We start from the raw sequence: 72,089 nt of genomic DNA, 5'->3' as shown, positions 1-72,089 counted from the left end.
TCAGTGAAGTGGTTCTAGTGGACAAGTGCAAGGTTCAAGCAGACTATGAATGAAATCAAAGACTTCTTCTCTAACATAATTGAAACTGAAAACAAGCTGTTGAACTTGGGGACGTGAGCTCACCAATGTTCAAATGAAACATACGGCTCTGGCGATGGCTCACAGATCATCTGTTGTTAGGTTTGAACTTTCTGATCATCAATCTAGATCTATAAAATCAACATGAAAGAGTGTGTGCAGCCTGTGTTACATACGCAATCCATTGCGAAAATAATTTATGCCACCACTTATGGCTTGATTTTATGCACTTGGAAATGATTGGACTGTGAAACAGGGACTCTGTGACAGGTTCACATGCAGAGGTTGAAAAATAAAATGGCTTGGTGACGTCAATTGGAAAGGAAAGTCATTAAAAAGGCAGAACAAGTTATTCAAATTTTATTTAAAAAAAAGTATGAAGGAAAAACTTTTTTTCTTCTTTGGAATAATCCGTGCCTCAATGAAATGTTCACAATAACCCAAGGAAAGACAGGGTCAATTTTCTTTTCCTGTTGACTTTACGCCATACTGGTGTTCATTTTGTACTTCAGGAAAAAGATTTCTAACGTCTGAATTGCTGCCCTTGAAGTTTGTGTGTCTGTGAAGTGAATCTTAATGCAGTGAGTGATTTCCCTCAGATACTTTATTGTATGGTTAGTGTGAATCAACAATGGATTTGGTTTGTTCTTTGAATGAATTCAAACTTTAATTGCAGTCAATCAAGAGTGAAAAACACCAACCATCTGCTTCCATATGATCCCTAAAGACGAACTAATGTGACCTTAATGGAATATACTGACTTTAAAGAAGCACTATTGAAAAATAATCTTAGATATTATAATATTCATATTTTTATTTTTATTTTTAATATTATAGTTGAATAGTTTGAACAGTTTTGGGTTAGTATATGTTGTGCATATATTCATTTATTTTATTATTTATATATTATATTATTAATTATGATATAAATGTGTAAATGTGAATGAGCCAAAGGCTTTCAATCTATATAGTCCCTGGACAGAATGTTATAGAGTTACCCTAAAAATAAAATTGAAAATTGAAATGACAAAATCATTTAAATTATGTTATAAACATGCAGAAAAAAAGGAAGAAAATAATAAATGTTTTTTTTTGTATCTTACTGTCTTTTGTGTTAATATTTCAAATACAAAATAAAAATAATGATTACATTTAAAACAAATTAAACGTTTTGATTAAAATGTACTTTTTTTGCATTTAACATGCAGCCTACCCTAAATGCAATTGACGCCCCCTTACAGATTTGGATGAGTGTGTGTGTCCTGTTGTCTTACGCTGTCTCTCTTCTCTGTCTATGTGTGTGTTGGTGGCTGTGTTTTAGTTCCTGGGAGGCATGTGGACCCTGAGTATGTACATCTGTGATGCCCTAATGACTATGGACGTGATGCTCTGCACTGCTTCCATTTTGAATCTATGTGCAATTAGTGTGGACAGGTGAGCGATGCAGCCCACACACACACACCTGCTCACCCACCGCTTTCTATTAAAAATAGCTCAAACTTGAACTCAAACTTGCTGGAAATGAGACCCACCCCCTCTACAGCATTATAAATTCATTGGTAACACTCAGGCTGCAAATTATAAAAAATAGACAGACTGAACAGGGTAAAGAGTTATTTACAGTGTGTTCTGTAGGAATTGTATTTGTCAGTAAATACAATATAAAAAGTAACATAAAAAAAGTAACTTGCATATTATGGGTAAAAATTTTGCTCAATACTTTAAATTTTTTTTTACCTTTATGGAAGCCCATTTTCTCTACATAAAAAAAGTTATGCTTTGACATTAAAAGTCGAAATTATGAGACAAAATTATATAATTATGACATACACTCTAAAAAAAAAAGGTTCTATATGGCACCAAAAATGGTTCTTGGCTCGTAATCATAGGGGAACCTTTTTTAGTGCTATATAGCACCAATTTTGGTGCTTCAGTGGTTCTTCAGCGGTTCTTCAGAGGTTCTTCACCGGTTCTTTGACTAAGGTGCTATATAGCACCTCTGAAGAACCGCTGAAGAACCACTGAAGCACCAAAATTGGTGCTATATAGCACTAAAAAAGGTTCCCCTATGATTACGAGCCTTTTTTTTTAGAGTGTATAGTTGACATGAATTGACATGAAAAGTCGAGATAAAGTCAAAAATTTGACAAAAACAATTGACAAAAAGAAGAAAATTATGGTTATAATGACAAAGTAATAATTAAGATATAAAAATATCAAGTCATAATTATGAAATTTTATTTTCATAATGACTTTTTATACCATACACTCTAAAAAAAAAGGTTCTATATGGCACCAAAAATGGTTCTTGGCTCGTAATCATAGGGGAACCTTTTTAAGTGCTATATAGCACCAATTTAGGTGCTTCAGTGGTTCTTCAGCGGTTCTTTAGAGGTTCTTCTCCAGTTCTTTGACTAAGGTGCTATATAGCACCGCTACCATTTACAGAACATGTTAAGATATGGTGCTATATATCGCACCAAAAGTGGTTCCATTTTTGGTGCCATATAGAACCTTTTTTTTAGAGTGTAGTTATGATTTAGTATCTCATAACTTTAGATGGTATCTCATAATTATGACTTGGTATTGCAGCTCTTCAACTTTTATCTCTTAGTATCTTTTGACTTTTTATGTGATAATTGTGATTTACCAAAGCATGTTTGTTTCTCATGTGGCGGAAATGGGCTTCCATATTAAACATTGCACAAAAGATTTTAACAAAATAATAGCTTGCACATCCATATTAGCTACACTTGTGGTGGTCCCTAATCTTTCAGATGAATTTGTAATGATTATTTAACATTCAGAAGGTCTGTTTTGTGCCTCTCTGAGCGCTCACACACTGAATCTTAACTCAGTGGTTATGTGTGATTGGGTATCCAGTGGGATGCTAATGAAACCACAACGTGGAGCTGAATTTCATTACTTACACAGTGCATCAAGCATCCCCGCTTCACATTAACAATATGAAACAACTTCAAGAGGTCCCAGACCACGGCAAAGCGGGTTGCCCCGTCTTTGACGCATAGGCTACTAAAACAAAAGCAAGCTTGTCTCTGAAGATGAAAACAAAGGTTTAGGTGGAAAGGATGTAGATGACTGAAAAGATGAATCAGACTTATGAGGTCTCATGCAATTTAAAATGATTGCGCTAGAATCTTCCACTGTCTCAGCGGGTTATTGTGATTAACAAACACAAACACAAAGCATGCTTTAAGGAGCTGTCAATCATGATTTTGCGCATAAAAAAAAGCTTTTAGAAGACATGTAAAGTAGAAAAGCAATATCTGACTGAATGTTTTATCAATCTCAACCTTCTCTGTGTGCAATTATAACACGTCAAAACACTTTCTCTACTATCCCGTTATAAGTGGTCCTTTTTTTACCCTCGTGTAGTTCCAAACTTGTACGACTTTGCCCTTTGGAACATAATTGTTTTATGTTGCTTCAACTGCTTTTAATGTTTTCAGCGATGTACAACCTTTACATATCTGTGCACGTCTCAAAAATATATATTTTGGGGTTTCATGACCCTTAGAGAAACCTTCTCTACGTCTCTGCTACAGGTACATTGCAGTGGTTGTCCCTCTGAAGTACAACAGGAACCAGTTTAGTGTTCGTCAGTTGGTCTTGATCACAGCCACCTGGGTGCTTTCCCTGGGCGTAGCCAGTCCTGTCATATTCGGCTTGAACCAGGTTCCCAACAGGGACCCTCACGTGTGTAAGCTGGAGGACAACCAGTTTGTGGTCTACTCCTCCATCTGCTCCTTCTTCGTCCCCTGCCCTGTCATGCTCTTCTTGTACTACTGGATGTTCAGGGGACTAAAGCGATGGAGCTCTGGTCGTAGCCGCTCGCACCTCCGCCGGCCACCCAGGGGGCGTAGGAGCCTGTCTTTGCGTCTGGGAGCAGCTCTACAGAAGGAGAAGGGACAGGCGAGAGAGAAGGTGGTGTACCTCATGCCTGCAGGTCTCAGTCCGACATCTCTCACCGCTACCCCAACTACTCCTATCTCCTCAACCAGTCCGGTTACCATTACCACGGACGAGCAGGCAGAAAGTCAGATGCCGGCAGCAGAGAGTGACCCCATGACTACCCAGATGGACAGTGTTTCGGATGCAGAGAACCCTGAGCGGGCCACAGAGGATGAGAACGGCCGGGAGAACGGTGTGGGGAAGAGCCATCGGTCTCATGCGGGACGCCGCCACAGCAAGAGCAACAGGGTGAGCGGACGGGAGCGGAAGGCTATGAAAGTGCTGCCTGTGGTTGTGGGTAAGTATCCATTCAGATCAAGCTTTTGTATTGTGCTTATCGCAATACAAATTTCTAAATTAGCTTTAAAAACAATAGTATCTTCCAATCCCCCGTGAACAAGCTAAAGGTACCAGTGGCAATGTAAATCTCCCTGAAGAGCATACACATGCCCCCGGTTTCACAGACAAGGTTTAAGCCTAGTCCCAGACTAAAATGCATGTTTGACATATTTTGAAAGACCCTTGCTTTAGTCTAATTGTGTGTTTCTCAGTGTGCGGATAACTTCTGCTATTTAGCTGTTTTAACTGAAAGCAACTTGCACTAACATATCTTAAAATACATACCAGTGCCATTGTTTTTTCTCAAGATGTTACTTAAATAATAGTCCTAATTCAACTAAGGCCTACTCCTGGCTTAATCTAAGCCCAGTCTGTGAAACTGAGCCATTAAAATGTAACATTTACAGCCACATGAAACAATTTATCCACTATAGACCAAGAGATCATCATTCAAATATCTAAATATCAATCCAAGTGAGTTAATATTCATATTTATAGATCCACAATAAGAACACTTTTATATATTAATATTAATATGAATATATTGTGATATATATTAACTAAAGCTTACTTTTTATTAAAAAGATATTCAATTCAATTTAATATTAATTCTCAAAATATAAAACTACCCAAGTTTAATGCAGGGTTTGTAGCCTAATGTCATAGTTTGTATACTTATACATTAGATTTTCATGTTTGTTTTTAATTTAATTTTTTGTCTCATTCACAATGGTACTGGGTACTCTAACTTTTAAACAAACACAACAACCTAATATAATTTTAATATGCAGCTTTAAATGCAAATTATATAATATAAATAAAATATACTGCTTAAAAACCTAAATTATATATCACATAACATAAATAAATTATTGCTACAGATAAAGTGTAAATTTTAGATGGCAATGTAAATATTAATATACATACATATATTGTCTAAAAATCTGAATAAATAATCATCACTTTTGACTAAGGATGTTTTGCTTGGGGTATACGTATAAATTCTGTCATCATTTACTCACCCTTATGTTGTTCTACACCCAAAAAGAGAATTTTACCATTTTTGGAATTGTCCCAGGTGCATGTAAACATCTCGGGGCCTTGTGAACATTCTCCTAAACATCTCCATCTCATAAAACAGAAAATTATGACATGCATTTTATTTTTTTGTGAACTATCCTTTTAAGACGCCTTTAGACAGGGGTGTCCAAACTCGGTCCTTAAGGGCCACTGTCCTTGCCTCAACACACATGTCTGGAATTTTCTAGCAGTGATGGTCTTATTATTGGAAGAAACGAAGGTCCGTGGCTCTACCATTGGAGAAAGCGTAACATTGGATCACGTGTCCATTGATAACCAAACAGCCTTGATATATAGAGTTGTGTGATACCATAGACATCAAGTGCTGTAAACTGAATCATACCTGTCGAACAATTGTCCATGACTTTGCTTATAAAACAGCTTTTTTTAATTTTTATTAGCACTACGCTATTTCGACTAATGTTGCAGGCTTGCCTTTAATGGCTTTCTTTCTAGTATGCCCAATAAGACCTTGATTAACTGGGGATGGAGCTAAACTTTGCAGGACATTTGCCCTCCTGGAGCAGGATTGGACACCCCTGCCTTTAGGGAACTCCAGCATCCAAAACAAATGTTGGTCTTTTCAAACACTCAAAGTGGCTTGCTATGATCAGAGGCTTTTGAAACGCAAACTGTGCAGGTATACATCAATGGATACAATGTGTGTTTGAATTGTTCATTTCTGTGAAAAATATTGAATCAAGTCATGAATAAATGCATGAGCACAAATGACAGCCATCGGGTGGTCAAGTATAATGAGAACGCTGTAAGAATGGCACGCTCTGCAATATATAAAAACTTTCTACGGTTTATTGTGACACCTGCTGCTCTCGGATTATTAACACGACAATTGCTTTTCTAACAGAAGTCCTTTTAAGTATAAAATATATAAGGCTGTTGCAGTGTGATTGTGACCATACCATTGTCCCCCTCACAGACTGAAATCGAGGTGTGAGATCAGCTTGCTCCAATACAATAGTACAAATGAAAAAATACAAAAGCAGCATTAAAAGGTAACTGACACTATTATCAAGGTGCCCAGAAAGAACAAAACAGACACATTGGGCAACGGTCGCTCTTTTTGCTGCCTGAAGTCCGTTCAATCATGTACCAATGTAAGAATATACATAAACTCCTAATTTCTAACTCCTCCCCAGGTGTATTTCTGGCCTGCTGGACTCCTTTCTTCGTGGTCCATGTGACTAAGGCGCTGTGTGAGTCATGTGACATTGGGCCAACGCTGATCAGTGTGGTCACATGGCTTGGTTATGTGAACAGCGCCGTCAACCCCATCATCTACACTGCCTTCAACGTGGAGTTCAGGAATGTCTTTCACAAAATACTCTGCTGTCGCTCCTGAGACCCAACGCTGTCTATAGATCAAGGCTAAATTCCTGATGATAGATAACTCAAACAGTTATGATTAAAAAACACCAGGATGCTCTGAGCACATAATGGTCTCCAAGCGAAGGAATGTTCTAAGGAAATCGAACATTACAGTGGATTACCGAATGGACAAAGACTGGAATGTACTACTGGAATGTTCCATTGAGGAAAACTTTGATGCCTTAGTTAACCAAACTTGTAAAATGATTGCTTGAACACTACAGTAGATAAGAATACTGTTGATTTCATAGCCCAGAGGCATAAAATATGTGAAAACGTCCACATTGAATATAACAGTCGTCTGTGTATAAGTGATTGGTATCAGTGTTGATTTAATTATTTTTTAAATGTATTTTTTTTTTCTACGGTGTTGTTTGTTTTGAATAGATATGCAGAGTGGACAGGCAGCTTTTTGTCATGGTTTAAGAGAAAGTTGACATTCGGATGCGATCATGAGCTGTGTTTGGAATGACATATTACACTGTAAACCCAAATAAGTTGGCAAAAATCAGTTGCCTCAAATTGTTTAAGTTTTCATTTCAAGTTTAAGTAAGCAGAACTTGCAGATTTCTATTTTGTAACCATACGTTTTAATTGTTCTGAACTAATTCCTACATTTAACTTAAAAATATAATGTAATCTCTTCCTCTTTTAGTAGTGGAAACTTGATTAGCTAATTCAATAAATGCCACCTTGCTAATTAGTTACACAATGCTTTGGTAGCATTAGCATACACTGTAAAAAATGTATAATCTTCCCAACTCAAAATTTTCTAGTGACTGGTCACATCTAACATTTTCAATTGGCCAAATTGAATTTCTGTGAATTGAATTTTATCCATTGTGGCAACAGTCTGTTAACATGGGCTCAATTAGAAATAATATGTTGAGCCAATGGAAAAATTTAATTTACCAACACTGTAAAAAATGTCAGGCCTCTCCAATTCAAAATTTTCTAGTGACCGATCACATCTAAATTTTTCAATTTGGCCAACTAAAAAATTTAGATGTGATCAGTCACTAGAAAATTTTGAATTGGAGAAATGTTTTACAGTGAAACTGTGTGGTTGGTCCAATTAAATATTTTAAATTGTAGTAACAATTGTTTATTTCTCACTGTCCCAAAAGACAAAAATGACTAAAAACATAAATATATTAAGCAAAATACAGAAACAGACAACAGGGTTGACATTTTATCACATTACTTTATTAACAAGTAAATTCCAACACAGGATATTTGGGTGAAAATACCTTATTTTCAAATAAGGAAAAACTCTGAATACATTCAAGAAGTCTTCTGCATAACAGGATGTCTTGTTGTGGTGAAGAAAACGCGGCACTGCATAGGCTAAAAACCTGCAAATAAAAATAAAAACTAACATTAATGACAAAGCTCCCCTGCATCACATCTGGCAAGAGACAGAACAGAAGTTTCTTCATTAATGAGGATGAGACCAATGAATGGACATCAGAAAATCACGAGCTTGACGTGTTTGATATTAAAAGGCAATAACTTAAGCCCTGAAAGAGGCCAACGCCAAACGCACCGTGTTCAACAGTCGCATGCCGCACATATCACACAAATGACTTAATTTACTTATTAGCTATTGTTTTAGACATATAAGATATGAGGAAAATAAAACTATTGGCTACAGGCTACCATTAGATAATTATGTGGTAAACGAGAACACACTCATGAAAACAATGAATGCATGAACTCGTGATTCTACAAAATGTCTTTTAAACTTCATACCCGGTCATAAAGCAAAACTCTGGAGAATAATTTCAGTGCTAAATACTCACCAACGTCTTTGTGAGATGAATATCTCTATTCTCTTGGGAATGTCTGTTTCGGTCTTCGGCACCTGCTGGTTTGGCTCCGCTCGCGCTGCCGCTCCCGCGCTCCGCATTTGAAATCTCCACACAAACGGTTTTTTTCAAGCGCATTTTGCGCATGCGTATACCGTTTTTCGGACGGAGGACTTGTTCAGCCAACATGGATTTTTCACTTCGACTTCATAGATTGACTGAGCACAATTAAATATGTTCGGTGAATATACAATTTTAATTTTGAGTGAAGACCTTAAGCTATGATTAGTACAATGCATCTTTTTGCATGGCGATAATTATTTGGAAGTCATTTATTGGGCCAATATGTAATGATCAATTTACACAATTTTTCCCCCCAATTTTTTTTACAGTGTAGCACTTGCTGAATGAGGACAGTCATATAATACATTTATCAGGTAACTATGCTCATGCTCCTCGTCACCCTAAAAAAACCCAGAAACTCTTCTAGCATAACAAAACATTAAATACTACTAAATCCCCCACTTAATGTTAATCTTGCACACAAAAAAACTTAATTTTGACATTTACTGTCCCCTTTGAGTGTCATGGCAAAGCATGCTGGGAAATAGAAATCCCAGCCCAGTTTCGGTTAAATTTAAGTTAGTCTAAATTAAAAGAAACAAGTTCATAAAACTCAAAACAATGAAATAGTTCAGATTACTTAAAATGTGTCAGTTTTGTGAACTCAAAAGAAAAAGAAAGTTCTAAACACTCATAAAAGTTAATTTGTTTGAACTAATTTGTTAACTTTGAGTTGACTCTACTCAAACCAATTCATTATTTTGAGGGTTTACAGTGTAGCATACTGCACACTGAGCAGTATATTGCCTAATATATATATTTAAAAAAATGTATGCATTATGGAATGATAAACTTTTTTTTTTTAAGTTACATTCTAGATTGTTAACCTTGACATAGTTTACTACAAGTACATTCAGTTATCAACTCGTATACGGTTATTGTGCACATTTCTTTCAAGTGTGTGTTAATGCATTCTGAGCACACCAAGAATTATAATAGAACGCTACATACTGTATACTAGAAATATGCTGTCTACTAGAAATATGGTAGTATGCTTATGCTATTCTGAATGCAGCCATTGACTCAAAAGTGCACATTGTGAGAGTTATTAATCATTTTTAAGCCCTATAAACCATGCAAACATAGCCAGGGAGAGATTGGCCTGTTAATCAGAAATCTCATTTTCTTACCTACATCACCTTTAAACTCTGTTAGGTAGAACAAATGACGTTAAGAAGTAAATCCTGTGGCCTCATAAAATGGCAGTTGTTGGGGGTGTATATACATTTGCCAAAATCAGTGGATGCCTTTCTCTGCCTTAGTGCACACAGTCTGCCAATTTAGTTTTGTTGCAAGTGTGATTCACAAATGTGTATATGTGCTCAGCAGTGACTGATAATAAAACTGCATAATAGCATGGGATTGTGGGTATTGTCTGGGGTGGATTATAGTAATTGTGCTTCTAAGAATCAGTGTTGTAAAGAGACTTGTGGAATGAGTATTGCTGTTATTGTACAGGATCATCAGTGCATCTGTCACATGGTATGTTTCATGCTTAAATTGTACAAAAACATATGCATACTGTATGTCTGAGACCACAGTGACAATCTGGTATTCAAAATCAAATTTAAACCTGGCAAACAAAGATTTATGATTTTCAGATTTGTGTAATTCATCTTTATTTGTCCTCTTCTGTGCTTAATTTAATTTGTAAAGAATTATAAATGAAAAATGAGGTTCATATGAGGTCTCAGATTTTTGGATCCCCATATATACAGTATATACATACTGTACACTACTGTTTTACTTTTTATTTTATTAATACTTTTATTCAGTAGGACACATTAAGTTGATCAAAAGTGACTGTAAAATCATTTATAAGGTTACAAAATAATTATATTCCAAATAAATGCTGTTCTTTTGAACGGTATAATCCCGGGGCGGGGGGGAATAAGCAGCGTAACTGTTTTGAACATTGCTAAATCAGCATATTATAACAATTTCTGAAGGATCATGTGACACTGAAGACTGGAGCAATGATGCTGAAAATTCAGATTTGCCAACACAGGAATAAGTTTCAGTTTACAATATACTAACATATAACACTTGCAACAATACTGTTTTTACTTTTTACTATTTTTGATCAAATAAATACAGAACTGTAGAGCATAAGAAACTTTCCAAAATCTTACATTTTGAACGATAGTATATATATATACAACCATTCAAAGTTCTTATATTAAATGTGAATTTCATAAGGCAGGATTTTAAATTGCATCCACAGCCCAAGTGAGATTTTTATTACAAAAAAGTGCAATGTTGTGCAGTGTTGCCACAAGTCTCCACAATCAATGGAAACAGCTGTACTGCATGTTTGCAATAGCGATCACAATCGCAGGATGACATTCTGAAAAGCACTCCATAATTTTCACACCCTTTGAGCTGAACACTGATTCATATCTATGAATCATAAATAGACTCAAGACACCGTGTATCCTGTGATGCCCCAAGGAGCAACAGGTGGTGAACTATATCTGTAATCGCCAGATAAATAGTTTCTCAAAATGAAAGTTCGTCATTATTTACTCACCCTTATGTCGTTCCAAACCCATACAATGTCAGTTTATAGAGACCAGGGGCTCTAAAAAGCACAAAATGACGATTTTAAGGATGAGTAAATGATGACAGAACTTTAATTTAGGGTGAACTGTTCCTTTAAATTCATCTCGTTCGTCAGTGGGAATGAATATGGCTCCATCCACAAGCGATTTACCATCAAATCATGCAATTCCCCCTCAAGCATGACGCTACAACCCTCTATTAGACAACTGTCTCTTTCTGCCCTAAAAACACAGCTGTCAAAGCCCAAATGAGAACACAACAAAGAGTTACGGAGGAAATGAGGGCAATTTGTGTTCTATATAGCGCCACAAGACAGGAAATTCAGACCAAGAAGTCTTCATAACCTTGGGTTGAGAAGAAGGATGTTCTAATAGCTGGAGCAAATGTACTGTCGGAAAAGATCTCCAGCTGACATGACGAGTTCCTCATGATGTAAACATTCAGCTTGTATTCATTGATGCGTACATGCGTTGGGAATAAGCCCCATGCTGGTCTGTTTAACCAGGGCTGATGAGTCTTCCATGCCTCATGTGGAAAGTGGGTGTCCACACTCTCAGCAGCACACAAAAATAGATTAAAAAGGATTGTGTAAGCGCCATGAAAACCCTCAAGTAACCAAGGAAACAAGGCACAGCAAGGTGGAGCAGAGGCCATGCTGAAGGGCAGGTTGGGAGTCAGAGCTTTCTAGCCGCTTAGAGCCTGCTGTGCCCAAATTAAATGTCAAATCATCCGTTAATGAGAATTAGTTAATGAGCTCGAAGTTTACAAGTGACATTAATTCACCAGAAATACTGTGCTGGATTATGGAAATTATGGATGTTTGGAGTCAAGCGTACACTGCTGCATTACAGGTAACCCGATTTAATATGTGCAAGAGAGTCAAACTCCACAGGATGGATTAAATAAAACCAGTAACTGTGCCATTTAAAAACCATATTGGTTTTGTGATTTTTAGGGTATGTTTACAAGACAATGATGTCAAAACAATCCCCGTTCACACGGATCTGCGAAAATGGCTAAACAGGCTGTATTATGCATGCCACGCCTGATCAGTGTCCTGACTTCTGAACTAGCGAGCTGATTGAGACGCCAGGGTGTTTTGCCACATTTTGTCGGGGTTGAACGCAGCCCTGCTGCCAACTAGCAGTAGGAAATTGTGGCTGACTGTTGAGACCAATTAAAACCTGCTAGTTTTGAAGTTGTGGTGAAACGGAATTTCTTTTCTTCTGTGTTGTGTACATGTGAAATGGGTTATCAAAAAAGAAAAAAATGTAGGGTGGAGACTTGATTTTATCCATTGGTTGTTATGGGGCGGGGTTTAAGCAGACTATATGATTGGAGAAGTCCGCCACAGCACCACAAGTCATTCATGACAAATTGATTACAATTCTGAGGTCAAAACACAATACCTTTAAAGCTACACTGTGTAACTTTTTTAGTTTATTCTTAGCTAAAAACACTTAGTTCTTTCAAAAATATATGTGCTCATTAATGTATATTTACTTCTTTCAAGTAATAAAGTATTCTCGTAAGTTTATAATATGCCATTGAAAATACATACGGGTAAGGGGTTCGAATGCGGGTCGCCATGTTGCCCCTCCGTCTTGAAAGTACATTAGCCAAAGAGGGACATACCCGTAAATTCAAGCTTCGCCTTTCCCGTTTTAACACTCAATGGCACCGTGTCGAATGTGGACGAGGTCGAACTGGAAGTCATGTTAATCTTGGACTAAATCGGCCACCGTAGGAGTTAAAACGAAATCGGAATTGAGAGGAAGAGAAACTAATATTCACTGGATGGTCATATAAAAAAACAACAACACATGGATGAATTGTTCACAATAAGATCAATAACTTGCATTTAGAAACAGGATGAATTTACATTCCTTTCCAACTTTTAAAAAAGGAGACAACACTTTCAATATAGCCAGTGTAAAGTGATACTTATCTTATTGCATGGCTTATTTATGCACCATAAAGTCACAAATCCAACAAAAATTAAAAAATGTGGGAATGAATTACAAAGAAGCCACGATTTACCAAAAATAAGTTAACAAATTAGGTTAAGTTGAGGGAAGGAATTCTTAATTAGTCACATTATAATTTTTTTTGTGTTGTCATGTGAGTGATTCTATAATTGGAGATACATTTTGCATTTCAAAAAGTTAAAGGACAACTTCGGTGAAAAATGAACCTGGGGTAATTAACACATGGTTACAGAGTAGATCGTTCTCTGGGATGCTTTTTTTTGGGTTTGCATGTAGGGACCCTCATTATGCTACCGTGTTAGTGTGAGGCTATTTTGAGCCTTGTTAGTGGTATTAACTAGGGATTTAATTTTACTTATTATATGCCCCATATACTAGTGTTATAAGCTAATCTGTTTTTAGAGATAAAACCCTTTACATTCGACTTTCATGAAAACGCATCCCAGAGAACGATCTACTCAGTAACCATGTGTTAATTACCCCTAGGTTAATTTTTCACCGGAGTTGTCCTTTATGGAAAAAGAAAAAGAGTTACTTCCTTTTTTACTTTTAACAAGAGAAAACAGATATCTTTATAGTATTGTTTGTCAACTCTGTTACTGTCAATTCTGTTAAATACTGTCAATATTGTTACTCTACCTTTGTTGCTCTAACTCCACTTGCTAGCATAAATGGTAAGAGCACATGGCACTAATAAAATCATGATTAAAAGACTTTTAAACAACCCACTATGTGAATAATAATGATAAAGTCTGTTTTCATTTTGATATTGTTGTAGCAATTTTGACGTTTTACAAAATAACTGTGTAAGAACTTTTTAGATTTTTTTTTCTCAGAGAGAGCACACATACCTAAGTGCTACACAGCAACATATCTTATCAGTGATGGAAAGTGACATAATTTCCTGTATCTTGCATAGTTGTGGGAGATAATTCCACCAATATAAAGGCAAATATTGTTACAGGATGTAATGGCTCATGCGATCGACAGTCGATTGCTTTGGGCAAGTTGTTCTGCTGCCCGCCCTGTTGTCAATACAGTTAGTGAGCTGTACTCACGTGTCTGCCTTTTATTTATGCCTATACTGCTGCATAAACATGGTGTCAGAAGATGCCTAGGGCGTTCACCTTTAAGTTTACGCTGTAACTGCTGATATCGACCATTTCTTCGATTATGGACGCTGATAATGTGGCGGCCGCGCCTCACCTGTCTAGCGGCGTACCAGCCCAAATTGCGGCTAACATACCTCTGCCATCACCAAATTGACGCAAGATGTATGGACAAATTTTTATAAGATAAGTTCTTTTAAAAAAATGTATTTTGTAAAATTAGGAAAAGTACTATTTTGGCCTTTTATAAATAAAACAAATGAAATATTAACAAAAGAAGAGTAAAATAAAAGATTTTGATTACACAATGATACATGATGAAAAAGATACACAGACTAATTCGGATAGCAAAAAAACATGATTTTCAGCTATATAAGACACTTTTTTACCCCAAAAAAATATATATATATATTGTAATGGCCTGTAAAATCTTATAATATGTAACCATTTGAAAAAAGTAGAAAAAAATTATGACTTTGGACACCAAATGTACCTGCAATTATAGTATCACCCATGTGCGAAGGCTACTTACCACTTGAAATTAGAAAATAAAAATAGTTGAAAGTTGAAGGAGAATATTTTTATCATTGCATGTGTTTGAAATTGACTGCACTAATTAGTGGGTCCATTAGGTGGCAACATTCATATTTAGGCCATTGCTTGCAAGAATTACTCCAAGAAGAAGATCAAAAAGGCCAATTAAAACAAAGGAAGATGGAAACAGCGAAGGACAGGAGAGGAGGTCAGAAGATACCCACATTTGAATAAAATATAAAGTGAGTACAAAGAGCACAAAACAGTAGTGAACATGCTCGGAATGCATCTGATTTTATAAGGCTAGAACTCTTAACTGTGTACAAGATTTATAGCAAGCATGTATCAGGGCTACACAACTGAAATAACCTACAATGTAGTCTGACAGCAATGTTATATAAAAGCAACCGAACAAGATTCTTCCAACTAGGATGCGTTTTTTGAACACTTTGTAAGTCCTGGATGCACTTACACACATCAGCTGTATAAAAGCTGTTAAGATCAGGTGTATAATATATTAATGTATAAAGGATGACCTTGACATATTTTTATCCTGACACAAATCAAACCTACTGAAAGAGAATAATACAAAAGAATAAAAAACATTCTCAGGATTATTCACACACACCAGGTGCCATAATGACTGGTAGTGTCACTTCACTCATGTCAGGGCTTTTGTGATTTGGTTCCATTTAATATAAGATGATATAAAATAATCGTAGTCCTCTTTTTCTCTCTCCTGTGGTGGTACCGTGGTACAGTGATCGTATCAGACCTCCCTTTTTTTAGCTCTGATATTTACTTGAAATAGGGAAGAAAAGAAGATTTCTGTTTAATGCCGACTTTACTAACCTTAGCCTATACTATATTTTGTGGGACAGTTTTGTGCTAGCTACATTACACTGTATTGCATGTGTTTAGTTTTTATTTCAGCATTACTTGTATTATTAAAGGTGCAGTGTGTGAATTTTAGCGGCATCTAGGGGTGAGGTTGTAAATTGCAATCACACACCGCTCACCTCTCCCTTTCACGGGGGCCGACACAGGACAAAAATGTTGACGTCAGAGAGAGCAGAGAGTGACTAGCGCTCTGTAGAGCGGTTTGTCCGTTTAGGGCTACTGTAGAAACATGGCGGCTCAAAGTGGCGATTTCACTGCAGTTTATGTAGATAGAAATGGCTCTTTCTAAGGTGATAAAAACATAACGGTACTGTACATTATGTAAGGTCTTTATTAACCAATGAAAACAGTTATTTATATTATATTGCATTTCTGTCAATAGATCCTCATTCACTGCACCTTTAAGACATAAACAATATCAATTATAGAAATTATTTAACAGAAATATTACAAAATAACTGTTTAACTACAGTTTACTGCTGAAATCTGTGCCATTGTAAGTGTTTCTGTATGATGTTGCAGTGGTCTGGTGGTACAATTCTTAAAATTCTACATTTTTAATTACAAGTTCTGCGAGGACGCTTTTTGCAAGTCGGAATATAATTTGGGAACTCTGACATTGTGTAAACACAACTGTAGAGGGTAAGAGTTGGTCATTCAAATATTCTATACATATGGAATATTTAATATCGTACAGAATACTATATTCTCTAAAATAGTAACAATAGTTTGCTAGTGAATGCTATTTACAGGAGTGTTAGCATGCTACATATTATTCATAGTGGCAATTACAAAAGCCTGGTAATTCTTTGTTAGGTTTTGATACTTTGTGTGTCCTTTTTTTATTTCATCATGGTTTTTATTTCATATATCAGAAGTTTTCATAGAACAAATGACCAATAATAGGTTTACGTTTCATAGACAGTTTTTTTTTTTTTTCATCTGTTTTATGGATATCTGTTTTACTATGGAAGGCGTGAAATATCTTGGATTTAGTTAAACAACCTGTTGCTCTGAGCACACCAGACTTCATCTCTGTCCTTGTGTCCTGGTTTAGACCATAAAACATGGCTGACACATCAATTAGAGACAAATAATGTTTTGAGGATTTGTAAACTATAGTGTACTGCTCCTTAGTGCCCTTATCTCCTACAATAGGTTTACATGCTTCAAAGGTAAAAAAAACGTACATTTTCTGCACAGCGAATCCACTTTGTATGCACTTCCAAAGGATGAGAACTTGCACTGGAAGTGATACAGTAAAACCAATGCCATTTTTACTGTTTGTATCACTGTGTGTATACAAGTGCTGAGAAAGCAGAGATGACGCCTCCAGAGCTGAAGTTCAGTTATGGTAATGGGCGTTTAGTTTTCGACACGTGCTGTAAGTGGTAGACCAATCACAACAGACAGGGCCATCTGACCAATCAGAGCAGAGGAAGCATTTGGAAATGAGCGGTTTAGAGAGAAACTAACTGTTTTCAGACACAGTGAGAAAAGAGGTGATATACAGTGTATATTATGAGAAAACGATACTCGGTTACTTAACGTAACCTCGGTTCTCTCTAGAAGAGGGAACGAGTATTGCGTAAGTTCCTTACGCTACGGGAAAGTATTCTTTCTTCGAGATTTCTGAAAAACCCAAAATTATCCTTAATTTTGTAACATTGTCAACGCAGTGCGGCAGCCTGGCAGACCATAGCAGGCTATTCCAGCGTGCTATTGGCTGCTCTGCTGGCAACTGCAGCAGCCTATCGGTGAGCCCGCGTGACGTGGCGACCAATGAGGGCGCTTCGCGCCCACCTGGCTTCATTTGCCTACAGGTGGGGCGTGGCCACGTGTATATAAGCAGGGCTCACGGGCTGCATATTCGGTTTTCTTAGTTCTGAAGCGTAAAAGCCAGCGGGGCGCACGGCAAGGAACGCAATACTCGTTCCCTCTTCTAGAGAGAACCGAGGTTACGTTAAGTAACCGAGTATCGTTCTCTTACGAGAGGTTCTCTCGTATTGCGTAAGTTCCTTACGCTACGGGAACATATTGTCAACGCCGTGCGCGCCTCGCATACAGCATATGTATCCCAGGGAACCGGGGACCATAACACTGCTCGGGCAGGGTGGCCGGTAAAGAAAAAACGGGCCACCACATATACAGACACTTCATTCGAACTGACGGGTGGTTTACGACGGGTGGTTACAACACCCTGTCCCATGAATGAGGGAACGGCACCTGCCGGTCTCCTTCAAATTCACCACACCTTGTCTCATGAATGAGGGAGCGGCAACGCCGGTCGCCTTCAAATTCACAATATCTTGTTATATGAGTGAGGTAACGGCACCGCCGGTCACCTTCAAACTCACAACAGCTCGTCTCGTAAATGAGGGAACGGCACCGCCGGTCTCCTTCAAATTCACATGAGCCTAGTACCGAACTTACTACCAGTATGTGAGCTATGTCTGCGCAGAATCACTGGGCAGAACCAACGGCCCTATTGAACTGATAACACTTTCGCCTGTAAGGCAGGAACTTCCAGATTGTAAAATCTCACGAACGTAGACGGGGAGGCCCAGCCTGCCGCCATACAGATATCGTGGATGGAAATCCCTCTGGCCCAAGCCCACGAAGAGGCCATGCCTCTGGTGGAGTGTGCTCTGACACCTAGCGGGCACTGCAGGTGTTTGGAAGCGTATGCAGTTGCAATCGCGTCCACTATCCACCTGGACAGGGTCTGTTTCGAGGAGGCGAGACCTTTAGTGCGCCCACCAAACGAAACAAATAGCTGCTCAGAACGCCTGAAGGCGGCGGAGCGTGTGACATAAACCCTCAATGCCCTGACAGGGCAGAGGAAATTGCCACCGTCCCCCTCATCGGATGCTGGCAGAGCCGAGAGGGAGATAATCTGCGCCCTGAAGGGAGTGCCGATCGCTTTGGGGACATAACCATGCCTCGGTCTGAGAATGACCTTAGAGTCATTAGGACCGAACTCCATACACGTCGGGCTCACTGAGAGCGCGTGTAGATCCCCCACGCGTTTCACTGAAGCCAGAGCTATCAGAAACGTGGTTTTCAGCGAAAGGAACCTTGGTTCCACAGTCTCGAGCGGTTCAAAGGGATGAGCCTTCAGGGCCTCTAGGACCAAGGCCAGATCCCATATAGGAACCGACGGGGGCCGCGGGGGATTCATCCGTCTGGCTCCTCTGAGGAAACGGACGATGAGCTCGTTCCTTCCTAGCGTGCTACCTAGCGTCGTCTGAGCGAACGCTGCTATAGCCGCCACATACACTTTGAGCGTGGAAGGGGACCTGCCCAATTCCAAAAGCTCTTGGAGGAAGGAGAGCACCCGCTGGACCCACATTGCTGTGGGTCCAATCCCTTGGAAACACACCACTCAGTGAACACCGACCACTTAGAACTATATAACCGCCTCGTCGAGGGGGCTCTAGAGTGTGAAATCGTGTTCATAACCCCTTCGGGCAGGTCAACGGGTATCCGTTGGTCACCCATACATGCAGAGACCATCGCTCTGGATGGGGATGCCAAACTGAGCCTCCTGCTTGAGAGAGAAGGTCTGCTCTCAGCGGAACTGGCCAGGGGGGTGAGTGCGACAGCTTCACCAGCTCTGGGTACCAAATCTGGTTCTCCCAGCGCGGTGCTATAAGGAGCACCGGACGGCGCGTTTCCCTGATTTTCGCTATGACCTGGGGCAATAGGGAGATCGGCGGGAAAGCATACAGCGGGAGGCTGGGCCAAGTTTGGGACAGCGCATCCTCGCTTTAGGACAGAAACGTCGGGCAGCGGGCGTTCTCTTTTGTTGCAAAGAGGTCGAGCTCCGCTCTGCCGAACAGGCGCCATACCAGCTGGACTGTCTGGGGGTGCAGGGACCATTCTCCTGGGAGAATGAGGCCCCTGGACAGCTTGTCCGGGCCCACATTGAGGTGGCCCGGCACGTGCGCAGCTCTCAACGAGCGCAGCGAGCTGTGTGCCCACACGAGCAGGCGTTCTGTCAGATTGCCCAGACCTCTGGACCTGACACCGCCCTGCCGGTTCACGTAGGACACCACTGTGGTGTTGTCCGACCGGACTAACACATGGTGTCCTCGTATAAGCGGGAGAAACTGCTTGAGCGCGTTCTCTACCGCTATCATCTCCAAACAGTTTATGTGTAGGAGTTTTTCCTCGCTCGACCAAAGGCCCGAGGCTGATCTGCCCTCGAAAACGGCGCCCCAACCCGTGGTGGAGGCGTCCGTCGAGATGACCTTGCGGTGTGAGATGGCTCCCATCGTCACTCCCCTCTGGTACCAGTCGGCTACTAACCAGGGCTCTAGGGCTGACACGCAGCCCTGAGTCACTCTGGTCCTGAAGCCACCGGACGCCCAGGCCCTGTGAGGCACTCGGGCGTTTAACCAGCATTGCAGCGGGCGCATGCGCATTAAGCCCAGCTGGAGCACAGCTGCAGCTGAGGCCATACGTCCCAGCATCCTCTGAAACAGCTTGAGAGGTGCGATTTTGCCTGGCCGAAAGTACGCAGCCATGCGCCGAACTTGGCGCGCGCGATGGGGTGACAGGCGGGCTGACATTGCCACAGTGTCCAGATTCAAACCCAGAAATGAGGTTGATTGCGTGGGCACTAATGAGCTCTTGGTCCAATTGACCGTGAGCCCTAGGCTGTCCAGATGGCTGAGCAGCATTGCCCTGTGGGCGAGGAGCTCGGCCTCCGACTGCGCCAGGATGAGCCAATCGTCCAGATAGTTCAATACTCGCATCCCTCGATTTCTCAGAGGAGCGAGGGCCGCGTCCATGCACTTCGTAAATGTACGGGGTGCTAGTGACAGGCCGAACGGAAGGACGGTGTATTGATAAGCCTGGCCGTCGAAGGCGAATCGTAAGAATGGCCTGTGACGCGGCGTTATCTTGATTTGAAAATATGCATCTTTCAAATCTAGGGAGATTAGCCAGTCTCTCGGGCGAATATGCGCGAGGATCTGCTTGGTCGTGAGCATCTTGAACGATCTTTTCATAAGAGCTTTGTTCAGACGCCTCAGATCCAGAATCGGTCTGAGCGACCCATCCCTTTTTGGCACGAGAAAATACCGGCTGTAAAAGCCTGACTCGCTCATAGAGTGGGGAACCGGTTCTATAGCCCCTTTGCACAGCAGCGTGGCTATTTCTGCTCGAAGTAGATGTGCTACTTCCTCGCTCACTCTCGTCTCTGTACGCGCACAGAAGCGCGGAGGACGGCGAGCGAACTGCAGAGTGTAGCCGTGCTTCACTGTTTTCAGCACCCATTCTGATACACCTGGAATGGCTTCCCACGCTCTCGCGTGCGCCACACGGGATAGAACGGCCTCCGGGCTCGAAACGCCGCGCTTCGCGGGTTTGACGGCCCGTATAGGAGGGGCGGGCGCAGTGCGCGCGCTCTCTGTGCTGTGGGCCAGCCGATCGCTCGCGATGGCTGGCCGCCCTACACACTGCATCTCTGCCGCTTCGAGCGGGGAGTGGCTTGTGTGCGGCCCTACACTCATCGCTCCGGCCACCCTGGGCGGAAAATAAATGGTGTGTGGCGTGGCGCGTGGCGCCTGAGGCATAATGTTCGCGAAAATGTGTGAGCGCGTTTGAGCGGGCACAACTCTTACGCGTGGAACATGACCGGTTAAGAGTGGCTGTGTGACAGCGCGTGTGGTGGTTAGTCGTGGACGCAAACAAGCGGACACGTGACCTAACTCTAGCACTCGAGCGGCCGGTGGCCGCTTTATGTGAGTGGGGGACACAGGGTTTATAGTGCTTGTGTGCAGGGGTGAACACAGAAAAGTGGGCACATTTACTGCATTTGAAACACATACGGCGCGAGCCGTGCGACCAGAAATAATGCAACTTTTGTGATTTCTCTGGTTCGCCGTAAAAACGGCGGTTATTGACAGGCGAGAAGGCATTTTTGCCGGCTCGTTGGCTGCGTGAAATCCATCTGCAGCAGCCACAGTGGTGGGGGCTGACAGGAAAAAGAGTTTTGACGGTGGTCCGGCCGCGGCGGGACTTAACCGTCGTTTCTCGCCTCTTGCTAGGAGGACTTTGGAGGCTCGGGCTTCAGCGTGATCCTAGGCCGGGGGCCCCGAGGTGGAGGCGGCTTACCACGGCTGGAAGAGCGCGATCTGGGGCGGCCGCTCGGTCTTCTCTGAGACGAAGGGGGCCGCGCTGGGCGCTGCGCGGAGCTCGTTGCTGGCTGGTCACGAGGACGGCGAGCAGCGGAGCTATTGCTAGCGCCGGGGCGTCGAGGCAGGAAAAGGTTCATGGCCTGCGTCGTTTTCTGCACTTCGGAGAAACGGTCGACGATCCCCTTGACCGCTGGTCCGAAAAGCCCAGACGGAGAGAGCGGGGCGTTTAGGAAGGCCGCGCGCTCTGTTTCTCGCATGTCCGCGAGCGTGAGCCAGAGGTGGCGCTCAGCTACCGTGAGGGAGGCCATAGAGCGTCCGAGGGCCTGTGCTGCGGTCTTGGTGGCGCGAAGGGAGAGATCCGTCGCGCTTCGCAAATCCGTGATTAACTCAGCGTCACAGCATTTCTCGTCCATGTCGCGGAGGAGATTAGCTTGGAGGATTTGCAGCACGGCCATAGAGTGCAGAGCGGACGCAGCTTGACCGGAGGCAGCGAAAGCGCGGCCGATCAGCGATGACGTCACTCTGCAGGCCTTAGACGGGAGGGCAGCCTTTGAGCGCCAACCAGAAGGCGGGCAAAGGTGCGCTGCGACCGCCTCTTCCACCGGAGGGATAGCGTTGTAGCCTTTCTCGGCCGCGCCGTCAACTTGTGAGAGCGTCGAAGAAGCCTGAGACGAGACCCTCGCGGAGAATGGCGCATTCCAGGACTTTGCGAGCTCCTCGTGAAGCTCCGGCAAAAAGGGTGCAGTCCTGGAGGTGGGCGCACGGCGGCGACTGTTTAGGAAGCATCCGTCAAGTCGGTTCGGCGCTGCCACCTTGGGCGGGGCCCATTCGAGGCCTAGCTGCTCGACAGCCCGGGTGAGAAGGCGCAAGAGTTCGGCGTCCTCACCCGCTCGAGAGCGTCCGGAGCCCCGGACTGAAGAGGACGCGGAAGACCAGTCCTCGCTGTCGGAAGCCATGATGGAGCAGCTGTCGGCGCGTTCCGCGGCCGCATCCGCCTCATCCCCGGAGGCGGCAACAGAAATGGCGGCCTGGGGTGGGGGCGGGGAAGGCGAGAGTGAAGCGGGCGGGAAAGGTTCCGGCGAGCTTCTCTCTGCGAGCTCCGGAGTCCGCTGCGAGCGGCGCTTCTTCTTGCGCGGCGTGGCAGGGACTGGAGGGATATCATCTTCGAACAGGACGAGTCGAGCCCGCAGGGTCGACATCGTCAGTTCTTCGCACTCTTGGCATCCGCCAGCGTGGAGTGCGGCGGCGGCGTGATCACGGCCCAGGCAGAGAGCGCAGATCACATGGCGGTCCCCGGAGCTGAGCTGCGCGTGACACGAGCCGCAGGTGGAACGAGACATTTGTATCAACGCTCGGCTCTTTTTGTGAAAAGTGTGACGCAGCGGCGACAACACTTTGAGCGTAAAAGGATATGGGGCTGCCGGATAGCAGAGCAGGCACGGAAGGCTGAAGGTGGCGTGATGCTGCCGGCTTCCTCAGGCGCTGTCCTCTGCTTGCTTGTCTGCGCGGTCACGGCGGCGGGTTCCAGATCCAGCGATGCGAAGGGCTTCGCTGAAGAAAAGAAAATCGAATATGCAGCCCGTGAGCCCTGCTTATATACACGTGGCCACGCCCCACCTGTAGGCAAATGAAGCCAGGTGGGCGCGAAGCGCCCTCATTGGTCGCCACGTCACGCGGGCTCACCGATAGGCTGCTGCAGTTGCCAGCAGAGCAGCCAATAGCACGCTGGAATAGCCTGCTATGGTCTGCCAGGCTGCCGCACTGCGTTGACAATGTTACAAAATTAAGGATAATTTTGGGTTTTTCAGAAATCTCGAAGAAAGAATACTTTCCCGTAGCGTAAGGAACTTACGCAATACGAGAGAACCTCTCGTAAGAGAACAGCGTCTTCTCGACATGTCGACAACACAACATGTTGCTACTCAGCTACAACTACAGTGTTTGAGGACGGGGCAAAGCAACACATTTTTTGTGGGCAGCCAATGAAGACCATCAGCTGCCGTTATGCAAATGTGTCACAAACCTACGTAGGTTTGTAACAGGAAGTGAGACTAGAATTGATAACAACTAGGGTTGGGTGATGTCTACCAAATTGGCATCAGACGATGTCTACAGTGAAACATTGCGATGGACGATGAGGTTGCGTTTGAGCGTCAAGCTCCGTTAATGCAGTGCACGTCTGGAGAAAGACAGAATGTGCACGGAGCTAAAAGGGCTTGAATTAAATTATATTTGGCTTTAGATAAAACTAATAGAATATACATAACAGTCACACGGTCCGGATGGAAACATGTGGATCGTGGTCCGCCATTTGAATATCATTGATTTAGTTTGTGTAAAACATCTAGGAGCCTATAATTAGTTTACCGTCACGGGGAAATCACGATGCAGAATCGAACTACATTCGAAATTAAAATAACTAAGAAATTAAAATAAAATAAATCAATTTTACATTTTTAAAATACATTAAAAGGGGGGAAAAAGACAAAAATAAATGAATAATAAATACAAAAATAAGTAATTAAATAAAGTAAGTTCTGGTTAATGCTAATTCTTACATTTCAGTGTCTCTGTTTTCATTCTACAGCAAGAAGTAGGAGAAGGAAAAGTAAAGATATCATAAGAAAAGTAGAAAGAGATTAGAGAAATAATTACAGTGTAGATGAGAAAAAATCTGGGGCAGTTTGTTCTGTATGAGATCAGACCACAGTTAAAATCCAATTTTTCCTAGAGTAAATGCTACTGCTGTAATAACACACTTTTTCCCATTCTAAAAATATCTAAATGTCTTAATTAGTTTTGTGTCATTAATTTACTCATGCTCTCTGGGTGTGAGCACAGAAATGTGTGCTTTAGATATTGCTGTCATTTTGAACTCAATCATCTGATCCTTTTTTAAGCCAAGAACTCATAACTACTTTCCAGTTCCCTTTCGAAAGGGAACTCGCGCTGCGTCAGCTTGACGCTACGGGGAACGCCTCCAGCGTGACTGGTGCCTGAAATCACTATCAAAAAACTCAATCCTATTGACCGGCGACAGCCTATGATGTCATCAAGGTGCGACCAGGAAGTATATAAGGGCGAAGTATCTCTTCGTCTTCAGGGACTGTTTTGTCTTCACGTGAAACGTCTACAAGATGGATAACAATGAAGTGTGCTGAGGCCACTTCTGCAGAAGTGTGTTTTGAATGTGTAGCTTGCGCTTTGGATACACACACACTTTGTGTTTACTGTCTGGGAGAAGAGCATGCAACTCGGCTGGACCTCTTCTCGAGGGGAGAGGTTTCAGCATCTGGGAAAGACCACGCTCAAGCTGAGGCTGAGCGGCGTCTGAAATGCGCTTCCCAGATGGATCTGGCTCGTCGCTTGGAGACAGTTATGGTTCTTGAGGACGATCCAGATCGTGAGAGGCTCGAGCAGAGGTTGGGTGAGTCAGTTAAAGATGCTGAAGCTTTTCTAACCATCCTGTCCCATGTACGGGGAGTTGCTGGAAGTCATGGAACGCGCTGCGTGTAGACTGCAGCTGCCTTTGTGGCGCGTGAGGAGAAAGGCTGAGCGTCCAAACAGTTCGGACGATCGGTTTCTCTCCGCCCATGACCTCCCAACTCCTGGGAGTCTTCCATTCCTTCCAGATCTCCAACAGCAGATCTGGAGGGGATGGAAGAAACCATACTCAGCCCCGCATCTGTCGACATCAGCGAGCTAAATTTCGCTGATGTCGAGGGACTGCCTGGCTGGGTATGTGTCGGGGCTGCCCGTGGACGAGATGTTATGTTTATCTCGCCTCTGGGCAGCCTGCGACACTGTGGCTCCCACCCTGCCGGTCTAATGCCTGAATGGCAGGGCGTACATGTCAGTGGGTCACGCTGCGGCGGCTTTGCACACCACAGCTGTGTTGCAGGCGTACCAGGCAGACCTGCTGAGGGACCTCGATCAGGGGGAGGGACCCCCTGAGGCGGAAGTCAAGACGCGCCGGACCGCGGTTTTCGCTCTCCGGGCAAACGTACAGATTGCGCCGATGGCGGCGACGGTGGCCACGGAGAGACATCTGTGACAAAGGCGTGCTCGGCAGCATTTAGAACATGCATCCCGCTGAGGTCCGGGACCACGCCCAGGCAGTGGGGTGTCCCCGGGCCCGTTCCAGTCTGAGGGCTGGAGATGGGAACAGCAAGCCAGCGTCGCCTCTCGAGCGCCCCGCCGCGGAGGACTGGGGCGCAGGGGAGGCGGGACACCCGCAACAGGAAGAGGAAGGAAGCGCGGAGATGAACGCTGCCTTTTTCCCTTCCTCTGGCTTTCCCCCGGGCGCTTTACATCAGGCCGGTGGGCCTATGATGAGCAGAAAATGTAAGACTCTGCCGGCCCGCCTGGTTTGTTTGTTGAAAGCGCCCCCCTCAGGATGGCGGGCGGATACTAGCTCGATGGCTGGGTTGAAGCACCGCGAGGAGCGATTGGTGAGTCCCCCTCTATGAGGGCGAAACATTTTCAAAACTATGTTTTTCAGGACTTTTGGATCGTCGCTCCCCTGAGGGGTTGCTTGGGGAAATTTTGGATCATCGCAGGATTTCGCAGGGCCTGCAGCTCCCCGTGAGTAAGCTAAGAACTATCTTCTTTGCAACATTATGTGGTTGTGTGTGAATGCCTCACTTTTGCTAGTAGAGACTTGCTGTCTCTCTCCGTGTTATGTTTCCCCAATATGTGGGTGATTGATTCGCGCTCTTGCCCGAGGGCTTGTAGTGTAGGGGGCGAGCTGTGTTTTCCTAGCGTAAAAGTGGGAAGTAGCTGAAGACCGGGTATGCGCTAGTGCGCGAGCTGTAGTAAGATCTGCGCCCAGCTCTGCGGGGCTTTGGGAAAAGGGGTTTTTCGGGGCCTCAGTTTGTAATTTTAGAGGTGTTAATATTTCTTTCCCGAGCCCTGAGTAGATCTAGTGCGGTCTTATGTCGCACCACTTGGCCTTGGCTTTGTCAAGGATGGGGGCGTTCCCTTTTAATGAAGGTTGTTCGCCCCTGGCCTGTCTTTTGATATAAGAACATGGCGTTGTTTATGCATCCTTGTTTCAGCCTCCTCTTGTTACAGAGTCGTCCGGCCAAGGCCCGCCTCCTTCTCTGCGTTCTGGGGTTATGAGTAACGCAGTCGGGGTGTTGCAGCAGACAGCGACTTTGCCAGTGGTCGTGGGGCAGAGTTAAGCGTCTTTCGCCGGTTGGCGATTAGACTTTATCTGCATTTCCGCCTTTCAGAGCTTGGTGGCCGCCATCTTTTGGCGGCCCTCGGCCTCTTCCTGGAGGATGGTTCGGCCGGTGGGTTCTATATTTTCTAAGGAAAAGGTTTGTTTCACCCTTGCTCTATGTCTCTGCTCCACCTCTCTAGGGCTCGGGTTGAGCTAAACATCAGATATAACCTCTGTTTGCGGTTCTGGTCGGATGCTCCTCTGAGGCCCGAGCATTGCCAATGGCTGACGCCCTCGCACTTACGGATGGCCGCTGCATGGAAAGTAAGACAGCCGCCCCGAGGCAGGTGACGTAAGTTGTACTCCCCTTGCTTTAGAGGGTTTTTCGTTATGCACTTCTGCTGAGTACACTGCTGTTGGCAATGTGATTAGGTCCATGTTTGTAGGCACTGCCCGAGAGACTGCGCCGTCCTGGGGGCCCTAGGACACGGCGATGCAAGTTGTCCCTAGCTGCCTCTGGGATGGAGCCAGCCCCAGGTGTGGGCGTAGGAGCCAGCTGGTTGTTAGTAGCCAGCTTGGGCAGTCTGGGCAGCTGGACTTCAGGACAGGTAGTAGGCGTCAACCGGCCTCTCTGCAAGGAAGTCTCGACGCCGTGGCCCACGAGTGGGCCCTGGAGGATCTTCTCCACTGGTGTCGACATCAGCAGTAACTTCGTCAGCTAGTCTCCTTGGGGATGAGTCCCCAGGTGTGATCTGGATTCCCAGGCGTCAGCAGCAGACAGCTGCCGCCACCCCAGGCGCAGCAGCCAGCTTTTTTTTTTTTGAGGCCGCCCTGAGGGGTAGGCTCCCGGTTTGGGTTTCCTTCACTCAGGTGGTAGGCCCGATTGGCCTCCCTGAGGGCCTGCTGTGGTCCCCAGGTTCGGTAACGGATCGTAGCATGGGATGCTATCAGGCAAGCTGCACGGGGCTTCCCTGAGGGGATTCGCTTGGAGTAGTAGGCCCCACGTGGCCTCCTCTAAGGGCACGCTCCTGTCTCGTGGTCTCTGGATAGGTCCAGTCACTGAGCAGAGGGCTGTGATGGAGAAATGCCCGGCATTTTTGCAGGTGGTAGGCCCGCTAGGCCTCCCTGATGATGCGAGTCCCTATCTTCCCAGCTACCTCGAGGGCTAGCACGACTGCGATCAGGTTTCAGGCCCGTATGGCCTTCCTGAGGGTGAGCTCCGCTGTTGGACACGCGAGCAGTCGGCAAGGGTTACCAGGTGGAGGCTCCTCTCGGCCTCCATGGGGAACGAGTTCCCCTGGCGGGAACGCACAACTGGCTTTACGCTGACAGCTAGTGGTCACCCGCTATCAGGCGCCGGTCTCTGGCCGTTCGCGAGACCTGGAGGTGGTGTTCTTACCCTAGCACGACGAGACGTTACTGCTGCTATGCGGTCCCCACGGGAGGGGACTTTCATAGTTTGCCTACTGCATGGCTACCTACCAGGCAGGCTTATGAGCTCCTCTCGAATGAGGGTCTACTATGAGCTTACGGCCGCTTGGCGCTGGTTAAGGGTTGTAGGCCCCTCGGGGCCTCCCTGGCATAATCAGCCTGTAAGGCCTCTGGCCTCCTAAGCACGTTTTAAAGTAGGTGCTTGGTAGATCCGAGGATCGAGCGGCTAAACTCCCCTCGCTAGCAAGGGTTATATAGCACTTCGCTGAGAGCTGCTCTCCGGGATAACCCGTCTCTGAGATCCGGCTAGTGGATGTTACTGCCTTTCTTGCAGCACCCTAGCGGGATGCCTCTTCGGAGGCGAGTACCAGAGGCTCTGTACTGTACAGACAGGGTTGACCGTATTACGTGTCCCATAACAGACTGGGTCACCTGGTCAGGTCTCCCTGGTGGCATTCGGTGAGAACCTCCCGAATAGTGACTGGCATAGGGTTCCCTCGTAGTTCCCTTGCCACGTTCCCTTAAAGGAACCCCTTCTAAGTCGAATGGGTGGTTCCAGGCCTTCGAGCAGGGCCTGGGAAGGACCTCATGTGTGTGAAGGTTCCTTCTTGGGCGATAGCTTGGGCTATGACCGTAGGGAGCGCTGTCACTGACAGCCTAATGTGACCAGAAGGGGAGTGGTTCAGGCATTTCAGTTGAATTTGCTTGTCTTGACAGTTGTCACTGCCAGTGGGCATGCACTCCCGTCGGCATGGCGGCGTGGGTATATTGTTCATCGTAGCGTCAAGCTGACGCAGCGCGAGTTCCCTTTCGAAAGGGAACGTCTCAGGTTACGAATGTAACCATTGTTCCCTGAGAACAGGGAACGAGACGCTGCGTCGCTGTGCCATGCCGCAGGGCCTGCCTGCCGAAAACAGTCCCTTCAGACGATTAGATACTGTCATGTTGGCAAGGCGCCCTTATATACTTCCTGGTCGCACCTTGATGACATCATAGGCTGTCGCCGGTCAATAGGATTGAGTTTTTTGATAGTGATTTCAGGCACCAGTCACGCTGGAGGCGTTCCCCGTAGCGTCAAGCTGACGCAGCGTCTCGTTCCCTGTTCTCAGGGAACAATGGTTACATTCGTAACCTGAGACGTTTTCTACAGTAGTAATATATAAATCATTTATTTAGTCGTGCCAACAATTGTAGAATTTCTACCAGCATCTCACACCCTCTATATTTAAATATACTATACTCTGTAATTAACAGTGTCTGTTCTACATGCATAGTTTTCTCATTAGTCTGAGTGTGAAGTGTTCATTCAGATTACGCACATTAAAATAAAGACAAACAGCTATGGGGGAGGCTGTTATATTGATCAAGGGTCATATTTATCTGGTAGCCTTGTTTTTTACTTTGTCATAAACTAGTCTATATCTAATAAAAAAAAAATTGTATTTAATTTATTGTGCTCATATTGGTAAACATTATTCCTAAATTGTATTCAGGCAAAAGGCACCTTGGATCCATACAACAAATTGAAAAAAAAAAAAGGACAGAGGGGCTGATAGCTTCTCAAATGCATCACTGACAGGCTGTTTTTTAGTTTTCAGTGTCTAGTTGAGCATATTAATTATAGATTATGAAGGGGAACCTTGTAGGTCTATAAGGACTGTCAAAGTTAATGTGTTATGATTAATTAAATATGTTTGATGTTATGGACTTTCCCCCCCCCCTAACGCTATTAATGCATTTGATATTAAAATGGTTTCATTCTGTTCTAAGAGATTGCTAAAAATGGTTTGGAGGAACATTTTAAAAAGTTGCTAGCGGAGCACCCATTCTTAAGTAAATGATGCAGAATTAAATAAATTCCACTTCACAAGTAATTAATTTATAAATAAAACGCAGGCAAGATGTTCAACAAAAGCCATTTGCATCCGTTGTTTGGTGAAATTTATTCTTCATGGAAGAACTGAACTGAAACACTAAATGGAAACACTTGCAGAGCATTGCTATATTTAAACATGTGAGAGTAAGTCCATAAAGTGCTGAATCTATTTCACATAGGCCTATTATTTACATTTTATGAAATGAATGTAATGAATCATATTTAATTGATTGATGGCCATAAATTCTGTGTGCTTTCAAGATGCCTAGTAGATTTTCTAGACACAGCGTCTGATTAAAAACATTAGGAAATATATGGCACTGAGACCTATCATCTGAAACCGACAGAAAATGAGACATGCGTGAAGTAAAGCAGGGTTATAATGTCTTGTCATACTCATAGTTTGTGCATTTCTCATCTTGTTTTAGTGCTAATCTTGATATTTATTTAGGTGGAAAAAGACAAATAGCGAAAATCAATGTTAAAATGTGTAAGGAGAAAACAAGAAGAACTGTCAAAGGGTGGGGAGAGAGAGCGAGAGGGAGAGAGGTGAGGGAAAGCATGATTGTAGGCAATTTTGAAGTCAAATAAGACAAGAATAGATCACAATGTAATCAATACATAATTATACTCCTCCGCAAGCTGTCTCTTACACACAACTCTCTCTAACTCACACAATCACACATCAGCACTTGACAACTTCATAACATCACCATAATAATTAGTAATTGGTGATCTTAAAATCATTTTGTGCTCACCCTTGCATGAAAAAAGGAATGGTTCACCTGAAAATGCTCAATTCATTTCACTGAATGTTTGTATTTCTTTGGATTTGAAGTGTAGAAGTCGTTCAACAATTAAATGTAATCACTACGCAGTAACATGCCAATCATAACACAAGCTGAGCACATAAACACAAGAAATAGGCTAACCCACATTTCACCAATTGCATTATTCATGATGGCATTAAAAAATCATGCAAAGATTGCACAAGTATGACTTGCAGCTCAAATGATTTGTTTTAAAGCATGATCCAGACTAAAAGTGTTTGGAACTGACAGGGTCCTGCACACCCCAATTAGAGTTACAGTGGGACCCCCAATAGGAACATCATGAAATAAATAAAGTCATTGGCCCTCATTTATCAATCTTGCGTAGAAACGGGTGTATATATTGGCGTAAGATTATGCTTACACTCCTCTCACCGCCTGATTTATGAAGCTGTGCGCACCTCTGAAATCCAGGCGTACGCAATACCTGCCTTTGATAAATGCCGCGGCTGAAAACGATCGTCATTACAATAACACACCCCTATATATTCAAGTCTCTAGGCGTTTCTCAATGTCAAGGAAGGATCCTCGGAAGCCAGAATTCTGAGGATGCTACGTCATCGACGTCCGTCGGAGGGCTGTTCCAATGTCGAGGATCCTCGGAATTTCAACCAAGGTCTGAGTCCTTCGTTCGAAAAATATGCCATATACAGGAAAGGATGCATACGAGTAGACTTCGCGCACTTCGCGCTCTCAAATCACCCACAATCCTATGCGCGCAGCTTTGCTATCTTGTTAAAAAAATACAAATTATCGGACGTTGGCGGAGTCGGAGCGTTAACGGGGCAATATGCTTTCAAGTGTAAGTATTTACGTTACCAAACATTTGTTATAACCGTAGTAAATATAAGTAAAGTTTAACTTGTAAATGCCCGTACAAATTACAACCGTATACAAATGACGTTATTGATGGCTAACGGACCTTTTCACTGACGTAATGAGGCTGACGTGCACTTGCTAGCCTGTTCCATTTACCTGTTCTCCGAATGCTAAAGAGGAGCCTCGCCTAGCCTCTGAAGGAAGTGACTTGGAAGGATCAGTCCTGCAGAGGAAGGATCCTTGACATTGAGAAACACCTTCTGCCTCCCCCACGCCCTCATTTTACGTCATGGACACTCGGAAGACGGCAAAGAAGCGAAACTTCTCTGACGTGGAGATCGAGACCATCACCAGGGAAGTGGGAAAAAAAACAAAATTGTTTTATTTGGGAGTTTAAAGAGTGGGATTAAAGGCGCCCACAAAAAGGTGTACGGTGGAAATCCAGTTTAAATAGCTGTTTGGATGAGAAATTACCTATCACAATTCATTATTTTACAGCACGTGTTTTGAAATAATAGCATTTAATTTCGTATCACGTCACATGTATTGGGGTGTACAATAGTGATGATGATGTGATGTGGAGTACCATTCATTCACATTAATAATTGCATGACAATTTGTAAGATTCTTATTATTATTATGATTTGTATTATTAATGACGCTTATTGTTATTTAGAAGAAGAATGTCGTTATTATTATTATTTATTTTATTATTATTTAAAAGAAGAAGAATGTCATTTTTATTATTTTGTCAGTCTGATTTATTTTCAGTCCCAGTCCGTGCGCAGCTGCCGGGCCTAACCAACATCAGGTAAAGCGCACAGGCTCGCAACTGGAGGAATACATATGCCTACAAATCAAATGCTTTGGTAAAGTCACACAAATTAAACATTGAAGTCCATGTTGCACAAAAATAAACACTGAAGTTTATAATTACTATATCCATATTCGCACGTTTTGAGTTAGTGCGAAAATGCAGAAAAACAATTCCTAACACCACAAAACGCTCTGACAAAGATATGCACCCACTGTAAAAAAACAACAACAACAACTAAAGCCCTATTCACACGGGATAAGTAGGCTATTATCTGGCTAAAAAAAGCTAAACATTTCTCCAAACATAATGGCCCTCATTTATCAAAAGTGCGTACACCAAATTTCCAGCGTACACCTGGCGTACACCCAAAACCACAGTGACTTTGAGATTTATCAATATGGACGTTGGCGTACGGCACGCTCAAATCCCACGCCAGCTCAGGAGAATATCCTGTAAGTTTCAGCGATGAAAACTTCCTTGTTAGTCAAAGAAAAGCTTTTATTGACACCAGGCCTAGAAAACGGTCAATCTCAGAATATGACGACCATTGACGTCATAGAATGCAGAAACGCCGCCTCCACAGAAGAAGATCCTGATCCTGATTCTGTGGCACCGGCCACTGACTCGTAGAGCTAAACAGATCGTGCTACCGAGCAATAAACATGCCGAAGATAGGCAAGATATTGCGCTGTGCCTGGTTGTGGAAGAACACAGTCGCTGCATAAGCTTCCTTCGGATTCTAATATTGGAAAAGTGTGGTTGAACTTTATTTTTAATGAATATTCAGCTCACGTGGGGAAGACACGTATGTTCATTTCACGGATTCGTTTGTAAACAAGAGACTGGATTTGCAGACAGGATGAGATTACATGAACGACTGGAGTAACACACTAATGTAGTAAAATTTGTTTTATATGTGATAGTATTGCATTGTTACAGATCATATACAATGTTACATCATGTGCATGTCTAACTAAACATAACTTTCCACTATCACAGGGCTTGCAAAGCCCAATGTCCCAGGGATGTGCGTTATTCACTCTCTTGACTTGATATTTGAAGGAAAAATACAATTGCGGAAGTTTTTGCTGTCTGCAATGTACTTGGCGCGCACTTGTGTGTGTGTGTGTGTGTGTGTGTGTGTGTGTGTGTGTGTGTGTGTGTGTGTGTGTGTGTGTGTGTGTGTGTGTGTGTGTGTGTGTGTGTGTGTGATGCATGGTTCGCTTATATCCACCGATCGGGTGGGCCAAGTAATGTAAAATAACATTCATATTAATCGCGGGTGGATGAGAGATAAATCATTGTGTTTGTTTGATAAAGACATTTTGCGAGCCCAGAGGGGCGAATCATTCCGGTTGGCGCTTTCAAAACAATGCCTCACGCATACTCACTGGGGAGCTGAAGCTCATTAAATATGCAAAACTGTTATCCAATCCTAGACGTGGGCGTTTACTTCCAAGTCTTCAGTCGGCATTCCCATCAAAACCAAGCGTGTCTTGAAAGAGGCTCAAAACCATGGCAGAAAATAGCCTATTACTTATTCATTATGATGTTTTTTTTATGTAAAAAACACGCAAACGTCACAAGTAGGCCTCAGACAACAGAATAAAAATTTTAAAAAGCCAGTTCATGACCCCTTTAAAAGCTACTGTATGTTATAATGTTACTCATTGTGCATTTGCTCGGTGGCTGGTATGAGAGACTTGTTGCAATAATCTAAATCGATATAGCATATCATATTAATAAAAACAGGATGAGTAAATGATTGTTGCTAAATGACATGCAATTATTTTAAAATATATCGTCGCTGCCCGATGAAACTCACGTATGTCCAAAACGGTTACTTTTCAGGAAGTGAAAAAAACACAAAAACAAAAGCAGTTTCAAAAGCAGTTGAATGTAGTGTTGTCATACTTGGTACGGCATCTTTACATGTAACCATATTCTTGCCAGTGTAATGATATAATCCACATTTGACCAAAATTTAGTTTAAATGGACATACGTGCATATTTTACAGTAACGGTGGTCGATACGCGTTCTTCCGATCATTAATTAGAATGGCCAAGTCGCGTTTCATATTGACAGAGGAATACGTGCTGGACATTCTCAGCCTCTGTCAAGCGGTGATAGCAGTATGAGTGAGGCATGTTCTAGTGACAATCATGACAGTAGCATTACAGGCTATAATTTGATCAGTTTGACTAAGAAAAAAAAAGTTTGAATCTTATCAATGAGATTATTTACATACTAGCAAGCAAACTAATCTGTGAAGAACTAGATTAGAACTAAACTGTGGAGAGCTTCAATGTCATACTTTCGGCTATCCAGTGCTGAGCTTCGATGAAACTTCACGAGACCGGCGAGATGCTTCCACAGGGCGGGGAGATACGCTGCGTGATTGACAGCTTTGACACCAAATGTATATGCGTGAAAATCAGATGACATGATTTCACAACTTTTCATTGGCCATTTAGATATGTGAAGCGTATACGGAAATGAACCTGGACATTCAATCCGTCGAAAAATCTCAAAATCGGCAAAATGGACATACGTGGTTTTCATCGGACAGCGACGATATTGTATGATGAAGAAAGAAGGTGCTATATAGCACCGCTACCATATACAGAACATGTTAAGATATGATGCTATATAGCACCAAAAGTGGTTCCTCTATGATTACGACGAAGAACCATTTTTGTTGCCATATAGAACCTTTTTTTTAGAGTGTAGAATGATGTTCATAGACCCTTTCCCAAATGGCACACTTTATGTGCACTTTCGGACTTAAGTCCACGAGACTGCAAGGTGTCCCATTTGTCATTTTAGGTCCTGGAAGGGTGCTCGCGAGCACCCCCTTTGAGGTTTATATGCGCCCTAGATGCGCACTTCTGCAGAGCCCGCACTGGTGCGGGTAACGCAGCGGACTTCTTCCCGGCAGTCAAAGCTTCATTACATAGTGTAAGTGCAGACTCAGAGGAAGACCGCGAGGGTTTAGGGTGCCATTTGGGACAGGGCCATAGGGATTTCCTGGAATGACATGCGCTATTGTACTTCTGCGGCACATATTTGGAGTATCTTGCATGTGAGCGCCCTCTGGCTTACAGATGGAGCAGCATTTACTACTGATCACAGCCGTGCTTCACTGAGGCCCTGTCCCAAATGGCACCCTAAACCCTCACGGTCTTCCTCTGAGTCCGCACTTTCACAACGTAATGCCGCTTTGCCTGCCGGGTAGAAGTCCTTGTGTAGCTCGCAAACTTGCGGGCTCAGCTGAAGTGTACATCCAGGGCGTATAGCAGCCGCAAAGGGGGTGCTCACGAGCACCCTTCTTTAAGCTTAAATGACGAATGGGACCCCCTACGTTCTTGTGGACTTAACGGACACGCGCACGCAGCGGTCCACAAGACCGAAAGTGCACATGAAGTGTGCCATTTGGGACAGGGCCTGAAAAGCTGCGCATTACTAATCGCAGCCTTTGCCAAATCACATGCGGTGTAATTGTGATTTATTGTGCAGCCCTAAATAAAATGTCTTTGTTGTTTTCATGGTTTCTACGGAAATCAAGGGTACAGATATGCACAGATATGACGTCATTGACAGGCGACACAAGGACATAATCCTTAACACTGGTTAAAATGGCTGATTTTTTGGATTTAAACGTTGTTGGAAACTTTGGGATAATGCATGATGCAAACAGCTAGGTAAACAACATAGGTTACATTGTTCTAGTGGTTTTTGGATATTTTAATCTAAAAATCTTACATATTGTGCCTTTAAATAAATCTAAGTTCACAAAGGTTTTAATATGTAATATTAATTTGGCAGGATTGTGTGTTAACTAAGTTCTAATTTTATGTTTTGTAATATGCAACACTGAAGCAAAATTGATTTTCTTATTTCTTATTATTCAAACACTGGCTTCACTGAGGCATAAAAGCAACAAAATAAATGCCTAGTCCCTGATAAGTAAGCAAAACAGGAATTAATGCAGGACCTATTATGCTTCAGGTGCAGGTGTGTTTTATTAGAAATTTTAGCATATAAATCTCTCGGCGCGCCTGCAATACTATTAACCTAACTTCATAGATTAAACACAAATCACGTCGGTCACACAATCAAAGCGATTCTAAATGTGAAGTTGAGTCTGGTTGAAGTGAAATTAAACAGTTTATTTCCCTCCTCAAGAAAGGCAGTGTAGGGCAATTTTCCAGTGGCCAGATCCAGAATAATATTACCCGCTTCAGAGGTTCTGCTCAGGAAAGTGTCTGAAATCGCTGCAGGTTTTGAGGTGCTCCTGCCACACGTGGGGAAAGTATTAAATGGCCTTAAATTCTGATGGAGGGCATATTTCATCAAAATAACTGCCGCTCAGAGAGAGATATTCCTGACATGTGTGCCCACAGTCTTATTTAATTGTGCATCCAGCACTGAAGGAAAGGTCAGTGGATCAGAACAATAGCTGTGCGGCCACTAAACCAAATCAAACCAACTGAAGAAATTGGCCTTTACGGAGACAAAAGACAGGAGATAGAGGCAGACAGAAGAGTAAAAGAAGAAAAGACAAATAAATAGAAAAGAACAGGAAATGTTAAGGAGTAAGAGACAGAAAAATGGAGAGAAGAGAATCATTTCTGGTGAAATGTTTATTCATTCATTTTGGACTGGTGAAATAGTGCAAAGCGCTATTGGAGAAATGCTCTATAAGCGGTCATCCGTAATTCATTTATTCGGTGAGTAAAACTTTCCAAAAATAAATGTTTACTGAGAATATAGTATTTGGATGGTCATGTGATCTAAATACTCAATCCATGTAAGCCACTGACATGAATGAAGGTTATCTCATGCGATTGTACATTATTTAAAATATTTTTAAGTAGGCCTACTATTAAAGTAACTGACTGCACCTTTACTTGTATTTTGTGCCTAGTGCCCCCTGGTGGTGAACATATTAGTGCACTTCTGGTAAAGGTAAAAGGTACGAAGGTAAAAAGAGTTTCACCTCAGTCATATAATAATTCTCCCTCTTCACACCAACTCCCATGGCACCTAACACATCTATTAAAATAATCTCAAATAAACCTGGATTCCAGATGGATTTAGTGTAGAGTTCAACTCAAACAAGCAGTAATACCACAATCTCAAGAGAACACAAAAATGTTACGTTCAGTTCTCTGTGCCGTGAACACGGTCTAGTTGCATGGCAACAGGTTCTATATGACACAACAAAACTCGGATAGGAATAAAAGCAGTACTGCATGCACAATGAACTGTATAACAGAGGATCAGCAGCATAGTACAGCTAATCCAATGCTGAATCACTGAGCGGCCTGTACGCAAAGCTCTTTCATTCAGAGGTCTGATCAAATTCATGACGCAAGAATAAATTAAAACTCATTTACATTATGTAAGACTCTTTTTAAGAGATATAGAATAGAGTTCCCCGGGGAAAACAAATGCAGTCTTGAAGGTGAAGTGTGTTATGTTTTAATGTTAAAATGTTTTGTTTTTTTCTATCCTAGTTTAATATGCAGAGACTGTGGCTGTGTCCGAAATCGTAGGTTAGGAAACCTTGAGTAGGTACTTATTTTAAATCAGTAATTACTTTAAGACTGTTAAAAAAGTATGTTCTATATAGTATGAGTGTGTGTATGAATGTGTATGAATAGTATGAATGTAATCTGGACATACTACAACGCCATGTTGTCATGGTCATGTGACCTACCAGTCAGTTAAGATTGGTTCACTGCCATTCATAAATGTCCATTGTATGCACACATCAGAATATCGCTGGAAGTAGAAGGTCATCCAGGTACAGAATAGCCTACTGTGAATTCAGACGCTCTTCTTTTGTCACATGCTATGTTTTTCGCCGACTATATGGTAGGGAAGTATGCGATTTTGGATGCAGCCTGTGTCTGTTTCAGGCAGGGCTATTTGTTTGTTCAACCAATGAGAGTCGGGGGAGTTATTATTTTCGCAACGGGTGATGCTATAGTTGTCCAGAAATTACACCGATCAGGCATAACATTATGTCCTAATATTGTTTTGGTCCCCCTTTTGCTCTCTGATGCTCGATTGGATTGAGATCTGGGGAATTTGGAGGCCCAGGCAACACCTCAAACACAATGTTGTGCTCCTCAAACCATTCCTGAAACATTTTCACTTTGCGGCAGGGCACATTATCCTGCTGAAAGAAGCCACAGCCACCAGGGAATACCGTTTCCATGAAAGAGTGTACATGGTCTGCCACAATGCTTAGGTAGGTGGTACGTGTCAAAGTAACATCCACATGGATGGCAAGACCCAAGGTTTCCCAGCAGAACATTGACCAAAGCATCACACTGCCTCCACCGGCTTGCCTTCTTCCCATTGTGCTCCCTGGTGCCATGTGTTCCCCAGGTAAGCAACGCACACGCACCCGGCCATTCATGTAATGTAAAAGAAAATGTGATTCATCAGACCAGGCCACCTTCTTCCATTGCTCCGTGGTCCAGTTCTGATGCTCACGTGCCCACTGTTGCCGCTTTCGACGGTGAACAACGGTCAGCATGGGCACCCTGACTGGTTTGCGGCTATGCATCCCCATTTGCAACAAGCCTTCGCACCCCACGTGCATTAATGAGCCTTGGTCGCCCATGACCCTATCGCTGACCGTTACCACTTTTGATAGATACTGACCACTGCAGACCGGTAACACCCCACAAGAGCTGCAGTTTTGGAGATACTCTGACCCAGTCATCTAGTCATCACAATTTGGCCCTTGTCAAACTCGTTCAAAACCTTACGCTTGCCCATTTTTCCTGCTTCTAACACATCAACTTTAAGGACAAAATATTAACTTTCTGCCTAATATATCCCACCCACTAACAGATTAGATAATCAGTGTTATTCACTTCACCTGTCATAATGTTATGCCTGATTGATGTAGACACTATAATTAAATTTAATTAAATTACATAAAATACTAAGTACAAGAGTAAGAATTAAACATGAAATATGAATGCAAAATTACAAATCACAACTTAAACTAAAATTAAAATAAAAAAATAAAAGCTAATAATAAAATAAATACTCTATAAAGTATATAAATAATTCTGTAATAGGTAAAAATCACAATAGTTTTCCACCACATTTTTTTTCCCTCAATATTTGTTTTGTTTTAATGTATGACCCTATTAAAAACAGAAATCTTAAACCAGCCTAGGGGTTTTTATCTAGTCTTCCAGACCGGGCTGGTAGGCTCATGTAATGGCCAGCTGGCTGACCAGCTAAACCAGCTGAACACCATCTTGGCCAGTGTAGGAGACCAGCTAAGATATGCAAATCATATTAAGAAAGTGTGACTCATAAATCCTTGATTATTCTATGAGTTTATGCTGAACAAAAATAACATACAGTAGGCGGTAGATTGCAATAGTGTTCATATTGTTTAATATTTCAATGCAAATGAAAATGAATTAAAAGTGTTTGCACACATCATTTTTTAAGTGTATATATTTGAATGCATGCACTACCCCAGCTTGTCATCATGTGAGCTGCATGTGCACGCTGAGCTCTCCCCATCAGGACATGTACATCTGTCAACCAGAAGGAGCTCTAGAGGTGAGCTCAGTCGAAGAGACGTCAATTCCCAAACACACACGAAACTCTCCAGTGGCCCCACCGCCCTGCAAATCATCACCGGATAACGTGCCTAAGAGGTGCTGAAGCTGACAGGGAAGGACATGGATCAGAAAGCAGAGCTAGAAGATAATTAACTCCTCCATGAGCCTGCTGATCAATGCAAACATGCCTCTGATTGATTGTAAGACTGCGAAAGTAGAAACTGAAGGGGTGTTAGAATTAGCTACATCCCTTGAGCACCCACAGGTGTGCTAACCTGCGCTTGTCTATGAGAGGTGAATGTCAAAGTGTTTAATCCACAGTGGTGCGTAATCATGGCAAGAGGTCTAAGCCAATTATCTCCCCTCATACACGGCATTAAGGAGTGGTCCCAATGAAAGCAGATCATCCTATCAGCCTGTTATCTCATATAGAGAGAGGAAGGGCAGAAGATTGCAGGTCAATTGACTCTTCCTTCCCCTGGGGTTACTAAGGAAGCCCATTTTCACCAAATAAGAAGAAAAAAAATAAAAATAAATTCAGGCCTTGGTCTTGGTGATAATGTGAATCATAATTGTCAAACAATCTAAATTATGAGCTAAGTCATTCTTATGTGATGAAAGTTGACAAAAAGAAAAGAGTGAGAATCGAAACAGAGGAAAAGTCTTAATATCACATAAAAGGCAAAATTATGATATAATAAGTTATAATTATGATATTTGAAAAGTTGAAATTATGAGTAATAATTGAGAAAAAAAACGTCTCCGGTTACGGATGTAACCTAGGTTCCCTGAGAACAGGGAACTCGCGCTGCGTCAGCTTGACGCTACGGGGAACGCCTCCAGCGTGACAGGTGTCTGAACTACTATCGAATCACGGCAATCATATTGACCGGCGACAGCCTATGATGTCATCAAGGTGCGACCAGGAAGTATAAAAGGGCGCCTTGCCAACATGACACCGCCCTTCGTCTGAAGGGACTGTTTGGCAGGCAAACCCTGAGGCATGGCAAAGCGACGCAGCGTCTCGTTCCCTGTTCTCAGGGAACCTAGGTTACATACGTAACCGGAGACGTTCCCTTTCGAAAGGGAACTCGCGCTGCGTCAGCTTGACGCTACGGGGAACGAAATACCAACGCCGCCATGCCGAGGGGAGTGCATGCCTACTGGCAGTGACAACTGTCAGAACAAGCAAATTCAATTGAAATGCCTGAACCACTCCCCCTCTGGTCACATAAGGCTGTCAGTGACAGCATTCCCTACGGTCATAGCCCAAGCTATAAGCCTGAGTAGGAAGCTTCGAACACTTAGAGAAGTTCTACCCAGGCCGCTCAAAGGCCTGGATCCAACCCATTCGAAAGAAGGGGGCTCCTTTAAGGGAATGTGGCTAGGGGGCCCTAGGGACCGTGACGCCTCCCGCCTGCCTGGGACCCGGATCTCAGTGGCATGCAGGTCCTCAGACGCTGCCAAATGTTCGCTATTCCTCGGCGATGCTGGCCCTCAGGCCCAGACTCCGCCTGTTGCGCAACCACCGCATCAGAAAAAAAAAAAGAAAAAAAAACCTTCCCTGATCGAGATCCCTCAGCAAACTGGCCTGGTGCACATGAAACACCGCCATGGTGTAAGAAGTAGCACCGGGCTGACCCGCTGCTGTGTATGCCCTGCCATTAAAATGACACATCGTTTAAGTGGCAGGGTTGGAGCGCTCAGCTTCCCAGAGATAAACATCCCATTAATCGGAGGCAACGACACATACCCACATCAGCATACTGCTGATGTCATACCGCTGATATCAGTGAACATGAACCGAACATAGGTTATTCCATGCCCTCTCGATCTAATTAGGAAGATCAGGAAGGAATGAAAGCCCAACTGAGCCAATGATTATGGCCGGGGAGAGATCGATCGTTTATTTCAATATGAGCGATCTCTCCTCTAACGCAACAACACAGCGGCCGCAGCCCGCCTGCAGCGCGTTTCATAACATTCAACGGCTCAGCATACACAGTCGGGATGGCTGAGAAGATTAATCCTCCTTCTCACAGCCATCCCTAGAGCACTTGGAAACAAGTCTCGTCAGCCGCCAGATCGTCAAAGGGAAGAATGCCTTCCTGTGACGATTCAGCGAGCTCTATCCAGGAAACCATGACGTGAGTCCGCGCTCAGCCTCGGCATGAACGGGGACCGCATCATCAGTCTCGGATGCCAAACCCTCTTCCCTCAGGAAGAGAATCAGACGAGAGCAGAGCGATCTCAGATTGACAAACGGTCACATTAAACAAACAAACAGACAACTCGATAAGAGCTGACTGTGCATGCTCTTGATCCCAGGCAGAAACACACAGCTTGTGTGTATACAATAATGAATTTGGATTACCTTACTCGAAGCAATTCAGACAAAACAGTCCCTGAAGACGAAGAAGCGGTGTCATGTTGGCAAGGCGCCCTTTTATACTTCCTGGTCGCACCTTGATGACATCATAGGCTATCGGCGGTCAATAGGATTGCCGTGATTCGATAGTAGTTCAGACACCTGTCACGCTGGAGGCGTTCCCCGTAGCGTCAAGCTGACGCAGCGCGAGTTCCCTTTCGAAAGGGAAACTAAATTATGAGATTAAAAAAATGTGAAATGAAAGTCTTAATATCATATAAAAATACAAAATTATGTGATAATTATTATTATGAGATAAAAATGACTTAATGTCGTAATTGAGACAAATTAAATTGAAATAAAATGTTTAAATTTACAAAAATTATGATATAGTCAATCACATAAAAAGACAAAATTATAAGATAAAAAGTTGACATTGACACAAAAAGGCGAAATTATGAGATAAAGTCAATATCACAAAAAACAAAATGATGAAAAAAAATATTAATGTTAAAAAAATTATCTCAATGTGTCAATTTTGACTTTTTTCTCATAATTATTAATTCTCATAGTTTAGTTTTTTGTGATATTTTATTTTTATCTTTATTCGTCTTTTTGTGTCAATTTCAACTTTTTATCTTACAACTTTTTATCTTTAAATTTTTTACACATTGAGATAATTTGTCCATTTTGACTTTTTATCTCATAATTATTATGTCAAAGTCAAAATTGTAAGATAAAAAGTTTAAATTTACACAAAAAGGCGAAATTATGAGATAAAGTCAATATCACAAATAAATCTAAATTATGAGAATTAATAATTATGCGATAAAGAGTCAAAATTGACACATTGAGATATTTTTTTAAAATTATGTCAAAGTCAAAATTGTAAGATAAAATGTCAGTTATCACAAAAACTAAATTATAAGATGTCATAATAGATGTGATTTTTTCATGTTATAACTATGACTATATGTCATAATAATGTCATAATAATGTCATTATGTCATAATAATGATTTGCCAAAGCAGGCTTTTTCTTATGTTGCGGAAATGGGCTAGCATAGATTAGTTTCTTGCTGAGACGAGATTTACAGAATTTTCTGATTTTCAGTAAATGTGTTGATAAAGTGGTTCATTTAAATGGATATTATTTGTAGATAAGTTGGAAAGTATGATATTGCAAATAATTTTGACCTGATGTCTGTTTTAAAGAAACTATTAAATTATGCAGTGACATTGCTTAGGTAAGACTGATGAATAACACATTTTTTTAATGTGGGGTTAAGTAAAGTGTCAACTGTGTACTATACAGGCAGGGAAAAATAGAGCAAGAAAGTGGTTTGGTATCGTAATCCCTTGTCAGAGGGAATTAAAGACGTGTGTTACTCGAGTCACCCTGCAGCCTTGCCAGTGTAGATAGACAGGGGAAAACACATTCTCTCACTTAAACTCAGAGATAAAAGCTTGGCAGTTGGCGCTTCAGTTGATTTCAGTGATCAATCCCAGCAGTTATAGTGCGCATTGACTCCTTACACGTCATCAATACACATAGGTGAATCTTATGAAACCTCTCAAAAACATCTACAGGTCACATTTCAAAATTTTAATGAGATTCACCCACACATAGGCTACACCAACTGTACTTGGGACAGGCCTTGTGACCCTTTTGACCCCATAGACATATACTCAAACCAAAGAGTTCTCAAGTTGAATTCTACACCAAGAAGCATCAGATCATGTGTAGTGGCAAACTAGCAACATTTGCACACCTTGGACTGCATTAGCATCGGCGCCTGAGCTAATGTTCTCAGTTTAACCTCCCTCTCAGCAGCCAGAGTTATCCTGTCCTGGAAATGCTGTCTAAGCCCTCGCTCTGCTGTGTGTGAGAGCTCTTAATTCCCTCCAGCTAAACACATTGTGATCCCTCTCTCTCTCTCTCTCTCTCTCTCTCTCTCTCTCTCTCTCTCTCTCTTTCTCTCTCTGAGCAGCCTTGACTTAACTAGCCAGAGAAATCTGTTGCATTTTGCACTGTGGCGACCCGCTGTTCCCTGTGGCGCAGGTTTCAGCCCCCCGCATGGGACAGACATGTGGCGAAGGACAGGAGCAGCCACCGCAGGAAGTGACAGCAGGATCCCCTGAGCTCGAAAACAAAGGATAACCACCACCGAGCAACGGTGAGGAAATACTGAGGGAATCTAAGTGTGTGTGTGTGTTTGGTCTAGATTTGGTCTAGTGTGTGATTTGTATTGTTTACACTTCAAAGGACTGTTGCTTTCCTGTAATGACTGTAGTGAAAGCACTTTACCAGCATGCAGTAGCTGCCTGGGTTTTGTAAACTGTCCTGTTTAGACCAGCTTTTGTGATTAAGTGAATGTTTGATGCAAACAAAAGTGTATTTTTCTTCAGCTGTATTGATAGACCGCTGTGTAGATGTTCAGTGACCTCTTTAGATCAGCCTCAAAGCAATCTGATTACTGAAGCATCCAGTCAGCATAGCTTGGGCCTGATCTTATAAACATGACAGGAATACAGATAAATGGTTTTGTGACTTTGACAAGAACATTGGATTTGTCTTCGCTTTTTCTTTTAAAAAGTGACCTGTATCAGAAAGTCTGTTATTTTTCTGGTTTACCGACTGGCCATGCTTCATGCTAATTGTCTCGCTAGGCTTGAGTCCATTTCCAAAGCAGCTCTAATGAGTCTGATGTTCTCATCTAAGGAGACCGCATGAATCATTATGCTTCTAAACATGCTGGACCGCGTTTGAGTTGCCGGCCTCTCTCTCTGTAGTGTTTATTGGTGTGTTTCTACAGATTTAACAGATTGAAAAAAGGGTTTTGGATTTACTTTGAAACGATTTTCCCACAGAAAGTGTTACTCCAATTGTGTTTAATCGTTGTGTTATTTACAATGTTGAATTTTTTTTTTTTACAGTAAAACTTTTTAAATGATACACACCAGCTTACTTGAACTTCTAAAATGTGCTTTGTACCCTACATTGTTATTTGTACCCGGCATTACTTATTGGTATCATTTATTTCTATTATTTAAATACATTTTACTTTACAATACTTACTTTAGTGAATTACTAGAAGATTATTACATCAATTTCTATCATAAATTATATGGTGACTTGTCATTTTTACTTTATAAAATTATATATAGTCAGTAAACATATACAAAGAGTAAACGCTTATAAGCAAAACTCTATGGGCCCTATTTTAACGATCTGAAACGCAAGTGTCAAAGCACGAAGCGCAAGTAACTTTGTGGGCGGGTCTCGGCGCTGTTGCTATTTTCCCGGCGGGATAAATGGCTCTTGCGCCCGGCGCAAATCTAAAATGGGTTGGTCTGAAGTAGCTTCATTATTCATAGGTGTGGTTTGGGCGTAACGTGAATAAACCAATCCGAGCGTCATCCAACATTCCCTTTAAAAGCAGGTGCGCAAGTTCCATTATGGATTGCTATTATTATGGCGCATTTACCAGGCGCACGCCAGGAGCGGTTCACAGCCGAGGACACTGATATGCTTGTAAGAGCAGTGAAAGACAGAGAAGTGAAGTTGTAATGTTGTACATTATGGTAAAGGTGATTTCACAGTCTTTTTTTTTTTCAGTCTTTCAGTTTTTTCAGTTTTTCAGTCGATTTTTTTTTCCTGGTTCTTGACGGACAAACCAATTTGTCAGATGTCCTTATATACATATAAGTCTTGCCACTATTGGGCAAACAGGTCTTATCCTTAATTATTACAATTAGCCTGAATCATTTGTAAGCTAGATTTATGCCTATTTTTTTCACATCTTCGTGGCACACCACAATGATTTCCGTCATCTCATGTGTTAATATTTTTTTAGTGTAACAATTTATGATTTGCAAAAATAACTGTTGCATCTGTGTAGATTACATGAGCAAAGTGTATGCGCGTTGTGCACGCTATACATTATGGTCAAGCATGCGCCCTTAAAATAGCATAATGAACAACGCGCAACGCGCCACTGACTTTAGACTAGGTTTTTTCTGGTCAGTGGCGCAATTGTTTAATGGAACAGCAAAATAGCACCAGGGATTGTTTGCGCCGGAACACGCCTCCTTTTTTGCGCTGAACCGCCCAGGTAGCGCAAGTTCATTCACTAGTTTAGCGACGTGCTTCTGTGGAGGGAAAAGCGCGCTTTGCGCGGGTGCAAAATAGGAATGACACATGCGTCGGTGTACAAAGTCAATTGCGCTGGGTGCAAGATAGGGCCCTATATATTCATCATCAAAGTTGATGCGTTAGAAGCAGGAAAATTGGGCAAGCGTAAGGATTTGAGTGAGTTTGACAAGGGCCAAATTGTGATGGCTAGACGACTGGGTCAGAGCATCTCCAAAACTGCAGCTCTTGTGGGGTGTTCCTGGTCTGCAGTAGTCAGTATCTATGAAAAGTGGTGATTCGATTGGCCTGGTCTGATAAATCACGTTTTCTTTTACATCATGTTGATGGCCGGGTGCGTGTATGTCGCTTGCCTGGGGAACACATGGCACCAGGATGCACTGTGGGATGAAGGCAAGCCGGTGGAGGAAGTGTGATGGTTTGTGCAATGTTCTGCTGGGAAACCTTGGGTCCTGCCATCCATGCGGATGTTACTTTGACACGTACCACCTACCTAAGCATTGTGGCAGACCATGTACACTCTTTCATGGAAACGGTATTCCCTGGTGGCTGTGGCCTCTTTCAGCAGGATAATGTACCCTGCCACAGAGCGAAAATGTTTCATGAATGGTTTGAGGAGCACGACAACAAGTTTGAGGTGTTGACTTGTTCTCCAAATTCCCCATATCTCAATCCAATCGAGCATCTGTGGGATGTGCTGAACAAACAAGTCTGATCCATGGAGGCCCCACCTTGCAACTCACAGGACTTCAGGGGTCTGGTGGATTCCATGCCTCAATGGGTCAGGGCTGTTTTGGCAACAAAAGGGGGACCAACACAATATTAGGACATAATTGTTGCATGCTTAATTAGTCTAATAACCTGATGTTTAGTTAAAGTAATGTGTTTGTTACATTAATAAGATAGAATGAACGCCGGTTACTTTAAGGGTTGGGGAACGGAAAGTGACGTAAACGTTGAATGTTTTTACGACTGTTCGGAAATGTGAGACGGGTTTCGAAGACATTAAAGAGTTAAAGCTAGCACGAGTAAGAGTCGTATTTACATACATAACAATAATGTTATGCCTGATCGGTGTGTATATATACACGTCTGCCTTTACATGCACATGAACTTTAATGATATCCCATTCTTAATCCGTAGGGTTTAATATGGAGTTGGCCCTCCCTTTGCAGCTATAACAGCTTCAACTCTTCTGGAAAGGCTTTCTACAAGGTTTAGGAGTGTGTTTATGGGAATTTTTTCCCATTCTAGGGGAGCATTTGTGAGGTCAGGCACTGATGTCGAACGAGACGGCCTGGCTCGCAGTCTCCGCTCTTATTCATCCCTAAGGTGTTCTATCGGGTTGAGGTCAGGACTCTGTGCAGGCCAGTCAAGTTCCTCCACACCAAACCATGTCTTTATGGACCTTGCTTTGTGCACTGGTTTAAACAGGATGGGGCCATCCCAAAACTTGTTTCCACAAAGTTGGGAGCATGGAATTGTCTGAAATGTCTTGGTATGCTGAAGCAGTAAGAGTTCCTTTCACTGGAACTAAGAGCCAAACCCAACACCTTTAAAACAACCCCATACCATAATCCCCCCTCCTCCAAACTTTACACTTGGCACAATGTAGTCAGGCAAGTACCGTTCTCCTGCGAACTGCAAAACCCACACTCGTCCATCGGATTGCCAGACAGAGAAGTGTGATTTGTCACTCTAGAGAACACGTCTCCACTGCTTTAGAGTCCAGTGGCAGTGTGCTTTACACCACTTCATCTGGCGCTTTGCATTGCACTTGGTGATATAAGGCTTGGATGCAGCTGCTCGGCCATGGAAACCCATTCCATGAAGCTAATCTGAAGGCCACATGAAGTGTGGAGGTCTTTGCAGAAAGTTGGCGACTTCTGCGCACTGTGTGCCTCAGCATGTGCTGACCCTGCTCTGTGTTTTTACGTGGTCTACCACTTTGTGGCTGAGTTGCTGTTGTTCCCAATTGCTTCCACTTTGTTATAATACCACTAACAGTTGACCGTGGAATATTTAGTAGTGAGGACATTTCATGAATGGACTTATTGCACAGGTGGCAAACCTATCATGGTACCACGCTTGAATTCACTGAGAGCGACCCATTCTTTCACAAATGTTTGTAGATGCAGTCTGCATGCCTATAGGTGCTTGATTTGATAAAATTGTCCTTGGAAGTGATTGGAACACCTGAATTCAATGATCTAGAGGGGTGTCTCTTTATTTGATCAAATAAATACAGTAAAACAGTAATATTACATGCATATAAAGTTTATACATTCTTAAATGGATATTTACCCATTTACTCACCCCTAGTTCCAAACCTGTGTGAATGTCTTTCTTCTCCTGAACACAAAAGAAGATATTTTGAAGAATGTCAGTAACCACACAGTTGATGGACCCCATTGACTTCCAAAGTATTTTTTTATATACTATGGAAGTCAATGGGGCCCATCAACTCTTTGGTTAATTGAAATTTTTGGATGAACTATCCCTTTAAATAATATTTATGAATCGTAACACTTTTCACAATTGAGTGCATCTCTGCAGATGAGGGCTCTCAAATGTGAGATTCGACTAATCAAATAAAAACAACACAATTCAGCGTCATCACTAGTTCTGCAAATTCTTATGCTAAAACTAATTTAAGTGGTCTTCAGCAACACTTGCAGACAAACACGGAGAAATGCATAATCAATAGCAAGCTACCATGTGCAGCAAGAATATTAAACCATATTGTGCTGTAATCCTATAATCTTGGTTGTGGCAGAGACCTACTTCCTGTTTCGCATTAATTACTCGATTTAATCCCTTATCACGTGCAATCCACATACAGTCATCCTGTATCCAAACAATCATTGATAACATCTGGCATGGCTGCATAATAAGGAGGAGTTTCAGAGAGTTCACAGGAGTTAACATGGCTAGCAAGACCTGTTGATTCAGGATTCATTTATGGCATATTTTAATCAGGCCGTTCCCCTGAAACATTATGTATTAATTAGTAGACACTTTAAACAAGCTGCGTCACATTTAAACTACTAAATTATGAATTACATATTTGAGTAAATGTGCTATTAAGGGCTTAGCTAGAGAACTGATAAGCAGTGGATAATTGCCAATAATTATATAATCTATTCTAATGAAGAAATTCTGCCAATGCCAATAGACGTAAACATTTAAAATACAATATGTAACAGTGACAGGACTTTTTTTTTTTTTTTCAAGGACACCTTGGTGGACAGAGAGTCGGCCAAGAGACCCCTTGTTACATATTGTATTTTAAATTTACATTAGCAGACACTTGTATCCAATTTCAGATTTTAACATCTAATTTTAGCCTATAAATATATATTAGCCTATAATAACATGCATATCAGCCATAACATATTATAGCCATATTATTATAATGTATTTACTGTACATTATGATGCTTATATTGCAAAGCCATTAAAATCATTAGTGATGTAAAGAATCATATACTTGCTAATTACATTTTAATGTGGGAAGTTTAACGTCTTAATATTGGCATTGGTTGAATTTCTTCATTAGAATAGATCAGAGATATTATAATTGGCAATTATCCACTGCGTATCAGTTCTCTAGCCAAGCCCTTAATCGCACATTTAAGCAAAATGTAATTCATAATTTAGTAGATTAAATGTGATACAGCTTGTTTCAAGAGTCTTTAACATTAACAAATACAGTAACAAATGTGTTGCTCATGGTTAGTTCATGTTCGTTAAAAATACATTAACTAATGTTAACAAATGAAAACTTATTGTAAAGTGTTTTAAACTTTTATTCAGCAAGGATGTAAATTGATCAAATGTGACAGTAAAGACCTTCTTTTCGTGAAGGAATCCTGTAAAATTTTCAAGGTTCTATAAAAGTATTTAGCAGCACAACTGTTTTCAACAATGACAATAATAAGAAATGTTCCTTGAGCAGCAAATCAGCATATTAGAATGATTTCTGAAGGATCACGTGACACTGAAGAGTGTAGTAATGATGCTGAAAATTCAGCTTTGCCATCACAGAAATAAATTGCATTTTACAATATTAAGAGTTATTTTATATAATATTTCACAATTTAACTGTATTTACTAATCAGCGTTGGAGAGCATAAAAGATGTTTTTGAAAAACATTAAAAAAAACAATTCTTACCACAACCAAACAGTTTGAACAGTAGTGTACATGTCATGTCATTATTACTTCCTATAAAATGCCTTTGTCCCAGTGGTATTATCCACAGCCAGTTCAACCACAGTTCAACTGTGAACTTCACCTTATCAGAATAAGATTACCTTGCCTTTCATGCTGTCCTGAGCTGTGTTTTTAGCAATAGCCCTCTCAGTCTGAAGGACAGCCATTACAATCTTATGCATTGAAGGCAAGAGTGATAGTGATGGTGTCCCCTAGTGGTCATGTGATGATTGAACTGTAAAGGAATAATTCATCCAAAAATCACAATTGTCATTATTTACTAACCCTCATGCAGTTATGTATTTTATTGTATAGAAAACGGCATGGGGGGAGCGCTTTTTGACCTAGCGCTTTTTGACTTTCTCAGTATGTGTAAATCCACTTGGGGATTTTTTCCCAGATTAATTTCACACGTCTAGTTCAATTATGTGGTTTTGTTTCAGTAATACAGTGTATACTTTTTTCTTGATTTACCCCCGAAAGAATGGAAGTGAAATGTGACAACGTGCCCCATAGGTGGGGTACATTGTAGCATGTGAGGGGCACAATGTAACATGAGCATATGACAGCTTAAAATACCTGATATAATCTGAAAAATATTCAAGACAAACTAAGATATTGTGTCAATAAAATGCAATTATTAACTTTTATAAATAAAATAATGACATTTCATTAAAATTTTCATTAATTTCATTTCATGACAATAATTAAAAATATAAAAAAAATTGAGTTTGACAACAAACACATCACCTAATACAGCTGTACAGTACAGTTAAAAACATAATAATAATTAATAATTTCTGAACATTGACTTTCATTATTTACCGTTTTCTCATGGTTTCTCAAAAGAATTATTAAAAATAAGATTAAAATAATATCAGATTTGTCTTATTTTAAATAAACACAAAAAACAGAGATGAGAAATAATCCTAAGTAACAAATTTACTTTTGCTATGGTTAAAATAACCCATAAATCTTCCAAATATTTTTTAATTTTGGCGCAATTTTTTGCTCTAAATAATGTTGATATGGCAACTAGTAAATACACTAAGTTTCGTCATCCTGGCATGTGTGGAAAGTTTTAAACCATGTGTGTTACAACTAATCCCATGTTAGTTTTTTTGCTGTTGTTGTGGTGTACAAAATGCTACCGGAAATAATGTAATCCTCATGCATGAAAAAACAACAAAACATGATTCGATTAGTTTCGCTTGGGAAGCAGCAAAACTTAAATGGGAAACAATAGTTCTTAGGCATGCTTTGCAGGTATTATGTGAGGATTTGGAAAAAGCTCTCATGTGGAGGGGTGTGTTGAGGTAGAAAGTGGAGGACCAAAAGAGCGGCCTGGAGGTCACGTAACCCACATCACTGCCAGGCTGGTGGCTTTACACCGGCTCAAGACATCATAATAGGTTTCAAGTACACTGAGGTGAAGACTACACACGACTAAAGCCCAAACAGAAGTAAACAAACACTGTTTTGGTGAGAGACTGTATGAGGTTCTAGAAAATCACTTTGCAGTTTGATTTGACTCGCATGAGTAACTCGACTGATGAATTTCAGATGGTGCCGCGACAGTATAAATATGCTTTGTTAATCTTTTGATTTAATTGACCTTTGGTTTGAATAAGAAAGTCTGCTCTTTGTGACAGGTAATATGAGCACTCTAAATCCTTCAGAGCAATTGACTGTCAGCGTTTGGCATTTCTTTTACAGCTGGGACAAGGAGACGTGAGCCCAGGGGAATATCAACCATGTTGACGCCATGGAGATTGTTCCTCTGCCAGATGGCACTGAACATATTCTATCACATCGCAAAAGGTAAACACCTCTCTGAAATCAGGATCTGCAACGACAGAGGCTAATTTTCACGAATCACTGCTCTGTGATATAGGCTGGTGAATGTTAACATATGTGCCAGAAATGGTTATGAGGTTGTTGGAAATGATAATGAGTCTCTGAATGACTCTCTTCTATAGTATTGAGAGTTCGGATTCACTCAACGTGTCGGAATGGAAAGTCACAAGTGAGATTAATTTTAATATCTCAATTGTTTTTTTTTTTCTTGGCAGAAATGAGATTAAAGAAAGAGCAAATGGAGTCTCTTGCTTAAAGTCAACTTGAAACTGTGTTTGCTACCCATTTTACTTATATAACATGGCATATTTCAGGATTTGACAACAAAAGAAGTAGGGTGGCATATGTGTGCAATGTTGTGCAAAACCCCCAATTATGGCCTTCACTTGTGTACGTCTGTGAAAAGATTGTAGCGTGTATAAAAAATAATAGGGCTTAGGGTCGTTAGCTGAAAAAAATAAAGACATTTCAGAATTGGAACAGGTCTAATGTTTCGAAGGGAAACCGTATTTTCTTCCGAATAACATGCACAAATGAATCGTTCACATGTATTAAGAAAGTAAATATCCATGATCAAATGTATTAAGAAAGTATAATGTCCATTTTGTGTATTAATATGAATATTAAATTAAATACCAAAACATTTCTTAAACAAAATAGGCTTTTTTTTGAGACAGATAGTTTGCAAACGTTTGTACACTACAAAGAGATATAAACTCAGAATTCATGTTACCTTGTAAAACAAGTCTAAAATGCGAGATGTTAACTCAAAATTGCGATTTAAAGGCGAAACTTTGTGAGAAATAGAGCCAGATTTGTGTGAAACTTGCAATTCAGAGAAAAAATGTCAACAACTGTGAGATATAAATACAGAATTGGGAGGATAATTTTTTATTTATTTATTTATTTTTTAAATTCCTTGGCAGAAATGAGTTTACATAGATTTCCTTCTCCTAAAGCTTAAATTAAAGTAGATAATATATCTACATAGCATTGAAATAAAAGTGACTCCCCTATGTATTTTATTAATGAGTGATAAGTGTGAGCAGCAGAAATATTTGTGGAAAATCCAATACTTGTTACAATTATCCCTGCTCTCCCTATTATGAAGGTGCTGTTTTATAAATTAGCTGTGCAATCTGTGATTTTATGGATGATTTATGTTTATCCTCATAATCTAATCAATCTCTCATCTGAACGGCAGCCAGTTTATGCCTTGGAGGTCAAGATATATTTGCCACGGTCAGAGAGAACAGTCCCATTGGAGAGTTCATAGCCAACCTCAGTATCAATGGAGACCCCGGAGCCAGTAGCATCCGTCTGTGTCTCACAGGAGAAAACGCTGACTGGTTTTACCTTGAAGGCCGAACTATCCGACTCAACTCATCGTTTTCAAGGACCTTGGATCGAGAGGTGATTAACACGAATAGTGGATGTTCTGGAAGCCAGGATAACACTGAAGCATTAGGATTTTAAAACAGCCAGCCAACACATTGGAGCAATTGTAAGCCATAGTTTAGAGTTTTAAAATAGAAAGTCTATAAATTATTATCAATATTAGTTATATAACCTTTATTTTACCAGATTTGACTGTTGCAAAAATAGCATAAAACATAACACGGTAACACTTTATTTTACAGTTTCCTTGTTACATATGTTACATGTATTTACCATAGTAATAACAGTAAATTATGTATAATTACATGATACTAACATCAAACAAACCCTAATCCTACGCTATGTTGTTAATTAATATTACTTAGTACTTAAATAAATAATTACATTGAAACAATGACACCTTAAAATAGTGTAACCCATAAAACTTTTTGAAAATGTATTTCTTTTTAATATATTCTGTTTAAAATTATTTAAAAAAATGCTAAAATAATAAAAAAAAAATCTAAAATACAATAGAATTTGTACATTTTGTTTAATGAAGTGATGCACATATCGGCTGATCGTAATATGTCATTTAAGTGTTTAAATATGACTAAATATTAATATGCACTGTTAGATATGAAGGCAACAAACCTATTTTTTTGTTTTTTTCAAACCAAACGTTTTTGTAAGAAATCTCTTAAGGTTGCATTGATTTGATCAGAATACAGTAAAAACAATAATTTTGATGATTACAATTTAGAATAACATATTTATATTTTAATATATTTTAAAATGTAATTTATCCCTGTGGTGGCAAAGCTGAATTTTCAGCATCATTACTTCAGTCTTCAGTGTCACATTATCCTTCTAATAAATCTTTCTAATATGCTGACTTGGGTTTTTTTCTGAATATAAAGTTTAAAAGAACAGCAAAATCTTTTGTAACGTTATATATATATGCACTCTCACTTTTGATCAATTTAATGAATCTTTTATGAGTAAAAGTATTGATTTATTTCAAAAAGTAAATTTTTTACTGACCCCAAACTTTTGAATTATATTATATATAAAGGGGTACCAATGGAACAATGATAATCTGAGGTGAATCATTTTGTAAGTGTGAATTAAAATGACTATATAAATACTAACCTCGCTATGTGATCTAATGTTTTTCTTTTTCCTGTGGTAATTTGCAGGTGCTGGGATCAGTCCTGATAGCTACTTTGACATGTTATGAAGATGAAATAACAAGGGTATGGTGCTTTGCAAAAAGAATGATACTTAATGATACTGGAGTGCAATTAACCCAGAGGGTCTTATTTTAGAGTCAGTATCGAGTCATGGTGGAGATATTGAATGAAAACGACAACAGGCCATATTTCCTTGAAGACACCATTCAACCACGATATATAAGTGAGGTAAACTAATGTTGGTCGGTTTTACTCCAGATTTTACTCTCGTATTTGGAATGAATCTTTGGCCCCACTTTATATTAGGTGGCCTTAAGTACTATGTAGGCCCTACTTACATAACAAAATTAGTACAATGTACTTACTGTGTTCAAATTGTATTGCAAAACAGCTTTGCTGATATTGAGGTGGGATACGGGTAGGGTTAGGGACAGGTCTGGTGGTGTGGGTAAGTTTAAGGGTAGGGTTAGGTGTAGGGGAAGTGTCAACTGTGTAACTACAAATGTAACTACAGAAATTAATTACAGATGTAATTACGTGCAGGTATTTTTAAAAATGTGAGTACAATGTAAAAACATGTATGTACACAAGAAATGCATTGTAGCAAATGATTAATTAAAATGTGAGTACATAGTAGTTAAGGCCACCTAATATAAAGTGGGTCCGAATCTTTTACTGATCAGTTTAAAGAATCATGAGTCATTATATCTTAGACCCCTGACTCTCTTCCCACAGTTGCTGACTGTAAACTCGATGGTGTTCACAGTGAAAGCCAGAGACAGCGATGGAGACACGATCACTTATATGACCGACAAATCTACAGTGAGTGGCACATTTAATAGGGGCAAAATTACAGATGAAAGGCTGAATTAAAGGTTTTGCAGGAGCCTGACTACTCCTCATGGCTCCTTATTTTGTATAAACCTGCTCTATACAGAGGCCTGAAAGTGTATTTGTTATTCGCGAATCATCTTCTTTCTTTCCACAATCTAAGAGAACACCACCAGCACTGTGTGTCTCTCTCATTCAGGATGATGCCAGCTATTTTAGGATCGATCTGCCCAACAGCGGGATGGTGATCCTGGATAAACCTTTGGACTATGAGACTAAAACCCAGCTGCATGTGGTCATATTTGCTGTGGTTTGTGAAACATCTATGAACAGTTTACTGTTTACATATGATGTGCTCAAAAGGAATCATAATTAAAAACTGCTCTTCTTGCTCTTTAAATCAACAGGAAATGACCACAAAAGAAAAGTACAGCACAACAGCTACGGTCACCGTGAATGTTCTGGACGGCGATGACCAGTATCCACAGTTTCAGCCATGTGCACCTGTTCATGAAAATGGAGATCATAATATCTGCACCAACCCTGTGTACAGCGTCAACATCACTGAAACAGATGAGGTATGTGGTGGCAGAACAGGTTAGAGGTAGTCTCGCGTAGCCAGACCTTCAGACTGACGGCAGAAGGTCTGGATTCTATCGCAGCTTTCATTGGTCAAGGACCGCCCAAGAGAACATTTGATATGTAACGCAACCAATCACAGTTCGTTTTGTTCCGCGTCATGTTTATGGGCGTGGAAATGTAAAGTCGATGTTCCTGCAATAACAGACTGCCATGCGTCTAAAAATGATTCAAGAACATTGTGCAAGTTTACTGCAACAATTCACATACTTTTGAAAATCCAGCCTTTAGTTGATCCGGGTACGAGCTCATTGTCACAGTTGTAAACACGACGACGTTCTTCTTCCACGAGGGAGGTATTTGTTTCCAGACGGACCATTAAAGAATACAACAATTGTCTTGCGGACATCCTGTAGAATTCAACCAATCAGATGACGACTTTCAAAACTTCTGAAGTATTTCCAGATAAGTGTGCCATATGCATCAGGGCCCGTATTCATAAAGAATCTTAATGCAAAGAGTAGCTCCTAGTGACAAAATTCTAAGAAAATTCTTAGAAATGTGGGCGTTAGCTTAAAATTAACTAAAAAATCCTAGTAAAGAAAAAAGTAATTCAGAAAGCATCTTAACCCTTAAAAGAGGTCTTAAGATCACATTTGTTAGGAGCACGGACGAGGACTTTTAAGAGGCTTAAGAGTTTCTTTAGCAGCAGAGAAAATGGCAGAAAGACGAAGAGGGAGAAGAAATGTGTTGCAGACAATGGATGACAGTGACTTAATAAGACGCTATAGATTAGATTGTGCAGGGCTCATGTTTGTTGCATTAAATCCAACTTTCAAACAAACAATTAAATAGACATGCCAGCAATCAGTGTAATTGGAAAGAGTGGAACAATGTTTATAATTCTAAGCCAATAAAATACCTTATAGGAAATTAACAGCATGGTAAATAATAAAAGCATTTATATACACTGACATTTTTTTTTTTTTAAATTTACTAAATTTTTTATCGTAAGTGGTCGCAATCAAATTATTTGATCTCAATTTAAACAAAAACACATGCAATTCCCATAAAACCAATTCATTTTTTAAAATTAAAATAAAAAAAACGAAATGTAAATTATTTAAACGAGCACAAATTTAATCGGGCCATAATAATTTTTTTCAGTGTACATATACATATAATGTGTGTGTGAGTGAGAGAGAACGGTAATATAGGACAATTTGCGCTTGTAATTTCAAAGTGAAGGCTTAGAATAGACCCTATACTTAAAAGCGCTCCTTTTTTCCCCTTTTTGGACAACCAACCAATCACAGTCTTCAAAAGACTGTGTCATACGTAGCAACGGGGTCAGCCCCGCCTCTTCACTAAGATAAAAGCTTTTGCATTTTCCTTGCTCAGAGTTGCTCTTAGATCGGTCCCGAATAGCTCTTAAGCTAAGACTCCTACGTAAAAGTTTTTAAGCTAAATTAGGAGTTTTCTGAGAGGACTCTTAGAATCTTTATGAATACGGGCCCAGACGTTCAGCCAACGGTCCGTGGGCGTGATGTCTGAGGCTGAGACTAGAGGTAGTAACAGAACTGAACTAAGCCTAATGTTTATGCTCTTTATGATCTAGGATGCTGTGCTTTATTTTTCTCCGGGTCCCATTCATGCTGAAGATGGAGACAAAGACATAATGACCCCTCTGGTCTACACTATCCTGTCAGGTGAGTTTATGTCTGTTGCATTGATTTTTATTAACTGTTTAACCCTTTAAATCTACATTATAATTTATTAGCGTTGCTCAAAATTACTTTATAGGTGATGATAATGGCAGGTTTACAATTGACGCGAAAACAGGAGAGATCTCTCTCAGGCAACGTGTGGAAAACAGACTCCTTACCCCTTCATTCAGGCTCCGCATAATGGTAGGTAATAATGTTTATGAACAACAAAGTGATGGCTGATTTAACACTCTGATCTGCTGCAAGTGCTTCAACTGCCATATTGCAAACCATAACAGTGATTCTTCATATGAGGAAATACAATACAATTGCATTCAACATAAATGTGTGGGTTATGTGACAATGATGACATCCCTTTTGCGAACTCCAATAGGCTGCGCAGGTGAACGACCCGAAGAAATATTCGGTGGCGACGGCACTAGTGCACGTGGTGTCGGAGAACCTGTTTCCTCCATTGTTCAACAAGACCGTCTACAAAGGGTTCCTCATCGAGAGCTCCAGCCCTGCTACTCTGGTCACTACTTATGGGAACCAAGTCCTGGTGGTCCAAGCCGTCGACAGAGACTTCAAAGATGTAGAGTGGAAACATTTCCCTTATAGGAAACACTTAACAAAAATTGTCTGTGAACATTCATTTAGAGCATTTTCTCTCTTCCCCCCCCCCCCGCTGTCTTGCAGGGAATAAACCCAAAAATCAGTTACACAATGCAACCTTTGACAGGTAGCAGTAAACTGTATCACATTACCCAGGATGGCATCGTGATCGCAAAGACCGACCGGCTCAGAGCGTTCGACCGACACATCCTAGAGGTAACAGTCGTGACTGTGACTTAATGACTTCATGACTTAATGAAATCAGCAAGAGTTTGTATTGAAATTGCTATGAATGTGTGCAAAACAGCAGTAACACATGGACCCTGACAGGATTACATTAGCCATGACATCACTGATGATGTGATGATTTTTTTATTTGTTTATCACAGGTGATTGCAACAGATGAAGAGTCAGGTGAGGCTGCACATGCTTCAGTGGACATTGAAGTTCTACAGAGGGGGCTTCCAGGTAAATTTCCCTTCTGTCTGAATTATGTTTTAACAAGGAAATACCCCCCCCCCCCCCCCCGCTAGAATTGCTTAAACAAAAATAAATAAATAAAACATAAAAAAATCAAATACTACCAAAAAACTTTAAAATGTAAGTCCATACATTGGTACAACTCCTAAAAACAGAAATTGCATGATTCATTATAATCGATAATCTTTTAATATTGCTCTTAAAAGTTGAGTTCATCCTGATTATAAGAGTCAATCATGCACTCTTCTTTTTGTCTAGTTTACCATAATTGTGTTATTGTATTCATAAACCCAATTGCTTTACTATGAACATTTCTAAATAATAACTGCAGTAACATAATTTGGGGCACTTGAAAGTGAAACTTTTCAAAAAATCCAGATGTAGAAGAAATGTGTTTAATAGTGTAATGTGGGGTGCAATTCTTCAGCATCTGTCTTTAAAGTGTGAAGGGAAATAATATTTTGCCATATGGATACACCATACCACAGATGGTTAAACCCTATTAATGATAATTCACATAGATCGTTCATCTGGTTAATTTGATTATTCATGGTTGATTTTTTTAAGAGGCATGAATAAGCTGTTAAATTAGATTTATTAGATCACTGCTCTACTTTTGGCAGTCGTTCAAAGCCAAACTAAATGACGAATCACTTAAAGGTGTAAGACACAAGTGTCTTACACAGAAGAAGAAGAAGGTTTTGAGAGTAATCATAGATTTTTTCCCCCTCTTTAAACTCTCGGACAGTTCCTAGAAGTCCATTTGGCGAAGAACGGCTGTTTGCAGATATGAACGCAGGGATGGCCGGTGGCATTGCTGCCCTTGTTCTTATAGTGGCTGTGACCGCACTATTTATTTGCCTCTGGCTGGCCAAGAGACGAAGAGAGCGACGGGATCCAGAAGACAGGGGTTCAGTAGCCCTAGGGAAACACCCGAATGTGGTAAGAGCTAATATTTTATATCAAACATACTGAGTAATAACCTTTATTTACATACCATACAGCCTCTTTGAGGCACGTCAGTCCATCGTAGCGATTTTCTACAGTATATAGGCTTACAAGTAGGTCCTTTTAGTTTGAATGGGGAAAAATTGAAACCTCAGATATAAATCAGTGATTCCACACAATGTGTTCACAAAATAGTAGTTTATGGAGAATTTGGCTCAAAATATAGCGTGTTTCATCTTTGAGCTGTTCAAAGATGAAAAAATTATTCAGTGACATGAAATAATTAGGTCACCTGATTTTTTTTTACGCAAATCAAGGAATGTATAAGGTAAATGTGTTTCTATCTTAGTTTCCATCTTAGTCTTCTTACCGAATAAAAAAATGTATGCACTTGTCAGAGCTGTTAGCCTCATGGGCAGCATGATACATACAGTTGGGTTCAAACTTGTGGAAAAATGCCAAAAATAAATGTATCCACCTCAAGCGAACTTATGTTTATGCACATTTTAAAGATTTTTATTTGTTTCAAACCAGTATTTCATTTATCCACAAGTGGTTCATCTCCTCTTCCTTATACTTTGTCTGGTAGAACCAAAAAAAAAAGAGTCACACCAGATGTGAGCTCACATCCTTTCGAGGCATATACTATACTGCCAGAATGCTCATCAGTACCTATTTAAAAATAGCAGGAGATATGAACACTTGTGATACATATGTGCGATGAATTAAATGGCTTAAAACAAGGATTACAGTATACACACACACACACACACATACACACACACACGCACACACACACAATGTGTATGTGTACACACTGTGTTTGCGCTATGGAGAGTGTCAAAGGTTTCTATTTACAATCGCTACATTGCTCAACTCTGCAAAAACACAATCACAGACATATCTGTTGATTTCTTGAATGCAATGGCCAATCAGAGGTGTTTATAGGCCACTCACCATACAAAATGCTGGCATTTTTGTTCATTATAACAAACAAACAAAAATAATTGTGCAGTCAGCTTCATTGATTATAATAGAACTTTGTGAGATTGCGATGAACTAAACTGAGTGACAGCTTTTTAGTGATTATAAAGGGAGCACTGTTAAAATGAACAGTGGTTTATGAATAAATGAGTGAATGAGGTATATTTGGATCATTTATCATAGACGTGGTTGTGCCGAGATGCATGAAATTATTTCATGTAAATGGGTCTCCTAGCCTATCCCTGGAGTTGGTACATCCTTTATAGACTTACAAACTACTTGGCCTGCAACAGTTCAAGCAAGACGTATAAACTCCATTTCAAACAATAACATAGCTAACAGTAAAAGAAAATATTGTGTTTTAATTGATGGAAGACTACAGTATTATGAACAAAACAAATATGATATAAAGCATCATTTACACAGTCAAACATTAAGAAACAGCTCCTGCCATTGTCGTCTTCCCCTCACGTTCCTCTTTAATTTCTCTTATGTAGAGCTTAAGATGGTTTCAGCAGGTAAGTACCTGACATTTAAGTAGCTAGACGTGTTCTGCATTGTCACTGTCCCTTGTGAAGGTGAGATGTGTTTTCGGAGAAAATGAAAGCTGTATACTCCTGATAGGCTGGTTTAAATGGGAGTGTCAGTGTTACAGTTCCTCATAAATGGTGCACCATTTAAGCTGGTCAGTATACGAAGCGCAGCCCCCTGTGTCTGATGGTTCACTGTGTATTTGGTCTGATATCATATAGATAGGCGTTTTGTATTTGTGTATGTGTATTTGTATTACATTGTCAAGTTTAATAAACACTGTTGAAAATGTTGTAGTAATTGTTAATTATGTGTATTGATTTAGGACTGATTCTGATTCTTGAGAGATGAGACAAAACTAAAAACAAAACCCAAACTTTAATTGATATTGAAGATGATCACTAAAATGTTCTGTAGCATTTCATCTTCATTTACTGTTTATTTGATCAAAATTAATAAAATGTACAGTCAAACCAAAAATTATTCATACACCATTTTTTACTAGTGGGTGCAGGACACTATAGTTAATTTATGTAAGTGAGGATAGCAAAATAAAGTTAACTGTGACATATTATACCCAAAAATTCTTCGTACACTGGACTACCAGTAAAATTGATGTACATTTGGGACCAAAACTATTCAAACACTTTGACCTGACCATGTTTTGCTAAAGTGTTTTTTCTTACATTGCTAATGCGCCCTTTTACACCACATCCTGAACAAAATGAAGCATTGCTTGGTAATTGGTTGACCTAAATTGGTATTATCTAATTGTGTACTTAAATTTAACAGCTGACAGCTGATTGGTTGATTGTAATACATTACATACCTTTCTATCAAAGTTATCAGACATCATCAAGTTGAATTTGTTCTGACGCAGTTTAATTCTGAGTTATTGTCATATTTTATTACCATTTTCTAAACTATAGCGAATAAACTGTGATGATGTGAGAAATGTATCTGAAAGTGTCTGAATACATTTTGGGTTGACTGTATATTATCACTGACCTACCCCTAAACCACTTATAGGTTTTAAAAATATTTAAATATGTATATATTTTGATTTATGTTCAACATAAATATAACATCTATATCAAATGTAAAAACTAAAATTTCAAATCATTGACCTCCCTCCCAAACCACTTTAACATTGTTCTTGTAGACAAAAATATTAGCATAATTAAAAAATGTAAATGTAAATATAAACATATTTAGATTTTTTAATTATGCTAATATGGTTGTCACAGTCATGATACATCATCTGTCACAAGAACTCCATCCCCAACTCCTCCTCTCGTCCAGTCAGGATTTGGTATTCTTATTCCCCTTGAATCAGACTACATTTTGTACATTAAATATTGACATTAATGATATCTGCAATACATTATGTTGGTTCTGTTCCCTAAGGGTAACAGAAGCCCTTGTCCATGCTAGGCTGCATGGATGCGCAGGGAGTTCTTGCCCAGAACAGAACCATACCGCCAATCCAAACTGTATGCTAATTGTCAATCATCTTTGACAATAGTGTTCCTGACAGAACGAAAGATTAATCCAAAATAATATATACATAAACAATTTTGTCCAATGTCTTAAGAATCAGTGACACACATAAATGCTCTATAATCAGCGCTGGACCTCAGCAGAGGATTTGACCTGTGAATATGTCAAGGTTGTTCGAGGAGACCCTAAATGCCCTTTCTCCGTGGTCAACAGGTCAATTCAGGACATCCCATATCACTCATAGAGGATGCCTCCTACCACAACGTGGCGTTCATTGACCATGAATACTCCAGTGGATTGTACACCAAAAGAGATGACATGCTCCCTCCGCCGACCAGGATGTTTGAGTCTGACAGACCTGTGCCACTGCCAGACATGATGCTTCCAGAAAAAACATCCATAAACATCTCATCTTCAGCTCTGATCAATGGGAAAGGATTCGCAAAAACAGTCACTTTTAAAGATGAAGAAGGAATGGCAGGGGACAGTTTGCCCAAAAACGAAGAAGGACAAATTGCGGTTGTATGTAATCAAATAGAGACCAGAGCGGATGTTTTGATGCCTGTTGTACAGCAGGAAACTTTTACTATTGCTGCAGATGTGGAGAATCCTGCAGAAAAGGAGGATATTTGTTGTCCAAATCCTTCTGTAGGACCCAGAGAGGAATATACCATCACTCATGGCAATATTAATGAGGATGATGAAGATGACAATGATCCATACAAAAACATGACCTCTGTTATTTACAGCAGCGACGATGAAGACACAGCAGACGATGAGCCAAATGATTTAAGGCACAATTACAAACATGGGCGAAACCAGTTTACAGTAGACCACATGAAGACCATCGGATTGCAAATGGAGGATTCGGATGAATCGCATGCCTGATTCTTCAAGCTCTAGATGACTCTAATTTGATTTTAAACTATTTTTTATTTAAAAAAGCCAAATCCTTACAAGTTTAAACCCATGGACGAGGTTCCAAAGGGAATATATAAAGAAAAAGGCTCATAAAGAAGGACATAAATATGTTTTATTTGTTTTCAAACTCTTAAGGATGTCTGGTGAAAGACTTGAAATTTCATTGTTTTAAAGAAAAGTTAAGTTGCACTTATTTCCAAAAATTGTTATTGTGTTTTCATCATGCTGGAGTGGTAAAGAAATATTGTGCACATTGTGGCGAACAGCGAGGCCGAGGGACCGTGAGGGCGGGACGAGGCGGCGCTCATCAGGGAGGATGAGCGCCAGCTGCGCGCCGCAGCGATCTCGGCCCTCGCGGAGGAGTGAGGGACTATAAAGGAGGAGCGACGACAGTGAGGGACGAGAGAGGACCAGGCCTGGATTTTGTGTTATGTTTTATTTTGTGTTCGCTGCAGTCGTCCGTGAGGGGCTGCAGCTTTTTATTTTCATTTTGTGTTTGTTTGTATGTTCGCCATTTTATTTTGATTAAATGTTTTGATTGTCCGCCGGTTCCCGCCTCCTTCTTCCCGGGCTTCGGCACCACTGTAGTAAACGTTGTTTGTACGGGAAGAAGGAGGCGGGAACCGGCGGACATTCAAAATAACTTTTAATCAAAAATAAACACAAACTAAAATGGCGGCGACAGCCCCTCGCGGACGACTGTCGCCTACATACAAATAAACACAAAATGAAAATAATAAGCTGCAGCCCCTCACGGTCGACTGCAGCAACACATAACAAAACATAAATAAAATACAACATAAAATCCAGGCCTGGTCCTCTCTCGTCCCTCACTGTCGTCGCTCCTCCTTTATACTCCCTAACTCCTCCGCAAGGGCCGAGATCGCTGCGGCTCGCAGCTGGCGCTCATCCTCTCTGATGAGCGCCGCCTCGTCCCGCCCTCACGGTCCCTCGGCCTCGCTGCTCGCCACACACATGATCAGCCTTAAGTTTAAATAAGTTTAAATGAAGTTTTGATGACTGTGTCTTTGAGAAAATAAGATTTTTTTCATCCACCTCTAATGTATTTTCAATACAAATTCTGCCTGGCATTGCAGTGAAACACTGAAACTAGAATGAAGTGTGTGTTGTAAATAAATGTAGTAGAATTTTATGATTACTCATGTCTGCTGTTAACTGTTTTGTAAAAAAACATTCAAACACAAAAGTTTGAAATTGCCTGTCATTTTCCATTTTAGTATTGAAATAATAAAAACAAGCTGAAAAATGTTCTGAATTTTCTGTGCCAAAACTGATGCATTGCCATGTTTGACTTAACCCAAAGCTAAATCTTGTTAAATATTCTGCTGCAACATGTTGCAATTGCTGTTGGAAATATGGTATATGATGGACTAATGACATTCAGGGGCTTCAGGATTTCTGGAGATCCTGTGAACGGCAAATGGCTTTTGTGTATCAATTATTTTGAATTTTTTATTTTTTTTTTACTTTTGGAAAAGATCTTGGATTCTACACAGCAAAGTCTTTGTTGAGGTAAAACTGCTTAAAGGCTTTAAATGGTTTTGACAAGGGTGCAAGGTTAATCTTTTTGAACATAATATAATAGCTGCTCTGTAAACTTCTCATGTGTCATTTCTCTGTTTGTCCACAGGAGGCATCATCACCCATCTCTCCTCGCCCTGTTTCATAGGACTTAAACATCACAATCATATTTGAGAAAGTTGTAATTTGAGACACCAGCAATAGCTGTGCCAGGAGCAAGAACATCATGAGCGACTGAATCGCAGGAGCACACGGAGGTGAACATACAGTGTGCCTACACAAATCTTTTGGAGAACATGTTTTTGTGGCATTTTGGGAATGTTTTTGTTTTGTGTGGATGGATACAGTGGAATACCCTGTTCATGGCAGCTCATATGTTGAAGGAACTTTTGGAACTCATACTTAAATTAGATATGTAATTTCTAAAGCATGTCCATTTCAATATTCACTCTAAATATACACAGGTTGGTAAGATTGTTTTAATGTTTTTGAAATAAGTGTCTAATGCTCACCAGTGCTGCATTTATTTGATCTAAAACAAAGTAAAAACACTAATATTGTGAAATGACAATTTATTCTTGTAATGACTAAGTTGAATTTTCAGCAGCCATTACTCCAGTCTTCAGCGTCACATTATCCTTTAGAAATTATTTTAATAATCTGATTTGGTGCTCAAGAAACATTTCATATTATACATTTTGAAAACAGTTGTGCGCTGCATAATATTTTTGTGAAACGTTTAGAGGATTCTTTGATAAATATAAATTATTTGAAATCTTTGATAAATATAAATTAACATTATAAATGCCTTTACTGTGATTTTTTTCTTCTGTTATTCCAGACATTTCATAAATCAGAATACAGGATACACAGCAGAAATATATATACATTCATTATAACTTGTAAATGGTGAATTCATCAAAAAGAAAGAAAAGAACATTCAGTCTTCGTTTACTCACTGTGATCATTTACAAACTCATTACTGGGGAATGTTGTATGCTCTCTTCCATACAATCTATGTATCTTAATAAGCACTATATACATCTTGACTTTAAAATCTCACAATGGTAAACATTTTAGAGCTGGGCTTTTTGCTGTCGTATGAATAGTGACCACAAGAGTGCGCCATTAGATAATTTTCCTTCTGTTGCAACTTAGAAGTAAAAGCTTGATATCCAATAATGCCACAGGAGCCTAAAAGCCGCCAGATAGAAATGTTACTAAAGAAAGAAAAAATATAGCTGCAAGCAGTGATTATCGGGGCCAAACACACTAACAAGAAAAATGAGTGATTAGAGACAATTGTAGAGGATTGTATCTCTATAAGAGATTGTAGAAATACAATCTCTTGTAATATGATTTACTTGCTTATTACTTTCACCCAATAGGTGTGCTCTCGGTGTGGGGTGACGAAGAAGAAGTACAATTTTGCCCATTTGATCTTGTTTTTGCCCTCTGTTGAATAAAGTATATAGACTGACTTGCAAAAAATTGCACCGGTTTGAACATTCATGATATTCCTGCGTAGGCAAAGCATAATTTGTACTTATTTGTACTGTACTGTATTATTGCGACTATTAGTAGGCTATATCAAAGATCATATGGGTCAAAAGTTGCAACATACAACTCTTCGAAATGGTCAAGAAGTAGGCCTATGTCGGTTGAAGGTGGGTGGGACATCTCATTGTAAACAGCATTTGATTGGACAAACAGAAAATGTACAATATGTACATAATGTACAAATATAAATGTAATGAAAATACTTAAATAAGACTTTACATTTGTGACCGTTTAGGAGCACACACATAGATGTAGCATATAGCGTTTGGACAATGAAACTGAAACACTGGCCAATTTAGGCCCTGTCCCAAATGGCACACTAAACACTTGCGGTCTTCCTACAAGTCCGCACATTCGTGACGTAACTCCGCTTTGACTGTTGGGATTAAGTCTGCTGTGGAGCTCGCATCAGTGCGGGCTCAGCAAAAGTGTGCATCGAGGGCGCATATATCGACCGCAAATGGGGCGTTCGGGAGCACCCTTCTGAATTTTAAAATGACAAATGGGACACCCTACTAGGTCTCATGGACTTAATAGACATGCACGTGGCAACCACTGTAAGACCGAAAGTGCATATGAAGTGTGCCACATGGGAAAGGGCCATGATGTTGGAGGTTTCACGCATATATATGCGCGGCCTTGTGGTCAATCTTCACAGATTTTACATGTCATAGCAGAAGGTTGAATTAGTAGAGCAACAGCACTTCTGTACATACAAATTGTTGGTGGGCATCTCGCTGGCTCATCTGTGACCTGGACAGCAAGTCTTTGTGGTGTTTCGAGAGCTATGGTATCCATGTTATTGTCGGCATAACACCACATAATGAACCACATCCAACAGGAGTAACTGTCGAAGCAAGAGGAAGCTGTCTGAAAGAGATGTCCAGGTACTAACCTGGATTGTGTATCCAAAAAAACATAAAACCACAGCTGCCCAACTCACTGCAGAATGAAATGCGCACCTTGACTCTCCTGTTTTCACCAAAACTGTTAAACGGGGGCTCCACAGAGTCAATATTCATGGTCGGACTGCTACAGCCAAACTTTGGGTCACACGTGCCAATGCCAAATGTCAGTTTCATTGGTGCCAAATCTTGGGCTGTGGATAATATGAAACATGTATTGTTCTCTGATGAGTCCAACCTCACTGTCTTTCTCACATCTGTGGGAGTTACAGTGTGAAGAAGCCCAAAAGAGGCTTAACACCTCGACTGTTGCGTTCCCAGAGTGAAGCAAACTCTGCAATATCATGGCATTCCCACTGTGCTTGATTGGCGTCACTGCCAATAACTACCACATACCATGTGCACCTAATGGTTGAAACATTGTACCCTGAAGGGGGTGCCATGTATCAGGATGATAATGCACCAACACAAACAGCAAGACTTGTGACAGAATGGTTAGGTGAACTTGAAAGTGAAGTTGAACATCCCCCATGGCCTCAACAGTCACCAGATCTAAATATTTTTGAGCCACTTTGGGGTAATTTGGAACATATCAGAAAATGTTTTCCTCCACTAGCATCACAAAGTTGCCTGGCCATTGTTCTGGAAGAGGAATGGCTCAAAATCCATCTGGCCACTGTGCAGGACTTGTATCTGTCATTCCCAAGACGAATGGATGGGCTGCAAATGGAAGCCCTACACCATACTAATAAATTATTGCGGTCGAAACCAAGGTGTTTTAGTTTAATTGTCTATTCCCTGATGAAAGTGATACACATGGACGAAAGCCTACACTCTAAAAAAAAAAAGGTTCTTTAAGGTACAAAAAATTGTTGCTATATAGCACCATATCTTAAAGGTCCCATGGCATGAAATTTTCATTTTATGAGGTTTTTCAACATTAATATGAGTTCCCCTAGCCTGAATATTGTCCCCAAGTGGCTAGAAATGTTGACCAGTGTAAATCGAGTTCTGGCTGTCTTTCTCTGCCTTTGAGAAAATGACAGCTCAGACGAGCTGATCTGGAATTTTCCTGTTGACGTCATAACAGGAACGGTTACCTCCCTTTCCTCCGCCCAGAGAATTTGGCACGCCCATGCGAGCGCCATATTTGTCCTCGAGAGATCATGGCTTGTGAACGAGTGAACGCTGGCAGTTTCTCAGTGTTTGGATGTACAAATGAAAACAGAAGTCTTTTTTCAGTTCCTTCTGATCTATGATCAGTGATTTCTGATGTGTAGCTAATTATTCAAGTTCACACAGAACTTTATTATTCGTGCTGCGGCTTCTCTCTCTCCCGACAGGACGGTGTTTTCGTGTTTTCTATCTTGTGAGTCAGTGTTTTTGTACGTCCTCATCGCGTCTATCTGTTCTAAAATGTGCATACAGTCGTGAGTTTCTGCTTAACATCGGCAGAGCCAAATCTTTAGAGATAAACTTCATGCACGCCGAGGCTCGAGCTGCACTGGCTGGTCGGCCTTCAACATCACCAACCCCCAGTACTGCATCTTGCCCACAGTGGAGGCGCCTTACGTGGTGCGAGATTAGGTACAGAGGTGGACAGTAACGAAGTACATTTACTTGAGTACTGTACTTAAGTACACTTTTTGAGTATCTGTACTTTACTGGAGTATTATTTTTTAGAGATACTTTTACTTTTACTTCACTACATTTGAAAGACAAATATCGTACTTTTTACTCCACTACATTTATATCAAGATCCTCAAAGTCAAAAGTCGTTTCTGTAGCAGCTTTGAAAGTCAGTGGATGATTTTTTTCTTCTTTAAAATGTTTTTTTTATTTTTTATTTATTTTTTTGCAGACAGCCTTTCAGTAATCACTCATGTAGGGTCATGTGAAGTTTCCTAGAAAATATTTGAACACTGATCAGTTTATAGCAAAATGGAAGAAGACGGTTCCTTGGCACAGTGTGTGCATCCATGGCCATACATGGCCAAAAGTGTGTTTCAGTTTTCTCAAAAGATTAAAGATTAGTTTAGTTGGCATATACTTGACGCATGTCTCATAAAATGTAAAAAAATGTAAATGTCTGGGAGAAAGAGAAGAGTAAACAGTTGGGAGAATATCGGATGCATATCAGAGTATAGGATCCATGCATTCAGCCTTAAAGTAACAGCAGCTTTATAAAGAGAGTTGTAACTTTTACACAATTATTGAAATCAGACATCCCAAGTCTCCCGGAAGTTCTGGCAGTCTCCCGCAAATTGATAGCGGCTCCCTGATGCCCGCAAATTAGTTAAAATCTCCCAGAATCTAGAGCGGGCACATGCGCACGTTAGAGAGGGAGGGGGAGCGAGAGACCTTGCGTGTGTGCCTCGAGAAGCGCATGTAAGACAGAGAGCATCCTGATTTCGGCAAATGACATTTCGCAGGTTGGGATGTCTGTGAAATGAGTTTAAGGTAGTCGTATGCTAGGATGTCGGATGGAGCATCACTGACTGGCTTAAACCACCGTGATGGCATAGAGTGCATTTATACAACAATGCAACAATAATAAAATAATGCATTGACATACAAAAGAAAATGTACTTTTAATACTTAAGTACTTTTAAAAACAAATACTTCTGTACTTTTACTTAAGTAAAAATCTGTTTTTAGAACTTTCACTTGTAACGGAGTAATATTTGACCAGTAGTACTTTTACTTTTACTCAAGTAATGGAGTTGTGTACTTTGTCCACCTCTGATTAGGTAGAGATTAAGTAGTAAGGGGGTAAGCGTGGGTGTATCCGGGTTATGCTAGCCAGCTATCCCCCCAAAAAACTGGATTACATTCGATTACTGCTGTTGTGTTTTTTTTATGCGCTGTGTACTCAATGTGCGTCACTGACGCCTTTCATATGATAGGAAAATATAAAAAAATAATGCTATAATCAACACTTACTCATAACTCGTTCATCTCGACAGCTGTAATGGTACATTACATGTGTAACAAAGTTGGTAGAATAATGATGAAGACGGACTCGGCGTGACTGGGACACTGGTGTTTATTCAAAACTCTCAGATACAAACAAAATAAACTCGCGCTGACAGCGCTCTCACAACTCCGTAGTTACAATATATAACTTTGTTAGCAATCGCTCCGTCTCTGGTCCGTGATGTCCGGTTTGCGAACAAATCATTCTTTTGAACCGGTTCTTTTTAGTGAACCGGTCGAACCAGTTCACCAAATCGGACTGAATCGTTCTATACGGTTCGCGT

The 72,089-nt window shown here is 41.0% G+C and overlaps 2 protein-coding genes across 6 annotated transcripts in view; both read left to right on the top strand.

Annotated features, from left to right (window-relative positions):
• Positions 1-6,829, top strand: part of drd4-rs (dopamine receptor D4 related sequence) — a gene marked incomplete at both ends in the record, with an annotated part of 7,353 nt that extends 524 nt beyond the window's left edge. Inside the window, 3 exons of the mRNA XM_079816490.1 lie at positions 1,400-1,512; positions 3,645-4,348; positions 6,627-6,829. Of these exons, the coding sequence (XP_079672616.1) occupies positions 1,400-1,512; positions 3,645-4,348; positions 6,627-6,829 (1,020 nt within the window). The remainder of the gene's footprint in view (positions 1-1,399; positions 1,513-3,644; positions 4,349-6,626) is intronic.
• Positions 6,830-44,801: 37,972 nt separating this feature from the next.
• cdhr5-rs (cadherin-related family member 5, related sequence) lies at positions 44,802-67,849 on the top strand. Of its 5 annotated transcripts, none has more exons than XR_013816461.1 (16): positions 44,802-45,111; positions 53,017-53,121; positions 54,362-54,570; positions 55,734-55,790; positions 55,863-55,955; positions 56,463-56,549; positions 56,758-56,868; positions 56,966-57,136; positions 58,756-58,846; positions 58,941-59,047; positions 59,238-59,438; positions 59,543-59,674; positions 59,848-59,926; positions 60,687-60,880; positions 66,474-66,621; positions 67,753-67,849. XR_013816461.1 is itself a non-coding variant. In XM_079816538.1 (16 exons), exons 2-16 carry the CDS (start codon positions 53,066-53,068, stop codon positions 66,510-66,512), a joined length of 1,674 nt encoding a protein of 557 aa, XP_079672664.1. In that variant the 5' UTR covers positions 44,876-45,111; positions 53,017-53,065; the 3' UTR covers positions 66,513-67,284. The 5 variants fall into 5 exon arrangements, 4 of the variants coding, with proteins under 4 accessions (XP_079672666.1, XP_079672665.1, XP_079672664.1 ...); XM_079816538.1 differs by lacking the exon at positions 67,753-67,849 and adding an exon at positions 53,280-53,326 and having other exon boundaries at positions 44,876-45,111; positions 66,474-67,284; XM_079816537.1 differs by lacking the exon at positions 67,753-67,849 and adding an exon at positions 53,280-53,326 and having other exon boundaries at positions 44,924-45,111; positions 56,722-56,868; positions 66,474-67,284.
• Positions 67,850-72,089: the final 4,240 nt, after the last annotated feature.

Source organism: Gobio gobio (assembly GCF_949357685.1).
Source record: "Gobio gobio genome assembly, chromosome: 5".
Taxonomy (NCBI): Eukaryota; Metazoa; Chordata; class Actinopteri; order Cypriniformes; family Gobionidae; genus Gobio; species Gobio gobio.
This window is presented reverse-complemented; position numbering and strand designations above follow the sequence as displayed.

Coding starts and splice junctions, on each gene's coding strand:
- cdhr5-rs (XM_079816537.1), top strand. CDS start 53,066: ATGGAGATTGTTCCTCTGCCAGATGGCACTGAACATATTCTATCACAT. Junction 55,956..56,462: donor AACCACGATATATAAGTGAG/GTAAACTAATGT, acceptor CTCTTCCCACAG/TTGCTGACTGTAAACTCGAT. Junction 59,675..59,847: donor TCGACCGACACATCCTAGAG/GTAACAGTCGTG, acceptor TGTTTATCACAG/GTGATTGCAACAGATGAAGA.